The sequence below is a fragment of the Medicago truncatula genome, chromosome 6 (genome assembly GCF_003473485.1).
Source record: "Medicago truncatula cultivar Jemalong A17 chromosome 6, MtrunA17r5.0-ANR, whole genome shotgun sequence".
Classification (NCBI taxonomy): Eukaryota; Viridiplantae; Streptophyta; class Magnoliopsida; order Fabales; family Fabaceae; genus Medicago; species Medicago truncatula.
In genome coordinates, this window is record NC_053047.1 from 11,933,979 (window position 1) to 12,006,067 (window position 72,089).

The following is a 72,089-nucleotide window of genomic DNA, read 5'->3' on the forward strand; positions in this document are numbered from 1 at the left end:
AGACCTTACATAAATGTCCCATATAATCTAACAATTTTCATTATTTATGAAATTGATGAAATTTACTCACTAGTTTTATATATTTTTACAGGCTGTAAGGATCAATTTCTTCAGAGGATTCAAGTAAGTTACATTATATCTTTTCCTTATCTCTTATATTGTCTAATTAATTTTCTTATACTATTGAATTTTCTTTCATAAATTAATTTTTCATGTTAATTTTACAGATTTTCTCTTGCATGGTGGGCCTATACTTTTCCAATGACTGGTGCAGCAATTGCAACAATAAGATACTCAAATCAAGTACCAAATATTGTCACAAAATCATTGTGTGTTGCATTGGCTCTAATCTCAACATTCACAGTTATGGCACTTCTTGTATCAACAATATTGCATGCATTTGTCTTCAGAGACCTCTTCCCTAATGACATTGCTATTGCCATAAGTGATAGAAAAAGAAAGACACATAAAAAGTGGTTAGGGTTTAGATATGGAAGTCAAGACTCTAAAGAGATTGAAAATTACTTGAAGTTTGTGAACACTGATGATATTTGTTTGGAAGATTCTACCACACAACCGTCCTCGAGCGGCACCGATCAGAATTCTCCGAATTAAGGATATTTGGTTGTAGGGTTTTAAGTAAGGGTCTGAGACGATCTGGGCTATGACATCAATGATTTAAACGTCCTTGATCGTAATCGTGATCGTAATAATATTATGTAGTAAAACATGTGAGGAACAAAAGTAGGGGAGTGGTTTTGATTGTTCCAATGACCGTGTGTAGTAGGATGAGTAGATTTTTGTAGGAGCAGTTCCTTCTACATTTGTAAAATAAGTGAGGTGTTAATTATATTTTATTAAATGATTGTTATCATTGAGGCCAAAGAAGTATGTGGTATTTGGTTTCCGTTGCATACCCAACTAGATCAATTATGGTTCTTTTAGGATTTTTTTTTTTTTTTTTTAAGAAGTTAAAATGAAATTTATTTAAAACACAGAATTTTAGCAAGCATAAGGAATGCTAACCTAAAAGACTTAAAGAGCAACATACAAAGGAAAAGTGTCCGTATATATGCGGAACACCCAAACAAACACTCATGTATCAAACATAAACTTTTACGAGCAAATCAAAAACACCCTCCAAACCGTTAAAAAACCTCTCCAAATAACCATCAAACCTACCAAAAACTCATGTAACCGCACATTAAAAAACCACACCAGCTAACATCCGTGTATTTGAAAACCAAGAAAACCCATAAAAAGCATAACCACCAAAACTACCATTAACCACCAAAAAACCACCAATGATCCTCACCAAAAACCAGCATCAGCCGCCACGAAAACCAATAAACTCCACTGACCCTCTCATTAGCCACCACCGCACACCTCTAGCCACCACACAACAAAGAAAACAGCTTTGATGCTCTCTATCACCACTTCATCACCACCAACACACAAATCAACCACCACATCGCAGATCCACCACCCCGCCACTACAAGTCAGACTTTTCTCTCCACTGATCCACCAAAACAGCATCGTTGACACCACTGCAAAACCACCACCTTCACCTTCTATCATCGCCAAAACCGTGCCCTCCTCCACCACAACAACCAACAAAAAATAAAACACGCAACAATTCAAAACAAAAAAAGTATCCGCCGTTTCACACATTGACCAAACATATTTCCTTTGTATGTTGGGCATGAATGTTGAAATATATTTTCATAAACATGAAAATTACATTGGAGTTTTTAAATTAAAAAGACAATTAAGATGCTTGTTATCATAATTTTTTGTAATGCTAATCTAATATTCGACTTTCCTAAAACACAATCTTTTTTTTTTTAGTGAACAACTGAATTTAAGAGTTGGATTATTTCAAGAAAACTTGGAGTACCTCATACTTATCTAAGACTGAGATTATCATCCGATGAAGATCAAACGAATTATATTTAGATGATTTATATGATTATTGATCAAATTAAACAAAAAAAAATCCTAAATTAAGAACATAATTGTCTGATCTTCAATCATCGACTGAGATGAATGGACCGCGTCAACTTTTGACTGTGTCAAATCCTTTTTGGTAAATACAATAATAGATGGTAAATTGATAGGCAATGAAATTGAGTTGCTATTTATGTTTTAAACATACCATGAATATTTAGAAGAAGAAAAAAACTCTATTAATAATAATACATGAGTACAACGAATGATCATGAACCTTAAAAATGAATTTCTTGTTTCAATAAGATTCCAACTATCAAATGTACATAGAAATCAATCTCTTTTGAAAACAATCCAAGTTCCTATTGGCTAGCAATAAAGAAAAGGAAAGTTTTCTTTTAACCTACAGAAAAATCAAACTAATTCATATAAGATAAAACATATGTACAAATATGTATAAAGTGACTGATACATATATTTCCTTTTTTTTTCCTTTCCAAATGAAAATGTGTGTTTTTGCTAACTTAGACGTGTATGTTTTTTTTTTGTCGAAGTTAGCAAACTCATATATAATATAAAATGTTAGGTTTAGAAATTTTTATTGAAGTATTGGATAGTGTTGATTAATTGTTTTTGAATAGTACTATATGATAACAATTAAAGTTTTTCTATTCACACCCTATATATTTCTGGTTACATCCAGTTTTTTTAAAAAGTTTTTAATAATATCAAAATTGTCCTTTTATATAAATTTTCTTAAAATCTTGATTTCATTCATTTTCACTCTAAAATTCCACTCTCTTTCACCCATCAATGATCAAACAATCCTGAAGTTCAATTAATCTCTATAGAAGATTAAAGAGTAAGTCAAAACATCTTTCATTCATACTCGATTGCATATAAATAAGTGAATTTTTTCTTCCTTTTCAATAACTCTGGTTTCAATTTTCTTCTTCTTGTTCAGCTGCACTGTACGACAGTTTCATTTTTACATTGTTGAGGTTAACTTAAATTCAGTTTAAGTAGGTTCATGTAAACTTAGTTTACATAATCTACTTAAACTTAGTTTACATAACCTACTTAAAATGAGTTTAAGTATGTACACTTAAACTCTGTTTACATGACCTACTTAAACTAAGTTTACATGTACATACTTAAACTAATATTACGTATAATCATTGAACAAGGTTGAACTTTTAGATGTACACTTAAACTGAGTTTACATGACCTACTTAAACTGAGTTTAATTATGTATACTTAAACTCAGTTTACATGAGCTACTTAAACTAAGTTTACATGATCTACTTAAAACTGAGTTTAAGTATGTACACTTAAACTTAGTTTACATGACCTACTTAAACTGATATTACGTAGAATCATTGAACAAGGTTGAACTTTTAAATGTATACTTAAACTCGGTTTACATGACCTACTTAAACTGAGTTTAAGTATGTACACTTAAACTGAGTTTACATGACCTACTTAAAACTAAGTTTACATGTACATAATTAAACTGATATTACGTATAATCATTGAAGAAGGTTGAACTTTTAGATGTACATTTAAACTCGGTTTACATGACCTACTTAAACTGAGTTTAAGTATGTACACTTAAACTCAGTTTACATGACCTACTGAAACTAAGTTTACATGACCTATTTAAACTCAAGAGGGATTTTATGGTGTAACCAAGAAAAAAGGAAGATTCTTTTTGAAAATTAAATTTTATAGAAGAGTAATTTTGTCATTTTGAGGTGCAACCAAGATTAAACAGGGTGTAATTAGAAAAACTCTAACAATTACCTATTACTTGATTCAAATTATGCTAAGTAGAGCTGTCAAAACGGGCGGCCCGGCCCGTTTAGGCCTGGCCCGGCCGGGCCAAGGGCTTTTAAGGGCCGGGCTAAAAAGCCCGGTTTGAATATGGGCTGCAAAAAATGAGCCCGAGCCCGGCCCTATACGGGCTCCCGGGCTAACGGGCCAGCCCTGACCCGTATTTTTTTCTTCCCTTTTCCATCCTTTTAAGTACGGAACATACATAAATATGCCGGGCTAATGGGCCAGCCCGGGCCCGTATCAGTTTTTTTTTTTTCCTTCCCGGGCTGAGTCACACACACACAACACAGACCACAAAAAAAAAAAAAAAAAACAGTTGTATTTTTTGCGGGCTTTCGGGCAGCCCGGAGCCCGGACGGGCTAGCCCTAACGGGCCAAGGGCTTTTACGGGCCGGGCTAAAAAGCCCTCTTTAAATTTCGGGCTCCAATTATTCGGCCCAAACTCTACATTTTATTCGGGCTTTCGGGCTGACCCTTACGGCCCGGCCCATTTTGACAGCTCTAATGCTAAGTACTAATTAAATTCAATTTTAAGCGCAATGTATAATTTATGATGATATAGCACAATTTATGTCACGCGTCAATTAATTTGGCTTTAAATTATGTTTTGGAAGAATTCATATATTGACAATATGCAAGTTCTAGCTAGTGTGTGTAGCATTGCATTTTCTCAAAGTTCATTGCATCATCGATATACTTTTAAGAAAATATGTTTTTGTCCCTATAAATATATTAACTTTACATTTTGATTTTTCTAAAATTTTCCTTCAACTATTAGTTCCTTTGATTGAGTTAATTTTTGTATTTTTTAATGAAATTGTGCAGAAATATGTAGAATATTGTAAAAATCTTTCCCCAAAAAAATTAGAATTTTTTAATAAAAAATAAATTATATATGAATTTTTAACCGTCAAAAATGTAAAAATTCTTATTAAATTCATGTTTTGTTAAAAAATAATAATTTTTTTTAAAAGAGATTATTATAATATTATGAATTTTTCTGCAAATTTTAAATAAAAATATGGATTTTAGATATGAGTTTACTTTAAAAGAGGGATGAAAAGTGAAGATGAAAAATTTTGGAGGGACTAAAAGTAAAAGGAAAATTTTAGAGAAACTAAAACGAAAAATTGATATATTTATGGGGACCAAAAACATATTTAACCCTACTTTTCAACCATACATTGAGAAAGTCCATATTTGGAGAATCCTAAAGTACATTCCTATAAGAATGGCACTCACTTGAGGGAAACCAATAAGGTAGGGAGTGGAAAAAGTAAGGAAAAAAATGAACATAATGTTAGACCAAATATAATTTGAAAAATTTATGTATTCACCCCGCACATACAGAGCAAATATAATTTCAATATTGATTTATCAATAATATCCTTACCTATTTATTGTAGAGAGAAAAATAATCGAATGGAATAATAAATGGTTAAGAGTATTATAAAAAAAACACAATGAATATCATCAAAAATAACAAAATTTATTTGATTTCTTATTATGTGTAATTTTTTCAAATACGACAAGTATTGTGAAAAAGATGAAATAGTATTCTAAAAAATTACCCATATATATTTAGAATACAAAAATATAAATAAAACTTATTTATTTGACTATAATTAAACGGGTAGCACTTCGGTGTCTTTGCCTTATTCTTAAAATATCATTCATCGATATGGGTGTTAAATTTAAGCTTGAACTAGCATGTGTTGAATTAGACGGAAATTATACTTCCAAATGCAGGAGTTTCATGGATTATATCCAACTGCAAGTCCAACCTTATTGATTATTGTCATCATATCATCAATGTAGGTTTTTCCACAACTCCAAAGCCAAAGTTTTCGAAAATTGATTCTCTGACATCAATAACTTCCTTAAACACATGGAAGTTACGATACTACCCTCAGTAGTAGTTAATTATCGTTGATAAATCGGCAACAGTTAACTAACGTTGAGGTTAGCAGTTGTTAACTACCGCTGCATATATATTACATATTCAAGTCAGAACCGTCGCAGCGGTAGTTAACTACAACCGGTTTTGCTCAACAGTAGTTAACTACCACTGGGGGTAGTTATGGAATTTCCATATGTTTTTAGGAAGTTATTGAAGTCAAAAAAGCAATTTTCAAAGTTTTCATGTAGGGAAATTTCATGGACCCGAGCAAAAGAATTAAAAACATACTAATATTTTTCAACATGAGATAAATAACATAGTTATTTTATCATATACTTTATATATTAAAAAAAGAAAACATAATACTCCATGTATAATACGCTTTTTTTCTTGGGTGAATTCCATATATTATACACATAATTAATTTGTATCCATCTTAATTGTAAATATATGACACGGTGAAAGATGTATGAAATAGTGGATTTGTGCCATTTCCATCCATAGACAGATTTGTTTTTTTACCTTGGTTACTACTAACTTCCATTTACTTCTATATGATTGATACACAATGACACACATCTTTTAATGCAATTGTTTTGTCCTTGGCCAAAAGTTCAATCAATAGGGTAAGAAGGAAAATGACATAAGTTAAAGTAAAAACAAATGCTTAGGACAAAGTTATTAATCACCAAAGAAAGCAACAAAATTGACCCAAACATATGGTCCAACGCCTATCTAGCTGTGTTGATTGTTTCAGAAAAATATTGACCTCTCAGCCAAAACTATGAGTCTATGAGAGCATCCCATCCCATTCTTTTTATCTAACATACATCACTTGATTTTTATTTCAAATTAAATTCTTTTTTTTGACACATTTCAAATTAAATTCTTAATAAACATCCAAAATGTTTCGAGAAAGCGTTATCCTAATCCGTAGCGAAAGGTTGAGTCTTTAAATCTTCTTCCGTGGATGGTGTATCGGTGAAAGTGGAATCGTTGTTTCTTCTTCTCCTGTAGACGCGGTATCGGCGAAAAGTTGAATCACTTTTTCTTCTCTGATGGATGTTGTATCGGCGAAAGGTTGAATCGTTGTTTCTTTTCTCCGGTAGACACGTTATCGGCGAAAGGTTGAATCATTGTTTCTTCTCCGGTGGATGCCATATCATCGCCGGCCGAACTGCAAACTTGCAGCGGAGAGATGACATCGTAAAACGCGCCAAAGTTCGATGAATACTATCGATATCCGAAAGACACAACACACTTTACATGTTGATCCTGGTACTTATTGAGGTCACAATATAATCTTACACTAAAACATGGAAAAACAAGTTTTCAGTCCTTGATACGCAAAATTTGTTCGACACCTAAAATAACAAGAAAAAACATTTTTTTAAAATGACATGTGTTTAATCCACAAAATTTGTTTGATTTTTAGTTTATTATATTATTTTAGTTATTTATTATTTATACGTTTATTTGATGTGGTTGAATTGATGGCTTAGTTGATTTTTACTAGAAACTGAGTAAATAGTATTCTGGTAATTTAGAAGTGGAGGATATTTTTGTGAAGTTAGTAGAAACTTTGTGGAATTAAGAGAATAAATGTGTATTAAGTAAAATATGATTTAAGTGGAGTAATTGTGTAGTGTTTTTTTTATGAAGAAAAATATAAACTAAGCCCAATAAAAATTAAGTAAACCAAACCCAAAATAAGTGCATATAAATAAGGAATCCTGCTCTTTACCCAACACATCTTGCTCGCGTCCAAACTAAATACCGAAAATACGCTTGCGTGAGACCAAACATAGAAATGGGCAATCCCTCCAACAATACTCATAATCTCATTCACCTTATCATATTTTTAATCATCTAAAAAATTCATTTAATTAGTTAGTACTCATTCATAAACCATTAGCTACTGCTACACCAACATAGAACATATCCTCAACCTCTAATAACTCATCACCATGTCTCATTTGCTTTGCTTGAATCATTACTGAAATTTGTTCAATGTTAGATAAAGGAAATCATCGCATTTGTACAATTTTTAACTTTGTGGTGTTATTTTTTCGTCTTAAAAAAAATATTCATGAATTCAACGAGTAGGTAAATAAAATTTTGACAAGAATATTATGTAGTGCTTAAGCGAACCGGTAAGCAAACAACTAATATAAGTTTCTGGAGTTTGGTCACTTAAGCGAATGGATGGACGCTTAAGCGAACAAGCCCAATTTCAGCAACTTTTGATTTTCGTTCCGAGCTTTAGGGGGTCAATCCGAACTTTGTAAAACACTTCTTTCAACTTGTTTAATCTCTAATTGTACTCCTAAACCTAATGGAACATGATTTACTTATTCAAACTTGAGATTTTCTAACTGGGTTGAAACTTGAACTTTTGATAATTTCGGATTTTGTCGATAATGAACTTTGGTGAACTAAAAAGGGATTACAAGCTTGGTCTACAGTCCATGTGGACTTAGGCAAGGCTTGTAAAGTTGGTACAAGGTCTTAATCATGTCAAACTTGATTTTCGGGTGAGATTACGGAATGTGTGAACTTGAAATTTTCTCATACGAACTTAGGTTAATCTTTGAACTAATGTTTGATAGTTCGTAAGTGGCTTAAGCTCATGACTACATGATATATTAAGATTGATTTGTGAGTTTCCAAACTTGAATAAGTTACCTTGTTTTGAAAATTATCAATGTTGGCCGTTTTGCAACTAGATACAGACTTTGTCAAAAATGGTTCTTTAAAGCCAATTACCTTATAAATCTTTCGTGAATAGCTTTATATGATTGAATGAAGATATGTGAATGATTGCTAAGTTTTTTATGCGAGGTTTATCCTAATGCTTTGTATTTTCTCCTTTACTTGGATTGTGAGATAGTATATAGAGTTGTTGAACTATATGATATAGTTGATGTTGAATATTGCATATATGTTAATTGATGAGGATATTGTTGGTGAATACATATATGTTGATTGATTGTGATATTGTTGGTGAATATGTATATGTTAATTGATGGTGATATTGTCGGTGAATGCATATATGTTAAGTGATGGTGCGGTGATGACTCTTAATTGAATTATGACTTGATTGATTGTGTGGATATAAATACTTGATAATGCAATTGTTGTTGAAGTTGATCAATGTAAATGGAGGTGTACTTTTACATTGTTGTTGGTGAATGTATGGTTTTGCATTATTGAGTCTTTGCTTGTATGTCCATACATCATAGTCATATTGAGTCATATGAGAAATGTAAAAGGAGGTGTCCTTTTACATAGTTGAATTGTAAGAGGAGGTGTACTCTTACATAAGATGTGTTGTTGGCATCTTGGGGTGACGGCCTATACGTTGTTGGTGACGGTACTGTATGCATCTAGAAGAGTCTAGAACATTGCATGCATTTGAGTGGTTGATGAATTGTGTCACAATTGAATATGTGACTTTGTGAATTTGTGTATTGGTGAAATTGTTGAATGTTGTGATCTATGTGGATTGTGTATATGTACATTGGTGATATTATTTTACTTCGATTGGTATCGGAGCACTGCCTCTAAGATTTGAGCACTTAACAGTGTACGAGGAAAAATCCAGGAAAAACAAAAATGTCTAAAGTCAAGTTCATGTCTGAAGAAGGATCTGCTACCAAACCACCTCTCTTTGAGGGAGCAGACTATTATTACTGGAAAGACAAAATGGAACTATTCTTACGGTCACAAGATAATAATATGTGGCCTGTAATAGAAGATGGAAATTACATTCCATATGATGAAGATCTAAATGTCAATAAAAAGGAAGATTGGTCAGAAGAAGAAGGTAAACGTGTTCTATTAAACTTTAAAGCTAAATTATTTCTAACCATGGCTTTAAGCAGGGAAGAATTTGATAGAATACAAGAATGCAACACTGCCAAAGAAATTTGGGATACATTAAAAATACATCATGAAGGAACTAGTCATGTGAAAGAAACAAGAATTGACATAGGTGTACGAAAATTTGAATTATTCGAAATGAAGGAAACCGAAACAATAGATGAAATGTTTGGAAGGTTTACCATCATAACAAATGAGTTACGATCCCTTGAAAAAAGTTTTTCTATTCACGACAGAGTACGAAAAATTCTAAGATGTCTTCCAAAATCTTGGAGACAAATTGTAACTGCTATAACAGAAGCAAAAGATCTGACCAAACTCAGATTAGAAGATCTTATTGGGATCTCTAAAGGCTCATGAAGTTCTTCTACAAGAGGACAAATCCTCAAACAAAAGCAAAATGATTGCACTCAAAACAGTTCAAGAATCGCAAAATCAAGAAGCAAAAACACATCTTGAAAATCAACAACAGGAATTCGATGAAGAAGACTATCAAGATCAAGTCATTCTTCTCACCAAAAAACTTCAAAGAGTTATACAAAAGAGCAATCAAAATAGAAGAAACTTCCCAGCAAGGAGAGAAAACATAAAAACAGAAGCTGACAAAAGTCAAGCCACCTGTTACGGATGCAACAAACTAGGACATTACAAAAATGAATGTCCACAAAACAAAAGAAAATCAAACAACTATCAATCAAATCAAAGATCATTCCTAACCACGTGGGATGAACCATATGAACCAACAAACGAAGATGAACAAGCAAATTTTTGCCTAATGGCAAAAATAGATAATCAAGAGGCAAATACTGAACCTTGCTCATCTTGTGAAAAAACTGAATATCTTTTTGATAATCTTTTTCATAGTTCTCAAATTCTTGAGCAAATGTGTGAAAAATTAAGAAATGAGAATAACCAACTTAAAAAGGAAAAAGAAGACTTGGAAAAACTTCTTAAAACTTTTCAATCGACAGATGTTCTTCCTAAAGTAGAAGAAAAAACAAAAGAAGAAAAGAATGTTTTAAAGAAAAATGTTCATTAATTAAAAAATGACATCACAAACTTTGTTAAGTCTACTGAAACCTTTCAAAACATCATAGGAGCACAAAGAAATGTTGTTGATAAAACATGCATAGGTTTTAAAGAACAAAAACACAAGTTATGTACAAATTTTTTTATTCCCGAAAAAATAAAAAAGGTAGAAAAATATAAATGTACATATTGTGAAAAATATGGGCATCTTGAACCTTTTTGTTTAAAAAAAAAAAAAAAAAAAAAAAAGTCACTTTTAAATCTAACCATGTTAAATTTCATAAGAAAGAAGCTCCTATAAAAAACACTAACCATCAAGGACCCAGAAAAATATGGGTATCCAAAACACTACTAACTCATACTGCAGGAATGTCTCATAACAGTCAAGAAAAAGCCTTGGTACTTGGACAATGGATGCTCAAGACATATGAATGGAGACAAACAAAGCTTCCTGTCCTTCATTGTAAAAGAAGGAGGCTTAGTAACCTTTGGTAATAACGAACAAGCACGCATCAAAGGTAAATGTGTTATTGGTAAGATAAATTCTGCAAAAATTGAAAAAGTTTAATATGTGGAAGGTTTAAAACATAACTTGATCAACATAAGTCAATTATTTGACAATGGTCTTGAAGTAACTTTCAAAACTCACACATGCGAAGTTAGACAAGAATCCTCAGGAAAAATCTTGTTTACTGGATCAAGAAATTAAAATGTTTATGTTTTATATTTAGATGAACTCCCTGTTGAATCCCGTTTTATATCTCTTGAAAAAGACAAATGGATTTGGCACAAAAGGGCTGGACATATAAGTCTGGAAACAATCTCAAAAATATCAAGACTTGTTCTAGTAAGAGGACTTCCTAAGATCAACTTTGAAAAAGATAAAATATGTGAAACATGTGTCAAGGGAAAACAAGTCAAAAGTAGTTTTCCTCCAACAGATTTTATTTCAACAAAAAGACCCCTTGAACTACTACACATAGATTTATTTGGATCTATCTCAATAGAAAGTCTTGGTGGAAAAAAAATATGGCTTCGTAATCGTTGATGATTTCTCCAGATTCACTTGGGTTTTATTTTTAAAACACAAATATGATTCTTATGAAGCTTTCAATTTTTTTTGCAAACAAGTCCAAAATGAGAAAGAAACCAGTATTATTTCTGTAAGAAGCGATCATGGGGGAGAATTTGAAAACTCCTCTTTTGAACAATTCTTCAATGAAAATGGAATCTCTCATAATTTTCTTGTCCTAGAACGCCTCAACAAAATGGTGTTGTAGAAAGAAAAAATAGGACATTACAAGAAATGGCAAGAACTATTTTAAATGAATCAAATGTTAAAAAGTATTTTTGGGCAGAATCCATATATACTTCTTGCTATATCTTAAACAAAGTTTCAATAAGAATTTTTTTAAACAAAACCCCGTATGAACTCTGTAAAGGAAGAAAGCCAAACATTTCATATTTTCACATCTTTGGATGTTATTGCTACATTCTAAACAACAAAGATAGTCTGGGAATGTTTGACCCAAAATCAGATAAAAGAATATTTTTGGGATATTCTTCCACATCAAACGCGTACAAAATCTACAATTTAAGAACAAGAGTTCTTGAGGAAAACATGTATGTCAAATTTGATGAATTTGAAGAAATAGAAACTCAAAGAAAAATCATTGAAGAAGAAGAAGAAGATGAAGCTCAAAATATTTCAAATCCTGAAAGTTCAAATCAAATATCTTCAAATGAAGAACCTCCTCAAAGTCCTCCAAGATTTTGGAGAACGGTTGATTACCATCCACAAGATCAAATCATTGGTCAAACAACAAATGGAGTAAGAATAAGATCTTTTCAAAACAATGATATGGCAATGATCTCACAAATAGAACCAAAATCCATAAAAGAAGCAATCATTGATAACTCATGGATAGAAGCTATGGAAGAAGAATTATCACAATTTGATAAAAATGAAGTATGGACACTCGTCCCAGCTCCTCAAGATCAAACAATCATTGGAACAAGATGGGTTTTTAGAAACAAACTAAATGAAGAAGTAAAAGTTATTCGAAACAAAGCCAGATTAGTGGCACAATGATATAATCAACAAGAGATTGATTACGATGAAACTTATGCTCCAGTTGCTAGATTGGAGGCCATAAGAATTTTACTTGCCCGCTTGTTTGTCGCGTAGCTTGTTGCCCGCTTGCCTTATATCAATCACTAAAATTATTATTCTTTATCTCTTATCTATAAATAAATATTGTTTAATTTCTTCACAAAGCAGAAACAGAGTTCTTCAAATCACTGTGAACTCAAAACGGATAGATGTGAGCAGTTAGATGAATCGGAGGGTACAACAATAATTATCAGCGGTATTGATAACAAATTTTCTACTTTCTTCTATAGCAGATAAGAAGGCCCAAGGCCCAAGGCCCAATGAGATACATCGTAAACCCTTCCAGTTCCATCATCACTCTTCAACCAAACCAGTGCTATAAAAACGGAGCAGTGGAGTGAGGAAATTCATTCACCAATCTATCTAGGGTTCGTTTCTCTTTTTCTCGCTGCCTCACTTTTCATTTTCTTCATTGATTGGATTTAGATTTGCCATCTTTACTGTTTGCTCTTCTAACATAACTTTCACTCTTTTCTCTATACAAAAATCATAGGTACTGTGATGTGAACATGTCAATGAAAAACATACTCCCTTTGGTCATTTATCTAACTTATAAATGTATCTAATTTGTAAATGTGACAGGGTACATTAATTATTCAATGTAAGATACATTGAATAATTCATGTATCTAATTTATAAATGTGACTGAGTACATTAATTATTTAAGAGATGTACCCCATCATCAGATTTGAGTTTCAACAATGAATATAATCACTTTAATTAGCAACAAAAATGAAGAACCTATCAGAGTTTTCACTGATGACTAATAATCTAACACTAAACTTAATACAATACTGGTATGATACATGTTATTTAAAATGATAATGGATTAATGGTGATACAGATGTTGGGATACATTGATTTCAAGAAATCAAAGTAATGGCTTAGAGATCTATGTAATAAACATAACTAAACCATTAAACATTAATGGCTAAGTCCTAAAAGTAAATAAACATAAATAAACAATTATTAAAAATGAAGGGTTAAGTCCCAATCTTAGCTGGTTGGTTAGGAAATACCTAACAGGGGCGGTAGGGCTTACTTTCAACTTGAATGAAATTTGGATTTGAGGAAGTGTATATGACAGGTATTGGGATAAACTGAGAAAAATGTCTACTTGAATGCCAACTCGAGTCTCGAATTACCGAAGATAGCTTAGGGTTGGTGAGGGGCTTTTGGAGCAATACGAGGCGCACTTAGCCTCACTGTTTTCGAAACCATGAATTCACATTGTCCACGGTTCACTTATTTAAGTGGTATGATCACAACTCAGTTGTAGTTTTAGCGTTGTGTATAAATGTTGGTGAGCATCAGGGGCAGACCTGAGCAGGGCAGGGTATGGCAATAGCCACAAATATTTTTGTTTTCTCAGCACTCACTCAACAACAGAACACACACATTTTCCTTTTCCCTTTTCTTTCCCAAATCAACTGCTGCACGCAACACACACGAACCCACCGTTTCTGCGTCCACCACCAGCACCACCCACCAGAGAACAGCCGTCGGCCTTCGCTCTCCTCTCTCAGTCAGTCATCTCCTCTCCTCTTTATTCTAGGTCTGTTTTGATTTTGAACTCAAATTACTTGATAGTAACAAGTGAGCAATTGAACCAGGATATTGAAATTGAATTAAGATAGTGAGAGTACTAGTGATTGCTGTATTTAAATTGAAATTGATTTTAACTTTTAGGTTTTGGTTAATTGGTTACTGAAATTAATTTTATTTGTTTATGTTCCTAAGTTTCTTGCAGTAGCATTGATTTTATTTGTTACTGAAACTGTTTTTTAACTTTTAGTGATTGCAGTAGCATTGTTAAATGATCGTCTTGTAACATATATTGAAAGTGATGTTCTTAAAACAATTAGTAATGATGTAATTCATTTTCAACAAATGAAAAATAGAGCATTTGCTTTGTAATTTTGGTTGCTACAACCACTTTTAATTATTTAATCATATGACAAAAAATATTGCCCCACTGGTATTGGAAGTCCAAGTCCGCCCGTGGTGAGCATCTATGTTCAATGTTTTAAAAACCAATCTGGACGGATCAACCAATTGAACAATGAACCGACACTGTCTATAGTTCAGTTATTTAAGTGGTATGACCACAGATTCATCCTAGTTTGAACAAAATAAATTAGTTGAACCATAACTCGGAAGTCTTGCCAGAAAGAATGGCTGGTAGAATGAATCATGATTCATCATAAGAGATTATAATTAGAAGAGCTGCCATACAGAGTTCAATATAAGAATAAATACACATTTAGAATTGGTATGATCATCTCAATTGAGTTCACTTTCGTATCGAAGTGTGCCATAAAGTTTGTTTATATCTAATGAAATGGGTTTTATGAATACATATGGAATGAAAAATGCAAAAATGCGCCATTGAGTTCACTTTCTGGTGAAGTGAACATGGAATTCTGTATTACCCTCGGCACCTTTGAGAGGAGACTCAATCCTACCTGCACAGACAATGGAATTCCAAATTTAGAAATGATCATTATCATCTTTCTCTAGCTAGTTGCTTAAGAAGGGTGGTCGACCACTTAATAACCAATTTTAAAACATTGAATTTGTTAAATATTAAATATATAATATGATATGCTATCCAAAAAAGAATAAGAACATGAGTGTATGACTTATGTTTAACTGAACAACTGCAGATGTTCAGTGTTATCAGTAATTTTCTTTCAAAGGGAGTGGTGGATGACTAATTAGTAGAAGGAACAAACTGAATGATCGAATACTCCCCATGTTAAATAAGTGTGACTTTGGACTTATTTAACACTATTATATGATTTTTATCCAATTTTTGTTGTTGATATGATTAGGTTAAAGCCTATTCAATTCCTGGAACTGGTGAAAAAGCAAAAGATCCAATTTTGGTACTAGCTCTCAAGCTACCGGCGATCGTTTCAGGTAATTAAACTAAATGTATCGTTATGTCCATGATTTTCTATCTTCAAATTAGAAGAACACATGAAAAATTAAGAAAAAAATGACATAGGAAAAATTGCGATTATTATCTCAGTTGAAGTTAAACTTGACATTAATATATAATGCTAAAAGACTTAATTAAGAATCTGTTTCAGCTTCTGCACTTTACTTCATTCCTAAGTTACTAATTGAATCATATGAATATGACTTTATAAAACAGATGGTTTTGTGTCGAACGCGGAAGTGTGGATAATCCTTCGGTGATATTGTTAGGTATCCGGTGGTATTGATAGGGTAACTGCTGATGCAGTCAGTTATTTTAATATATAATCAATAATTTTAATATATAGTTATTATTTAGGAGCAGTTAGGCAGTCATTTGTATTGATTAGGAGCGGTTACATGCAGTTTATGCCCTTTGTTTGTATAAATAAGACCATTTGGCCACAACAGGAGGGGAATTGAGAATTATTCAATTAGAAACCTTATTGCTTTTTGGGCGGAGAGAGATGTCTCTTCTCCGAGGAGCTTTTGCTATGGGATTACAGAGGGTTAATCTTGGGATAATCTTCTGTAATATTTTCTTTTCAATCAATAATACAATTTCTTTTGTTTAATTCGGATTCCTAACAGATATTAATCCATGGTTTCCCTTCACAGGTGAGTTTCATTTGTTCCTCGCTAGGCATATTCTTATCGCAAAGTTCTTCCGGTACTCTCCAAGGACTATCGTGCTGTAACATTTGATTGGCTAGGTAAGATCACCCTGTTATAGTTTCTTCTATTTTATTTGTTGGACTTATATGTCGTGACATATTCAACTGCACTTTATGGGTGTGTTTGGTTTGCAAAATAGTAAGTACTGAACAGAACAGTACAAGATAGAACAGTACAACACAAGGCAGAACATAATTTTTTGTTTTATACGATTTTTGAGGGACAAAATGCTATTTTGGTATTTTAGACAACTTGTACGTGAGACAAAAAGTTGTGTTGTGGTTTGGTGAGACAAAAATATGAGTTTTTGTCCTGTCCCTTGCCTCCAGTTTGTCCTGTACCTGAAACAGTTTTACAAATTAAACACTGGACAACTAGAGTTGTTCTGTCATGTCCTTCATTTTTTAGCAAATCAAACGCACCCATGTCAATGCTTACTTTATGGCTTTTAATTGTAATAAACCAAATTAATGGTGCTTTTAGAAGCATAGGATTTTGTAAAATGCTTTCAATGAATGAAATCTTTCAGAACAAATATTGTAAAATGCTTTCGATGAATGAAATCCTCTAAAGTCCCGATACTCCAAAAATGGTGAAGTATCGTATCAGACACGTATCCGATATCGATACGCCCCGATACATCCCGATACGGGTATCAGAAAAGTATCGGACAATTAATATTTATTTTTTTGAAAAACAATGACCGATACGTGTCGGATACGTCCCGATACGCGTATCGAAGAAGTATCGGACAATTAATATTTATTTTTTGAAGGAAAAAAAATGAGCGATACGTGTCGGATACGACTAACTTGTACTCCGACAGAGCTTACTTATACTCCGACACCTATCAAGTCTGACAGCGCTATCAAAATCATATTGTCTCTTCATGTGGAATTTCTATTTAACTCAATTGAATTTTGAATTTCTCTTATATTAGGTCATATAATTTTTCTTATTCAGCGGTTCTATCAAATTGAATTCTAAATTTGAGATTTTCATTGGCAGGAATGGCAACTATTTGGTGTAGAATCAAAATAGAGCAATTGGGATGGCAAAGTTATTGTTCACCAACGAAGGAGGTAATGGCAGACCATCTGGTTCTTCCATGCTTTGGGATAACACTTCGGAGACGATTCGATTTCAGCCCTTGAGGATCTGCTTCAATTGTGGTATCATATCGTTCGGGCTTAATTAATGGTTTGGTCCCCTAACTTATTTTTGCATTTCAATTTGGTCCCCTAAGTTTAAATTGTCTCAAATTGGTCCCCTAAGTATACCTCCGTTTACGCAATTGGTCCCTTCTGTTAATTTTTGCCAAAAAACGTTAACTTTGTCCTTGCTGGCATTCCACGTGGGCATAACGTTACAATTCTACAGAGTTAGAGAGAGAATGAAGAAAACGTAGAGAGAGAAGGAGAAGAAAACCTAGATCGCGAATTTGAAGATTGAAAGCGAAGATTGATGAAAAACTGAAAACAAATTTGATTTTTGAACTCGAATCAACATTCCAGGTTTGTTTCTTCCTAATTTTCTTGTGTTCTTCGCGAAAAAAAAGGTTAAAAAATGCTGGTTTTTTTTTTTTCTGATAAGGGTTTCGAAACTATTTGTAGGGTTTTGAATTTTTGAATGAATTTTTTACTTTTAAAGGTTAATTTCATCTTCTTCTTCGCGAATCTCAAGTTAGAACATGTTTGTATGTATGTCTGATTATGGTTTCGAACATGTTTAGGGTTTGGAAAATTTTAGGGGGTTTTCAAAAATTTCAATGAAAAAGGGTTAGAAATGTGTTCTGTATGCATGGATTTGGTTTATAAATAGTTTATTCCTTCTTAAAAGTTGAAATTTGTCTGTTGTGTTGGAGTAGTATATGTTACATTGGTGTTTTATATTGTTGTGTTGTGAGTGGCACTGGCTTTTTCGAATATTGTGTGTTAAATTGATTAGGTTTTTGTTTCCTTTCTTATTTTAATGGTAAAAAACAGATGGACCAAATATTTGAGTGTGTGGTACATCATGCTGGGGATTTTAGTAGCTTCATGGACCCTAACTATGTAGGACCAGTAGAAACACTAGACTGTGAGCCAGATGTTTTCTCATACTTTGCTTTGTTAGCAACCTTAAAAAGATTAGGTTATGTTAGTCTTAATTCTCTGTGGTACTTTGATCCTAGTATGGAAGATGGGATGATTCCTCTTAATAGTGATGTTGGGTGTAGAAGGATGCAGAGTATTGCCTATGAATTTGATAAGGTTCATTTGTATGCTGTCCACCCTATGTCACAACCTGATGTTGTAGCTCTTGACCCATTGATAGAATATCCATGTATGGCCCCACCTGTCCCACCTGTTGTAAATGAGACAAATATAGGTCCCAATGATGTAGGTCCCACTGGTGAAGGCAAAGATGCTGATTGTGGTGTGAGTGGTCCCACTAGTGAAGGCAAAGATGCTGATGATGGTGTGAGTGGTCCCAACTCTGATGTGAATGGAAATGGGCCTGAGTTGGACTTGAATGACTTAGGCCCAATGATTGAGGAGGATGACTTGTTTGGTGAGCATGAGAATGGGCCTGGATTAGATGAAGGTGGACACAATGGATTAAGAGAGGATGAGTATGGGCTAGGCAATGAAGAGGGTGATGTGAATGTGGGTTCTGATAGGGAAGATAGTGCCTTGAATGTACATTTTAATGACTCAGATGTTGAGGTATGTATAGAAGGAAATTTAGACAGTGAGGTGGGTGAGTCAACTGCTGGTATTAATGCTGAAACTGTGAATGTTGAAACTGTGTTTGGTGAGGGATCTGGTGCAAGAGAGAATGAAGCCACTGTGAATGAAGCAAATGCTCAAAGTGAAGGTGTTGTTGGTGAGGGACCTGGTAAGAAGGGGAATAAGAAGAAGTGTGGATCTGGTAAGAAGAAGGGAGGATCTGGTAAGAGGAGAGGAAGAGGAAGGCCTAAGAAAAAGAAAACTAATGAAGAACATGTGTTTGAAGATGATATAATTGAGACTATTAGGAGATCTGTTAACACTGAAGGAGAAGTAGGTGAGTCTAGTGTTGTGGGGGAGAAGGGATTAAGTGATGTGGAAGAATATAACTCTGATGAGCTGGATAGTGGGTCTGATAGTGATGAAGATGGTGTGGGCAACCCTAAATTCCCAACTTTCAAGATGCCAGTCAGTATGAAAGGCTATAAATGGGAGGTAGGTACTTTATTTATGACAAAGGTTGAATTTCAAGATGCTGTTAGAAGTTTTGCTGTTGAGAATTGTAAGGATTTGAAGTTCAAAAAAAATGATAAAAGGAGAGTTGTAGTTGTTTGCAAGGGTGAAGGTTGTGAATGGAAGATGTATTGTGCACCTATTCCAGGTGAGGAAACATGGCAGTTGAGGAAAGTTACAGCTGATGATCATACATGTGGTACAGAATTTAGAGTGAAGTTGATGAACTCTAAATGGCTAGGTTCTAAACTACACACAAGAGTAAGAGAGGACAGGGACATAAAGGTTACAACTATTATGGACAGGGCACAGCTGAAGTGGGGTGTGGGTGTCAACAGAAGCAAAGCTTATAGGGCAAAGAATTATGCAGTACAATTTGTTGAAGGTAGCTTTAGAGATCAATATAGAAGATTACATGATTATGGTGGTGAATTACTTAGATCCAATCCACATTCATCTGTAACCATTACTAGTACTCCTTACATAGGGACTGAGGCTGACTTAGAAAATCCTGAAGCCGTAGTGTGTCCTCACTTTCAGAGAATGTATGTGTGTTTTAAGGGATGTAGGGATAGTTTCTTCAAGTGCAGGCCTATTATTGGTCTTGATGGGTGTTTCCTTAAGACCCCTTATGGTGGAATGCTATTGACTGCAATTGGAATGGATCCTAATGACCAAATACTTCCAATTGCATATGCTGTTGTGGAAGGAGAGAACAAAGAATCATGGATGTGGTTTCTGGAGTTTCTCATTGCTGATTTGGGTGGCACAAGACTTTGCAATACTTACACTATAATTAGTGACCAGCAAAAGGTAAAATGACTATTTCTTTTTCTTAAATATTCCTTCAAATATAAGTTATTAATTGGATATGGCTTAATCTTTAAATGACTATTTCTTTTGTAAGTTATTAATTGGATATGACTTAATCTTTAATATTGCTATTGAACAGGGACTTTTGCCAGCAATTGATACCTTGCTTCCTCAAGCTGAGCAGAGGTTTTGTGTCAGACACCTTTACAACAACTTTAGGAAGAAATTCCCTGGCAAAAAATTGAAAGAATTGATGTGGAGGGCTGCCAAGTCAACATACAGAAATGCATTTGAGAGGGAGATGATGGCAATCAAAGCAATTAGTGAGGAAGCATTTGATTATTTGTGTCAGATTGAGCCTAGGCATTGGACTAAGGCAATGTTTAAAGGTGATTCAAAGTGTGACACACTTGTCAACAACATATCAGAAGCATTTAATTCTGTAATTGTTGTTCCAAGGTCCAAGCCTATTGTTTCAATGTTGGAGGATATCAGGGTTTATGTGATGGAGAGGTGGCAGAAGAATAGGGAGAAAATTGCTAAGTATGTTGATGGTGAGGTACTGCCAAATATAAAAAAGAGACTTGAAAAGGAATCTTCTTATACAAATAATTGGCTAGTAAGGTATGATTCATTCACTTGTTTTATTTATGTTCATCTGGTGAGTTATTGAGACTTTGCAATTCTCTGTTAGTAATGTTAGCAATCTTCTTAATGTAGGCAAGCTGATGATAATGATTTCCAAGTTACACATATTTCAAACACTGGAGACAAATATGCTGTAAACTTGTTGGATAAAGTATGTGATTGCAGGAAATGGCTATTGACAGGACTTCCATGTTGTCATGCCATTGCTTGCATGAAGCACAAAAACTATAGGATAGCTGACTATGTTCCACCAATATTCAAAAAAGAGCAGTATGCTGCATGTTATTCCAGCATAATTCTTCCTGTCAATGGCCAAGACTTATGGAAGAGGACAGAATGCACTGATCTTCAACCACCACCTGTGAAAAGGCAACCTGGTAGACCTAAAAAGAAGAGGAGATTGGATGCAAGTGAGCTGATGAGAAACAACTCAGAAATGAAGAGAGCTACATATGGAAGTAAGTGTAGTAGTTGCAAGCAAACTGGACACAACAAGTCAACATGCCCACTACCTACACCAGCAATAAATCAAACTGCACCATCTGCTCATGCACAAGCAACTTCTCAGGCAGCACCATCTGCTCATGCCCATGCATCTTCTCAGCCAGCACCATCTGCTCATGCACAAGCAACTTCTCATCCAGCACCATCTGCCCATGCATCTTCTCAGCCAACACCTTCTGCTCATGCACCATCTGCTCATGCTCATGCGCATACATCTTCTCAGCCAGCCCCATCAAAGACTCAAGCATCTCAGCAACCAACTCTGAAGAAAAAGAGATCACCTAGAAAAAGAAAGAATGTGGACCATGTTGCTGCAACTCAGCCAACCCAAGCAAAAAAAAAAGGAAAGAGTGTGCCAAAGAAGAATGCAGTATCTGCATCTCAGCCTTAGTTATTTACTTCTGAAAGTAATATGTGCTATTAAGCACTTTTTAATATCTTTTGAAATTTAAGCACAAATTTTGAAGTAATTTAGTATACAACATCTGATGTAATATGTGCTTGTTGACTGTTAAGCACAAGTTCAATTTCTTTTTTGGTTTGAAATGTGTATGCACTTGTTGACTGTTAAGCACTTAGTGCTATACCATTGCTACTGGCATTTGATGTATTATGTGCTATAATGCACTTTTGAATTAATGAAATGATGTGCTATTATGCACTTTTATAATCCAGGTTCTGAACATATATGTAGCAGCTTATAGCATTATACACTTTTATAATGCTTAAACTGAACATCAACAAGAGTCCCTATTATAGCATTACTGAATCTTAAAAGTTCAGGGTCAACATATAATGATTAAACTGAACATCAACAAACCAAAATTCATTCAAACTATTGCATTCATTCATCATACTCAAAACATTACAGTCACTTAACAATGTTACATTCATTCATTCATAATCAACCTAAACATTACATTACATTCATAACAACACCTAAACTTAAATTCATAACAAAACCTAAACTTACATTCATAACAGCCAAATTAAATTGTTCCTATTTCAAATAAAATCCATTCAAAATGGATGTGCTTTTGCAAGCTAACAATGTCCCTAAGACCAACACAATCCCAAAGCATACAAATCCAAAAATCAACGCCATTATCAACCACTCCCTTGTTCTTGATAAGTCACTCTTGAACTTGTGTTTCTTCTTCTTTTGTTTTTCAATCTTCAACCTTTGTTTTTCAATCTTCAAATCTCTTTCATCCATAACATCATCTTCATCAACTAACTTAAAGTAACTGCATCCTTTGTCAATCGAATTTCTATAGTTTCTACAGCCCCAAAATTTCTTCCCACAATTTGGATTCAATGAATCAGTTACAGTTCGAACAACAACATTTTCACCACACCTGCAATTTCGTGCTGCCCTTCTTCTCAAACTGGACCCAACCGAGCCGGATGCATATGAAGAATCATGAACCCATTGAGTATTTGTAGTGTGGTTTGACATTTTTGATTGTTTATTGAGCAATGAAGAAGAAAAAGGAATGGTGGGAGATGGAGGAAGGATGGTCACGATGGAGAAGAAGATTGGGTGAGGAAGGAGAAACAAAACCCTAATTTTCTCAATCAGTTACCCTTTTATACTGCTGACAGGGTTTTCCATGTAATTAAATGATAGGCCCACGTGGAATGCCAGCAAGGACAAAGTTAACGTCTTTTGGCAAAAATTAACAGAAGGGACCAATTGCGTAAACGGAGGTATACTTAGGGGACCAATTTGAGACAATTTAAACTTAGGGGACCAAATTGAAATGCAAAAATAAGTTAGGGGACCAAACCATTAATTAAGCCTATCGTTCGCTATGAAGTTTAAAGATGTTTTTTTCATTTTTAATTCTGTGTGAAACTTATTCTTCTGGAAAAAAAAAAGGCGTGGCTTTTCAAAAAACATCTTTTTCTGATTGCTGTTTTAAGATTTTAATGGTTCTTTTTAAAGAAATTGATTCAACTCACAGTGCTTCTCTCTGCATACTATTCATTGGTCCTCAATTGCAGTTAATATAGATGGTCTCATATTAGCATTTTTTCCTCATTTATTAGACTTCTATATTTAACCACTTCCAAAATTTCATTCTCTAAAATTACCACTTATTTTTCTACTCTTTGTTAACACCCTTTATTTGCTCAGTTCTTGGCTCCCTCATCCCTCATTGTTTTTGTATAAGATTTTAAACCAATTAATGTGGACATGGTGAATAGTGGATAAACTTGCAAAAAATTAGAAGTGAGATGTAATAGAAAATGAGCATTTAACTTATATTATCTCATTATTATTATTATTATTATTATTATTATTATCTCAAAAAAAAAATCCATTTTGATGGCGAAACAGATTAGACCAATAGATCACTAATGATGATACAAATGGTACAAAACTTTATTACTAATTTTTCCCATAATACTTTGTTGATGAATGTTCTATATTTGTTTAAGCAATATTCGATTATGTGTTTAAACTTATAGTATCTCAATATTTTTTGTTATATTATTGGTGTGATTCGAAAGAGGTTATTTTCTTTGAATATTTGAATATAGTATAGATTCAAAATATCATTCAATTGTGTTTAAATATTTACATAACAACAAAATAAAGTAAACAAAACAAATTGTGTTACAAAACATTATTACACGTAACAAAATTCTGTTTAAATAGATAGAAAAAAACAAGTTAGGTTATATTATTACCTCAAAAAAAAAATTATGTTAAATTATAAAATAATAATAATCTTTTGGAAACAGCAAAAAAAAAAAAAAAACAAATTTGTTTCAAAATATCATTCGACTGTTTGCTGGATTTCCCTATTTCTTTGGGGTTTCTCTATTGTTTAAATAATTAGATAACAACAAACCAAAAAAACATGTTACAAAAAACAAACAAATTTTCTTGAGTTGGAGATAAATACACATTCTTATTTCTTAGAGGTTCCTTTTTTTACGAAATTCCATAGGGGTTTCTCTATATAATAATATATATATCATTCGACTGTGGTTAAATATTTAGATAACAACAAAATAAAATAAAAGACAAATTTTGTTACAAAAATACATTATTATAGGTAACAAACTTGGGTTGGAGATAAATACAAATTCTTGGAGTATTTCTTAGGGGTTTCTCTATTCTGATTATAAACACACATTTTTATTCTCCCTTTGATTACCAAAAAACGATGTTTACACTTTTTCTTTTTCTCGATCTTGCCTTGTCAATCTTTTTCTCAATCATAGTATTTTGTATTTGTATTCATTATAAAGCTGCAAAGGAAAATCTCAACCACAACGAAGAAAAATCATTTTGGTATGATTATGAAGATGATTTCTATAAATTTCACCATCTTGAAGAGTGTCAAATTAGCACCAATTTATATGGGGTAAGGATAAATTGTGACGAAAGAAAATTGTTAATAGATTCTATAATAGATGCACACTATGCCCTAAACCTAGCCCCGGAAACACTTTATCTTTGTGTCAATATTATTGATCGATTTCTTTCCAAATTGAATCCTCCCTCAACACCAATGGAGAAAATTAAGTTTGTTCCTCACATCTCATTGTTGTTAGCTTCAAAGTATGAACAAAGACATAAACTTCATGTTCGTGACTTGGTACACATACCGCCAGAAGTTGTGTGTGAAACCGAGAAGCTTATACTGCAAAAACTGGATTGGAATTTAACAGTTACAACACCTTATGTGTTCCTTGTTAGAAATATTAAGGATGAAGACAAGATCATGGAAAATATGGTGTTTTTCTTTTCAGAGGTCAGCTTGACACATTATTCAATTGTGTGTGACTATAAACCTTCTATGATTGCTGCTTCTGCTGTGTATTGTGCAAGAATTGTTATTGGAAGGTATCCTTTATGGAACAATGATTTGAAGATATGTACCGGATACTCGGAGAAGGAGTTAAGATCGTGTGCTATGGTTATGATAGAATTGTGCAATGAAATTTGTAGAGATGGAACAATGCATGTTTTTAGGAAATTTTCAAGTCGAGATTATTGTGAGGTTGCATGTGTTGCTAAAAGAGAAATCTCCAAAAAACTTTTTTATCATAGAATTTGTCTCAATATGGGACAATATTTTTCTTTTCAGATTATTAAGAGGAACTTGAAAGCCTTATATTAATGTATACATATGTTGGATATTTTTCATCAATTAATTAATGTAGAAAATTTAGTACCAATTTTGGTGAATTTGTTTATTCTCTACTCTCTGCATATTTGCTCGATTTAGTTCAATTTTAAAAAAGTTGTATGTGTATTTTGTATATAGATATTAAAAGTAGTATAGGTTCTTAATGAAAAAGATTGTTTAATAAACTTGAGCAATGTATAAAAGAAAAGGATGATTGTATTTAGGAGAGGCCTAAGATCAGAGACAACGGAAAAAGAGAAACAAAACTAACCTAAAAGGTCAAAAGACCCTAGCTTGGTCTTAGAATATCCGATTTATCTCGAGTAGAATATATCGTTTTCAACAACAATATAACCAAATTCAATTTAGATACTGAATAGTAGACTTAAACAAAAAGGAGATATACCTTGCAACAACAATATCTCGGGCTTCAGCTAAGAAAAGCGCTGCTATAGTCTTTCGAACACCTAAAAATGCTCCACCCATGTTTACAATTGCCTTAATATATTTGGAACACCAACTCATGAAATGAAGAAAATACAAAACCCTCATCGAATGTGGAATAATAACCGCCTTATTTCCACCCCTAGCACTTGTTGAGACCTTAACTGAGACGGTGGATGCATCAGTCATTGCAACATCGTGATTAGAGACACTAACTGGACCATTTTCTTTTGAAGAAGTCCGTTCAGCAGTATATTCCAAAGCAGAAGCTATGTTATGTAGAAGCCAGTCATGAACTTGGGAAGCGGGTACGGAAATGGCAGGCATGTCAGGATCCGAGTTTGCGAAAAAAGGAGAAGATTGACTCAAAGAATTTCCCTCTGATCCTTTATCAAATTAAGCAAAATAATAGTAGGACTAAGAACAAAAATAAAAACAGATAAATATTTGAAGAGTGAATAGAAAATAAATTGCTGAAAACAGCACAAAATCTATCTAAAGGCTCCTTATAATTTCCTTCCTTTGAAAAACTACATGATTTTAGGCTAGAAAATTGGATTCGCTGACTAAGAGGAGAAAATTCATAATTCTCGAATACAAAGATGCAATCATACATGAATGAAATACAAATCGATACCAATCAAGTCCATATTTATCGCAACTGATGCCTTCAGAGTTCAATGTATGCATAAAGATTAAGAATATAATGCCTTCAGAGTTCAACAAAATCAACACTCAGATTCAAAATTGAGAGCATCTCAATATAAAAACAAAATAACGGTAAATTAATTATTGTTACAATTACACCAGGAAAACAAAGGTACTGATGCAAATAAAAGTAGCAACTTATGCTTACAACAACAATCAATGTGTACAAAAAGGCATGGTATTTTATGCTATAGAACTTTAGAAATTTTATGCTATGAACTTTAGAAATACTCTAAACAATGATTTCATTAGAAAAGTTACATAAATGTGACAACCTGATTATGTTAGATTTTACAAATTTAAGTTAACATTGGTCACAAGAGGAAACGAAGATTGAAATCTGAAATTGAAGCATAAGATACGAGAAAACTACATATCTTGAATTGCTTCATATTCACAGAAGTGGAGACTCAAGCCACTGTTAAGTTAAGCCAGCTCAAAAGTGCTGAAAGTGATAATTTTCCTTATATAGTATAGATTCACGTCACGAACTATTATAATAATTAGGCTTAAATATGTATTTTTAGGAGTCGTTTAAAAATTGGTCCTTGTAATCGCTAATCCTAATAATTTACCCTTGCATTGTTTAATCATTTAAAATTTCGTCTATCTCCCAACTTAATCACTGCCATGTCACTAATTTGATGACGTGACAATCACTGTCACACATGAAATTCCAATTTTACCCCTGGGTTTCCAATTCTTTCTTCAATATTTTGCCATCTTCTTAAGGGCAAAATTGGAATTTCACGTGTGGCAGTGATTAAGTTGGTCAAATGACGAAATTTGAAATGATTAATGATTGCAAGTCTAGTTTGCAAGGATTAGCGAATACGGGGACCAATTTTTAAACGACCCCTAATTACAAAGATGAAATACATACTTAAGCCTTATAATTGTTATAGAAATTGGCGGCCAAAAAACATTTAGGTAGCTACTAATACAATCCTTATCAAATATTTGGCAGCAACTTGCGTATTTTCTTGTAGTGTTTTCAATACTCACTATTGTAATAATTATAAAAGGAAATATTAAGGGACGGAGCCAGAAAAAATTGTTAACCGGGGCAAAAGTAACAATATTAATTAGCAATAATGAATATTAGGAGGTCTCTATTAAAAAAATATTAGGAGGTGAACTGAAAACCTTAGAGAAGGATCTACCATAGACGGAAGAGGAGGAAAAGCTCGTTGGCAAAGAGGACTAGGAAGAAAAATATTTTAAATCAAATATTTTTGTAATTGGTAGGTACTCTAATATTTGCAAATTCTTCTCTTTTTTTGCAAGTTAGTGCAAGGGGTGGCGGCAGCCCCTTTTAGCTATAACCTGGCTCCGTCCCTGGAAATATTGTCTTGGAAATTGGGTATTTTATTTTTTGAAAGTTAAAAAAGTGTTCTTTTCGATGCAAAACTTGAGTTTTCTTTCTACTAGTGCCCTCCTTAGGATAAACAACTTAATTTGCACGTTATAACATTATCGCATATTATATTTAAGTTATTTTTATGCAAAAGATAAAATAAAATCAAACTGTTTCCGTACAAGTGTAAACTACTGTTTTTGTAAGTTGTCTTGGAGAGTTTATGGTAATAAGCTGAAAACGGGTTATGAATTTGCAATAAGTTGTTTTCATAAGCTTTTTTCAAACAGTCTTGCAGGTGGTTATGCTGGTAGATAAACTTAAATAAGTCAATCAATGTCATATGACACATGTTCATGGAACTGTATTATGCTGATTTGTCGCTGGATGTAGTTATGTTGTGGTTCTGCTTTTGCAACATCAGTATGCCGATTTGTTGCCAGATGTAATTATGATATTGTCAATGTTGTCAAATTGAAGCTATATCGCCGCTGTAGTGTAGAAGAATTTAACACTTTGTGGGATAATGCTTAGTTGATGTTGTTGTATAGTTTTGATATATACAATTTAATTTTAAGAATTGTCAAATAGGAAATACAACAGCATTACAGCGCTATAGCACTATAGCGTAACAGAATTTGAACAACCATAACATCGCATGCCGGTCTCTAGGTCTTGTTGGTGTATAAATTTTGTTCTATTTAAGAAAGAAAAGGGCTAGATAGAGCTATACAGAGTATCGGAGTCTCTTTTGATATTCAACATTTTATCAGAGTCTCAAGTATGAACCTGTGGTTTTGTGTTGTGCACTTGATTTCTTGTTCCTGGTGGGTTCTTGATCTCGGTAGCCTTTTTGTCTTCATATTAATTATTCGCGGTTTTTTGAAAAGGTATACTCCAATCAAGACAATATCGCAAAGAGAATTCAGCTTGAGTAGGAATTGGGTAACTTAACACAAGGGAATCTCTTAATTGAGGATAATAACTCTGGTTTTCAAAGCCTATGGACTGAATACCGTGACATTTCCACCACTGACTTCAGTAAAGAAACACTTTCTGCTGTCAACAACATGGTCGATGAGACCAGCAGAAGAGACTAGTTCTTGTTGAAATCGCGACGTGTTTGAGACAAGTTGTGCTAGTCTAATGAACTGTGTCCCTGTAGCTTCTCTGGACAATTGCTTAAGTGAATTTCTTTGAGAAGATCAACACATAAAGCTAATACAAGTACTTCTGTGGTCGCTGAGATATGCATGCTGTCAATGTTATAGCTGTAAAAGATTTGGCCGTATTGCAGAAGATTGTTCACTAAAATTTTGTAATTATTGTAAGCAGCAAGGACATATCTTATCAACCTGTCTGTGTGGTTTTTGCTTTTAAGAGGCTTTTACGATTGTTCAATTTTTTATGGACAATCATTGTTGCTTCATTTGTGTGTCTGTTTATGATTTCTCTAATTTTGCACCCCAAGAAGTTATCTCTAATATGTAATATGCTTCTTTTCCTGCAGCTTGAGCAGAAAGGACATGAGACAGATAGTTTTTTCTCCAGCACGAATAAAAAGCAAACAGACACGTCAAAAAATAACTCAACTTTGAAGGACAAAGATAAGGAGAAACATGTTCCAAGTATTAAGAAGCTACAGCAGGATGCATCACGTAGAGAAGCGGCTGCTCAGAAACGAATGCAAGATCTTATACGCCAGTTTGGCCCAATATTACGCCGGGTAGCTATTTTCCATTTATTGTTTATGTTTGTGGGTGTGTGCTGTGGTCGTGGAAAATATGACATCTGTGTGCACCTTTATCAATCCTTTAATTGTCTATTCTTTTGGATATGTTTTTTTTGCTTATTTTGAGTCATATATAACCATGTTCTTTTACACATGGTCATGTAATTTTGAATTGCTTTTACACCATCTGTTTCAGTTCATGATAATAAAAGTTTCAATGACCAGTCTATGGTTATAAACTGTTTCTTTTTCCTTCATGTTTTGGCTTTTAATCTTTTTCTCTTCAAAAATATATGTTTAGCTTTTTTTTCTGTGTTTTTGTTTCCTTTTCTGTTCTTTGTAAGGACTTTTACTGCATATAACAATATAATGATATGCACCGCGGGCTATTTGTAACACCAAAGTGGTGGGACCCCTTCCCGGATCCTGCGTATGCGGGAGCTTTAGTCCACCGGCTGCCCTTTAACAATACAATGACATGAAGCGCTAAAAGTTCCTTTCATAAGTACTTTGTGAAGTGGCGATTCCTTTTGCCCTGATATTCTCAAAATACTATTTGTATAAAATTTCATTATTTGAAAGATATACATAGCTCTAAGTGCCTTATTTAGATCCACAAAAGGGGTTTTGAATTTGAACTAAGTATAACAGTTATAGATAATGCAATAGTGAATGGACAACGAAAAATGAGAAGCTTGCTATAGGACAAGTGGGAGTATTGTGCATCTATTTCGAATCATTTGTTAAAAAAACATTCATCAGTGACAAACTTCTATTAAAGAAAATTTCTGTCTCTAGAACAATCATCACAAAATATTGTTTATATTTCATTTCGTGATGTCACATTGTGTGATTACTTGCACTTTCCCTCCCGATTAAGATGTAAATGTTTTTTATGTACCGTTTGTAAATTGATTGATCACATACTCTCTCTAATGCCCGTCTTTTCTTTTGGTTAGCCATACTCTCTCTAATGGTTTGGCCTGTACGATCTCAGAATTTGGGTTGAGCCTAACTCATCAAGACAAAACCGGCTTGAAGTTGTAGGATGCCCACCTTTTTTAGGCCTTGTCACATCTGATGTGAGACTCTCAACAAGAACCTTTGCTTCTATTTTTATCTTGTCCAGAAACTCACTCTTCTCCTAATAAATACTATTGAAAGAAAGTAATTTTTTTTTTGAAATAATTGGCATATATTTTTTGTATTGGATTAATTATTACACTGAGGCCCCTTTGTGCTGTTTATAAAACAGGCATATTTAATTAAAAGCTTTCTTGTAAACAAACATGCCTTCATTAAGTGACTGAATCTTTCGATTTTTGATTGATCTGTTGTAATATGATGAATGCTAGATCATTGACAAACCCATGGATTTCAATACCATTAAGAACCAAATAGAGGCTAATGACGGTACTGGATATAAGCATGTTTGGGAAGCATGTGCTGATGTTAGGTTGGTTTTCAAAAATGCTATGAAATATAATGACGAAAGAAGTGATGTTCATGTGATGGCAAAAACTTTACGGGAAAAGTTTGAGGAGAAATGGTTGCAATTTCTGCCTAGAGTTGCTGAAGAGGTAACTTAATTCCAACTATTTGTTTCCTACCTTTGACCAATTGTTGTGTTGGATGGAATTTGATTACTAATTGATCAGTATTGTGGTCCTATTTCATCTTCCAAATTTGTTAATTATTGTCTTAAAAACAACCTCTTGGCACTTACTTGTTATATCATCTGGGGTTATTAAATTGTAGGAAACTAGACGAGAAGAGGAAGAAGCTGAAGCACGGTTAGCCATGCAATTTGCTCAAGAAGCAGCTCATGCTAAAATGGCTAAACACTTGAGTAATGAGGTATTCTTGAGGGATTTGAGCATTTTAATATGGGTTGCCGCAGCTCATGCTGGATGAAGTTGATTTGCATTTAGAAGAGCTCCGGGAGATGGTTGTTAAAAAATGCAGGTTAGCAGTTATGTGTTTCGGTAAAAATGTATTAAAAAACCTATCATATATTTTGGCTTATACATATTTCTGTTCTTAGTTATGAGTTTGCGTGCATGTTTTATTGTTCTATGAAACACGTTATATTTTACTTGAATCTTAATGCTTTAATAACAATTACCAGGTTTAAGTGCTAATTACTAAACACAATTAACTTGTCGAATACTTCTGCCCTTCATTTCGTACATTCCTTACTGCCTCTGTCTCATCATCTAAAATACTGTCACTCCCACAAAGCTAAATTTGAGAAAATTTGTTACAGAAAAATGTCAACTGAAGAAAAGAGAAATCTTGGAATTGCTCTCACCAAACTGTCTCCTGATGATCTTAGAAGAGCATTGAATATTGTTACCCAAACTAATCCAAGCTTCCAAGCAAATGCTGTCGAGGCGGATCTTGATATTGATGCTCAGGTCATTAGAATATATTTCATTCATTCAAAGTGACGTACGTAACACAAATAGAATTGTTCCTTGGTTTGAATTAATCCAGTTTTTATCAAATTGATATGATAATGATTATATAATCCATATGCTAACAAGTATATTGTTTTTCTATGCAGAGTCAGTCTACCTTGTGGAGATTAAACTTTTTTGTCATGGATGCTCTTGAAGTCCAGAGCCAGAATTCAGAAAGCATGGATGGCGATGAAAGAATTATGCGATGCTATTGCAAATGTTTCGAAGAAGAAGACCAAGAAGCCTAATTTGTACATGGTATATTTATCTAAATCTGACCAAATAGTCACAACTGAAAGCTTTCCATATTTTCTACATGGTTTTGTTATCTAAATCTGTTATTACAAATTTTTGTTGTGAATATGCATTTTCATAAATTTATATAAACCTTTTGTCAGATTTATAATGACTTCAAGCTTTCCATATTTTTTGCATGGTATTTTTATCTAGATCTGACCAAATAGTCAGAACTTCAAGCTTTCCATATTTTGTACATGTTTTTTTTGTCTTAGTCTGACCAAAACTATTTTCTTAGCATTTATAGTGACTTTAACCTTTCCATATTTTTTTCAGGGCAATGACATTCAAGTTTTGATTCCAACTGCTTACAAATCTCAATATGAAAAACTGATTGAAGAAAAGAGTACCTATACTTTAAGCAACTTTCAGGTCCAGATGAATGATTTGGTCTTCAAGGCCTCTGAACATAAGTTCAAGCTAATCTGGACTGGTGGAACAACAGCTGATAAAGTCAATGTTCATCAGATACCTGATGTTGCTTTGAAGTTCAAACCCTTGGCTGAAATAGCTGCTGGAAGATGGCGCCCTGATATGCTAATCCGTAAGTATTTCATTCACACTTGACATGGTATGTTCTTGGATGATTAGTTGTTGTGTTTAGATGTCATTGGATATGTACATGAGGTTGGTTATTGTCAAATGAACGAGGGTACTTCAAAAAAGCTTCAAGTTAACTTCTTGATAAAAGACTTAAGGTACGAAAAACAATGTTTCAATGGACAGTAGCATGTTCTTAATTTTTATAGCATAATTGGTCTATAACGTATAAGTTTGTACTCATTGTCTATATTGTTCATATGATATGTTGTAGTGACATGCCTTTGAACTGTACTTTTTGGGAGGAATATGCCGCAAAGTTTATCAAGTTCAGCAATGAAAGGAATGAAGCTGGTCCTATCTTTGTGATGCTGAATTATGCAAAAGTCAAGGAGGAAAATCCAATAGGTTCATCAATTAACTTTATATACTTCTGAGTGGGATACAAACATTCATTACCAATTTCCTTTGGAATCATCTGCAAAATAACAAATTCTATACAAATTGCATGATAACTATATATCAATCAAGATTAATATTTGTTAACTTTCAATCTTAAAATGATCGAATTAAACTTACCAGCACACTAGGGGAGGTAACATTGGATTCACTTAAAATTAACTCCCATGATAGACTCTTTAAAATATCATTATTCTTTCCTACTCCGTCATCATGGTCTGATTGACATTTGCAAAAGTGTTCTTCAAATTCAGCTGGACTGTAAGTTGCAAGAAATTGTGCATAATCTGGATCTATCTCATCACTGCATGTTAATTTGATCGGTTATTCAAAATTTTAATCTTTATACCAGTGTATAATAAATAATAATTTCTAACCATATCTGATCTACTATGTGCTAAAAAATAAATATATCAATAACGATTATTTTGATACAAACCTGCAAGAAGACATTTTCGCCACATGCACTTTGTCCTGAAGGCAATATTGTATAATTGAACTAATCAAAGATCCTTATGTTACTCCTTCAATCATAACACATATTTATATACATACACGCAGTAAAATATCTTCTGTAACATCAATAGTTTTATTCTATGTTAAATATAAAATCAGTTTAAGAGTTATGATTTTATCAAAAAAAAAGTTTAAGAGTTCTGATGGTAGATAACCTAATAAATTCTAATAACGTATGCTTTTGATAAAATAACTACTTATTTATTTTAAAGTTGAATGCTACAGTTTGCTTTTATCAATTCAACAAAAGAATCTAACTTTCAGTCCAATACCATAACATCCAAACACATTATATCAGTTTAAAGTACCACCAATTATTGACTAAAGCGATGCACTATGGTCAATATTTAAAAAATTAATCAACCATTTCTATTCTGTTATAAAAAAATTCGTTAAATAAGTTTTTTTATCCCTAAAAGTTTAGAACACTATAAAACATTCATTTACTAAAATTAACAATTTTCTAACATGAAACTAATTAAATATAAATTTTTTAAAACGCCAAAAGTTACATATAAAATTAACAAAATCTGGACATTTAAATAAAAGTTTACGACAATTTTTTCAAAGATAATTTTTAGTAATGTTCTTAGCACGTATGTAAAAAACCATTTAAAAAACTCAAGAGTTTAATCATAAATTAAACAAATTTGAATTGAGGAGGGACTAATACTGAGTGCATAATTTTTTTATAGGGACTAAAATAACTATTAAAATTAAGTAAGGACTAAACTTGAAAGATCCAAATTTTATAGGAATAAAAAACATATTTAACCCTAAAATAATTAATTTAGTTTATAATAAACCATACATGTCTCTGTTTTCTTAGCTAACCCTGGACACCCCAATTCTCCACATTAAATTGTGTGAGCTCTAGCCATTACATTACTAGGCAAAAAATAAATAAAAAATAAACCACACATATATCTACCATTTTATTTTTATTTGTACTGGTCCAACCTTTTTAGTCTGCGTACAACAAAAAAAAATAAAAACCACACCTACTGCCTCCATTTTTAAATTTAAGCAAACTTTCACTTTTAGGACCAATCAATTAATTATGTATGTAGTTTATAATATAGACCACATATATTATTAATTAAATGCATCTAAAATTCAAAATTTGCTTATATTTAAAAACGAATAAAATATTATCTAAACAACTACATTTATTTTCTCTATTCAAATGTCACACACTCTGCATGAAACAGTTTACATTCCTGATTTAGCAAAACAGCAACATATAATATTTGAATGTTATATTATCAACATTTTAATTATATCTGTACATGACTTTAACTGCTTAAATGCATGCCTCACACAACCAACAAACACTTCACGTGAATGCTTTTGGAAGTCCCAACTATTTTTACAGATAATATACAACTGGATTGTGCACACTGCCATATGTTTTTTCCTTTATGTATTGCACAACTACCTAAACTTACTTTGCATGGTCATTAATTGTAAAAGTTAATATACGGTATTGTTGTTACCACCTGACCTTGGAGTTTTTCTCCGATCCAATAAATCATGACTATCTCCGAGTCTGTGGAGGATCAAATACTATAACTATTTGCAAATTGGAATTCAAAAAGAATGTCAATACCAATACAAGAAAAGTGATTATTACACGTGGTTGGAGATCATTCTGTTATCACAATGACATTCTTCCCAAAAGTCTATTGGAATTTAAGTGCGACTCAATAATGGCGAAAAACATCATTTTTGTTCACAAAGTTGTTACACGTTGTTGAATTGTACTCTATATTCAATTATGAGTTGTGTTGTCTTTGTAATATAAAGTACTATTTCCATTCTGTAATATATTCAATTATGCAGCAAAAGAGTAGAAAACTGAAGAAAATACAAAGAAGAGAATCGTGTCACGATTTGGTAAACACGTGACACGATTTTAGAAGACCAAAACTTGCTTCGACATTGAAGAAATCGTGTCACGATGGCATAATCGTGGCACGATCTGAGGAAACCCTAATTCAGAGATTTGCGATTCAAGGAGAATCGTGCCACGATTTACTTAAATCGTGCCATGATTTTAGGCGGAATTCTGTGCCTATTTAAGCTGAAGTCTATTCCAAAGACAGGGGTTACGATTTGGAGAGAGCAAAGTGCGATTTTGAGACCTAAAGACGGCTAGGAGGGCGATTTCTTCAACCTTCTATCGGTTCGTTTATGTTTTGATTCCACTATTGATTATGCTATTTGTAAACTCAATTATGAGTAGCTAAATCTCTTAGAGATTAGGTCTGAGATGATTCTTTGTAACCCTAATTGAACCATGTTGCTGTGAAACTCTATTTATTGTGAATGACAATCTAGTTTTTATTCAATTCAATTGTTCTTAATGCTTTTTATATCCTGATCAAATATAAACATGATTTAGTGAGAACGAATGACTACTGACCCTAGCTTTCGACTTATACCTAATTGAATTGTTCTAATAAACAGGGTTAATCTAGGAATGGATAATCGTTTGTTAGTGATATTAGGTTAACGTTCTTAAAACCTTCAAAGATTATTAGACCACCTAAGGAATTAGGGGTTGTAGTTTGAGAAGAGGGTCCTAACTCAAGGGATTGATTAGGACTATTTTGTTAACTATCGTGGAACTAGAAAAACATTCATAAGAATAGGTGCAGTATACCAATTAGGGAAACATAGATGATTCGAAAGACCTGATCTCATCTCTCTCTTATTCTTTCCAACTCTATCTTTATATTCTGTTTATTTAATTTTATGCAAACCAAAACTACTGCCTAGGGCAATTAAAAGAAATTTACACATCCTAAATTTTAACCTTATTGCTAAACTGAGATTAACACAGTCCTTGTGGGAACGATATTTTTTATTACTTCGATAATATTTAGTACACTTGCTAAAAAAATCTATCAATTATTCTTCGACTTTGCTATTTAGACCACATATTATATTAACTATACTACCACTTTATTTAAGAAAGACCCAATAACCTATTCTATAGTTCTCTACCAACCCGACCCGTTATTATTACAAAAGTAAATTACATTTAGGGTTTCTCATCATTCTAAAACACAACAACACCAGTTCAGGGAACAAAGAATAGATGAAAGCGACAATGGTCCCTACTTCAACCCAGATCAGGTAACAATGTCCTTTTCTTGCTCTTTATCAATTCTTCATAATACATTAAAGTCTATTAAAGTCACTATGAAATAAGATCTTTTTAATTTTATAGTACAAGACAACAACACTGAATCAATATCCCCTTCTTTCCAGTAAAAGACATATTATAACCTTATAAATTAGTTTTAGAGTCAACGATCTCATAAATCAATTGCATGGTTAATTAAATTATAACGATTTTATTACCAGTTATTTTTAGATATTAATAAAGCGTTTTTTTTTTTACTTCATCTTATTTATCATTAGATTTTCAAAAAAAAATATTAATTATCAAACCATGATCAATTCTTTTAAATCATTTATATAAATCATAAATACTTTAAATTCATCTGTTTTCAGTTATGGATCTTTATCTATCAGAGCAATTTACTATAACATTATTAATTTTGTTTTTGAAATTGTATTCTCCAACATTTGACTTTTTCTAATCAAAATGTGTCATTAGTCAAAATGTTGAGGGAAGTTCGTCAAGAGCTGAGGGAAGTTCATCACGAGGTTCAACCACTTTTCAGACCATCAATTATCCTGATCGGGTATTATTAATAAAAGATTTAAGTTTGCATTTTTTTCAATGTTTTATTTATTAATACAAATCATATATTTTTTTAATATGAATTCATTTTTTTTTAATTAGGATCCAATTCAAATATCTAATGAGTTTGTTGAACAATGGAAAAGTGTCATCTCTGAGAAAAATTATGGATGCATTGTAGATCCTGCTAGTAATTACTTTGAGATTGAAACCTCAACCATTGTATCTGAAAACACTATCCATGCTGGAATTAGGCTTTCAGAATATTGTAGATTTCATGAACCACAACAAGTTATCTTTGATTTCCAGCATGATTTTAATCTATTCAATATGCACATTATTGACAATGAAGGAAAAGATGTTCCATACTATGGCTTCCATTACCCAGTTAATGAACATGCCAGGAAACTTGTTGATCCCAATTATGAGGTACATCCTCAATTGATCTTTATACCAAGACCTGCTGAGGACATGTACATTCCAATAGGATTTGCTATGCAACATATAAATATAAATCCTCTCATATTTGAAGCACAACAAAATCCTGAGCTAATGCCCTTACTGTATCCATTTGAATGGTTCTCTGATGTCTCTAAAGCTATATCCAAAGGAGAGAGTGTTATGGTTAGTTACATTATATGTATTTGATATTATTTCAAACTCCATTGCCAATGAATCAAATATTGATGTTGTTGTTGACATTGTTGTGATCAATGAAGAAATCAATCAGATCATTAGATGCAAAATCATAAAATCCAACAGAATTCCTCCTGAATACTCAATTGGTGGACAATGGTATTCATTTGTTAAGAATCTAAAGTTGAAAGTTGGAGATAAGTTGGGATTTGGAATGGACAATCCTCCTACTCATATTCAGGTTGTTGCTTTAAGATTTGCAGGTAACGATAACAACGAGTAAGATATTGAAGAAGTTTACTGAATTCTGATGAACTTTATAAGTTCATTGTTATATTACTATGTGTTGGTTTTTAATGGTTGTGTAACTTAAGAACAAATTCATACCTTGCTTTCCTATCGTTTATGTTGCTACATTCAAATAGTTGTCTTTTATTCTTAATGTATTAAGTTAAGACTTTATAATTCATATATCTACTCTATGTTGTGATAACATATTAGTTAGTTTTTTTTCATAAACTTTATGTTCTAACATTTGTTCGAAGTTATTTTATCATCAACCTTTATAATATATACAACTAATTTATAAGTCATTACGTTATACTTCTAAATTACATAATAAACTTTCACAAGTTTTTTTAAAATTGTTGATAGATGTGTCTCATATCTTTGGTATTTACTTTAATTGGCTGCAACGTAAAAACTTTGTGTAGATTTTTCATATGTAATATTAAAAATTCACTTAGAATATTGTAAATTTCCTACAATCCTTTCATCAGCAACTACACATCTCAATTTAATTAATCTTTTATATAGCTTAGTAACAAATCAACTACTACAAGTATGGCTATTACATTTTTATATATGTTATTATAAATAATTAATCGATTCCTTATTAGTAGATCTACCAAAACATTTTATCAAACTTTACTTTCAGTTATATACAAATACACCAATCTCATATTTAAATACTTGAAATTGCCATTACTTATTTTTTTCGAATTAAGAATGCATTAAATTGCATCATCGGCTATTCAACAATATCATTAACTTTTTTTTAGCTGGTACAACAAACTTTACTGCATTTATTGATTACCATCATATAATAAGACTTATATTTAGTTTACTTCACTATACCCCTTTTAGAGTTATACCTAATCATTTTAACGGATAAGATATATTATATATGTATTTTTTTCCCTCAATAAAAAAAAATTATAATATGTTTTTTTACATTCTTTTTTTTTTATACATTCAAATAATATCAATGGTACACAATCTAATGTATTATACACACTTATCAAATTTAATAATTTTTAAATTTCTAATCAAAGAACTTTTTTAAAATATCGGATTTTATTTGGATATGATAAGATTCTATATGACAAAAGTACATTACTGTTTTTTTTACCATCAGATTTGTTATGCTATAGAAACCACAAACTTCAACTACTTTCAATTTCACTTCCTCTAGTGTAATTTCGTCCAAAAACATTACCATGGAAGCTATCAAAACTTTACTTCAAAAATACCCCCTTCATTATTTCTCAGTAGTGAAGATTGCAGAGCAGGTTTACTCACTACTTTTTTTTTTTCTAATACTCATTTGTCTTATGTTTTCATTCTTAACTAACATGAACATTAATTGTTTTTATACTTTTTATCTTTTCTTTGTTTAGATGCATCATGAGGTGGAACCATCTTTTGTGAAGGAAAATTTAGCTAACCTTACAGGTTAATTGCATCTTCTTATTAAGGAAAACACGAGCCATATTCTAACATTCAACGAGAGTTTTGTTAATCCTTTGTTGACTAACGGTTGGTCTGAATTTAAATATTTCAATGATCTTCCGGACAACGTTGAGATTGTGTTTGGTTACTACGGATATAACATGTTCTCAATATATATTTACAAAACTATATACATACATTCTGATCTTCCTAAATGGTACAGTCGCTGCATTATTGGGAATGAAACCGCCTATTTTGATTCTCTCCTTGCTGAAGATGACTTTCTGAACCCAATGAAGGTTTGTATTGATTTTGTCCTACTTTAATTCTTTGACTATATTTGTAATTGTTACTTAATTGTTTGTTTATTGTTTTTAAGATATTCTTTGTAATTTATATAGCAAGTGGATAACATCTTTGCTCAGTATCTCAAGCAGTATCGATATCAGGGACTTAAACTTTGTGGTGATAATGGGAATGAAAAAAAAATTCAAGTGTACTTCCTTAATGATGAAAATTTGACCACACAGTTTAGTACAATCTGGTATCATTTCTGCAAAACAAACAATTTCAGGATTGACCAAACAATACGCTTCAAATTGATCATTTCAGATAATACAAAATGTCATGTGTACAAAGTCAATCCTTCAGCTTCATCTTCTACTCCATCTTTTTAACTGCTGCTGCCATCTCAAAGACTAAAATCGGTTCACCATCTAATTTTTTTTTTTTTTTTTTCATTCATTAACTACTATCGTTATTATCTATAATTTACTATCTGTAACATAAGTATATTTTCATTTCCGTAAACTATATTTATTTATCAATGCTAAGTTAACTTCAATGTTAGGTTCTGTTATAACATTTAGAAAAAATTACGCAACTTTAAGGTAACATAAAACATAATATAAATTAGAACATCTCCATCACCATTCAAACTATAACATCATTTAAATATCACATACATAATTGAAGATATCTTAAATTTTGACTTATGTTAAACATCATTCCATAGGACAAACATACAGCCTTCTTGTAGGGATTTCAAAATTAAACAAAATATATGTACTAGCGGACCATTGTTTTGACGCAACCAATTTGTACCATCCTTTGCTAAGGTACTTCTTATTTTGGTCTCCCAAACAAGTGAATATCTGACATTCATAACTATTATGGGTTTCTTCATCAATCAGATTTAGTCTATTCACACCATTAATGATAAGTTGTTCAGCTACATGACTTGAAAAGTGCTGCAACAAATTACAATATCTTACAATTATTGCAACATATTTTAATTATTTTAAATCATCTTAACAATATTATAATAACAATTATTTCTTACCATAACTCCTCTTCCATAGCTACCATTTTTTTTAACTTGTGTCCAAACCAATGGATTCATCTCAACATTTATGCACCAAACGAAAGGTATTCTCAATTATAATGCTTGCATGATATCTCTTCTTATGCTACTATATTATCCATTACAATAATATAACTTATTAAATAATAGCAATAATTTCTTCAATTATAATTGACAAATCTTATCAATATATATATAAGGAATATCCTTTTACTTTTGCAGGAATAGTATACATAAAATACAAAACTTTTGTCATGAATCTAAGTAATTTATAGTTTTTCTTCATCATTTTGAATCCAATATAATATTTCCACTTCATATTGACATATTGAATGAGATTCTTTTATAACAACTTAAAATATAGTACAAATTGAAATACTAGTGTATCCTCATTGAAGTACATATATTATAATACAATACTTGCTATCACAACAAAACAAATGATAGCCTTCATTATTACCAATAAATTTCATCTGTACAAACAGTCCTCTTTAATATGCACACTGTCAATTGCTATAATTTACTATTCACTCTTCCCATACCTCAACTCAATCTAACACAAAGAAGTGTGATCAACCAAATCATTTAATTTAATTTGTTTCTTCCCAACACTCCAAATCCATAAATTTTTAACATTATTCATTCCACACTATTTATTTAATATTATTGTTATCATGTCCAAAAATAGCGATATGTATTACATTCCTGCTCCAGTACAGTTACATTGACCTTAATATCAACATCATGATATAGATACATTTAAACATTTAACAACATAAATTATTAGTTGTAAACTTCATACTGTCAAATTCAACGTCGACCAACCAGTACCCGTGCGGATGCACGTGTATGTTACTAGTTATCAATCACAACACAACCCACAACACCTGTAACAAACTTGAACCCTTTCCTTTATATCTCGCTCAATTTCCGTGTTGCTATATATATAATTCTTCTTCTTTCAAATCACATTCCCATTGAATTCTTCATTCTTCAATTCTTGCTCCTCATAACTGATTCACTTCTTTCTCCCTCACTATCCCTCACAACAATTCTCAACTGATTCACTACATCACAATGAACTCGATTAGGATTCTTTTTTTCTTTGCAACTCTCGTTGTGGTTGTGGCTGGCACAGCCACATTCAACGGTGGAGAATTCTTTCTCTTTCCATCTTTCAAGAACGAGGATACCCTCGGAAACAACAACATTGCTTCCGAACTCGTTCATCTGTCAAGATCCAATTCGGTTATTCCAGACGATTGGGAAATATACGAAGAACCTGCTTCACCGTCCGGCGAATTCCCAGTTAATCTTGATACTTCCTCCCAAATCCATCACCACCTTCTTCATCCCCAAATCCACCACCACCTCCACCAACTAGCTATCAGATATCTCCTACGCAACAGACACATTCTTTAACTACTGATTATGTTTCAAAGATTTGACTTTTAGCGGAAAGTTTGATTTTGGAGATTGACTCATTTCCACATTCACAGTCTCCACCCTCCTCCGACCAACAACCGTCTCCACCACCTCCTAGCAACGACGAATCTCAGCGAGAACGACTCGTTTCCTGGTTCAAACAAAACTGTAACTCTATCATCATTAGCGGCGTAAGCGGCTCGGTAAGTTTAATCCACTTTTAATTGATTTTTTTTTTGGTAAATAAATTGATTATTGATTAATTAATTAATTATGATAATATTTTTATTTAATTTTTTTTCCGTAGTTTTTCTTCATAATGTCACAGCTTTGGAGGTTTTTTTTTTTTCTAACATGACTACCAGTAGTAGGTAATTGTTATTTTTGGTAATATAATTCATTAATTAATCATCATTGCTTTATTTTTTTTTTTCAGTTTTTTTTTTCTTCTGTCAGGCACAGGCTTGGAGATATTGATATTGCTTTTGTACTTGACTTCTTAGATGTTAGGTGTAGTAGTTGTTCATTATAGGCAAAAAAAAAATACCATACTCGATGTAATGTATTGTTGTTTTGATGTATAGAAAGTGAACAGAATAGTTGTTCCTTCTCATTCAATTGATATAGTTCTATTGTTTGTTTTGAGGCGAGTTCTAGCGTGAGCATACAACATAGGTCTCCCACAGTGAAAACTGAAAATCTACCGTTTATAATAGGTGAAACCGGTTTTACCAATTTTTTATTAATTACATTTAATATGTTTTTTCCATTTCTGTATCTTCAATAAATACAAAAACAAATTAAATCTAAAATAGTCAAACAGTACATCTGAAAGCCAAACATATAACATTTGATCCTACTATTAACAAATCGTGATAATAAATGTGAAAATGGGCAAGGGAACATATGATACTAACAACCTTCATTAATACCGGGACTAGAAATATTACACAACCAAATGTTTAAGACCTAATATAGGATCATCAAGGCAGAATATCATTACAAAATACATAATTGTCATTAGCTTAACAACAAACCAAGGATTTAAAACATCAATAGTACACAATAAACGCAAACCAAATAAAGCCAACATCAAACTTCAAGAGTTTCAGCCCAAAACACAACTAACATTACAACCCATCAGGTCATTTCAAAAAGAACAAGTGATGACAGTCGTCATTACATTATTTTTATGGTCTTTTTTATGATATTTTTATGGCATTTAGAGAGTCAATTGCTTGTATACATGGTTAAATCATCTCAAGATTCATAAAAGAGAAGTTCTGCACAAATTGGAGAAGAATGCAAGAATTTAGCTACTGGAGAAATTGTGCCACGATGGACCTGAGTTGTGGCACGTTTGAAGCGTGGAATTTACCTGAAGATGCTGGAAAAATCGTGGCACGATGGATGTGCAACGTGCCACGATGATTGAATAAATTTACTACCATGTATGAATTACTTGGATGAGCCACGTGAACAATTGTTTTGCTTTTGGGTGGTGTGAATAAAAGAAATATTAGGAAAGCAATTGGGCTTTGTGTGTGTACATTGGCAAACAAGTGGAAGGAAACTAGTTCACTTGATTATATATATATATATATATATATATATATATATATATATATATATAGAAGAAGTAACACACAAAGGGGGATACGGCTGGCGGTTTGGAACAGCAGGCGGCTATATTCCTTTGGTTTGGAAAAGGCACGCGTCACGAGACAAGAAGGAGGCACATGGATATGAAAAGAAACATCAACAATAGAAATTGAGAAAGAATTGAGGAGCAAAAGTCATCAACGACGGAACTCTATCGGTTTATTTTCTTTACTATGTTGTTTATTTATTTGATCATGTCTAGCTAAACTCTTAGTTTGATTGAGCCATGATGAACCTTTGTAATATATGAATTAGTAGTTGATACTCTCTTATTAATAATGTTATTCAGTCTTTATTCAGAATTACTTGTGTCCATTGCTTTCATATAATTGCTTGTATGACTATTAACCCTAGCTTCTTGAAATTACATGAATTGATATTAGGAATTGATTGACTACTAACCCTAGCTTTTAATCCTGAAATAGTAATCCTGTTTGATTCAACATAGGATCCTAGAGATAGGAAATTAGGAATCATGACATATGAATTAACATTCTGACATCGCTTCCGCGGTTATTCAATCGGTTTAAGAGATTAAAAGGTTATAACTTAGGAAAGGGTTTTGAGTCAAGAGATTGATCAAAACTCCTTAGTTAATTTGTCGTAAAGAATAAATAGTAATTAGCAATAAGGGAGGTAAACTACTCATATAAAACAATAGGGGATTCATCGGCTTAATCATTCATCTCCAATCATCTTTCAAACCATTTTCTTTTCTTTTATTTACTTTTTATTGCAACCAAATCGAACTGCCTAGGGCAACCCATAAAATTTACTACATCCTTTATTTTAACGAACTTGCTAAGTAGAAATTAACAATGGTACTCGTGGATACGAACTTTATTATTACTTCGATAGTTTTTGGTACACTTGTCAATTATCTATCAACAAGCCCAAGATAAAATTACTAAACAGCACCCCCCATCAACTCTTTCATCTCGTTGGCCTTCAAAGTTTCAATCTCCTCCCACTATTTCTTTGCATCCTGGGCGAGCATCTCCTTGTAATCGTTGTGAGGACCAAGCAACAAACGCATAGCAAGCTTACATGAGCACTTACAATTTGTTTCAGCAGACGGTGTCTTTCCTCAACCTTGTCTACAACCAAATGGTAATCCAGCAGATAGATCTTTCTTTCCACAATGTGTACCACCATCAAACACCAGTGCCCTACCTCATCCACAATAGGGACATATATCTACACAATAAAGAATTCCATTGGTTACAAGTGTTTATCAACTGTTATATTTTGTAAATAAACCAACATGTAGATGTATATTATCTAGTATACGCAGTAGTTTGAATGTTTACCAGTTTCAATTTTTTAAAGGCTGGCATCCAATCATGCATGTATATGACCACAAGCTTCTCAGCGTTAAAACCTGATTGCACATCTGTCTATAGATATTTGAAAAAGCGACATTATGTGAAAAATCAAAATCCTAATCTTGTAATATAGTATGATATACAACAGATAGTCATATTACCTCAAAGGAGTGAGGCAAACACTACAATTTTGGGTCAATGCATGTTTTTGAGGCCACGTAACTTTCAAAGCCATCATGTATATGATCAATATGTTTTACCAAATATATTAGAATAAAAGTTCACACTCTACTGCATAAATTTTATTTTATTTGCAAGTAAACAAGAACCGTAGAAATATACTACTTCTTACTTGTCTTCCCACATATCCTCCGAGGACAAGACTTTGAAATTCAAATCTTATAAAGACGGTGTCCCCCATTGAAAAAACAGGCTCATTTTTCCTACAATAACAAATAGCATTTGATTAATAATGATCTTGAGAGTGATGGATGAAAAAAAACATTCTTATAAACTTAAGTGGGTAAGTATATAAAAAGGAATTATAGTTCAACAAGCACGTACGATTGGAAGTCATCTCGGAATATATACGCACATAGGATGGCCTCCTCCGCCGTCAGACGCATGTCGACAGTTGGTCTGAATGTGCATTTTACATACTACACGCAAATACGACATGAAAAATAAATTTTTACTAAACAACCTTCGAATATGGTATATTAAATTGATGGTTATTTATCATTACCTTTGGAAGGATTCCTCCGCTGGACTTGAAAATGTGTGGGCGAAATGGTCTCGGATGAAGCTTTCCCCTTGTAACCATGGTGGAGGTTGATTCTGGAGATGCTAAGCAACTCTTTGCAGCAGCAACATCCGAGGCTGACATCTTTTTCTGCCTCTTGCTGGAAATATTGGTGGGTGAAGGAGTAAATGACAGCTTTTTAGCAACAACAGCGTCGTCATTTAGAAGTATCTATAAGTTAAATAAAATTTTAGTTATATTGAAAAAATTTAAGAGTACATAAAGGTTGTATTATGTACGTTAATACCTTTCCATGTGGTGATCTCTTAAAGTTATTGTGCCTTAACATGTCATTTGATCCATCTTTTCCTGGATTTGCACTGTTGTAAACCATAGGTGAAACAAAAATAATGAAAATCAAATCTTTGTTAAGTGTTAGTGTAGTTGGATTTGTTAAACAAAAACAATGAAAATCAAATCTTTGTTAAGTGTTAGCGTAGTTGTGTGTAGTTTTGTAGCTGGGTTTGTTAAACAAAAACAATGAAAATCAACTCACCTTGTTTCTTTCTGCGTCTTGTTATGGGATTCCATCTTAAGTTTTTTTTTTATAAGCTATGAATGAAGGTGATGAGAAATGAGTGTATATCTACAACCCTATTTATACTACTGATATGGTGTAGTAGTTTTCCAAGTGATACAAAATTTTGTAAAGAGAAAATAATGTTATAAAAATATGAGTACTGTGTCTTTAGCAAAAATAGCAAATTGTGTTAGGACTGATTGGAGGCGATGTGAGTGGTGGTATCCTTTGCATTTAATGCATGTCTGCTTGTAGAAGACTGACATTAGGTATTATGATGATGATCTATGGTGTAGTACTTCTAGGCATATTAAGCCATATTACGCAAATGCCAAATATGATGAATCAACGGGTATGAGACAACCTTGAGAAACGAGTAACCCATTTTGATCAATTACTCCCTGAAATTGAACAACTACTATACTGTTTAGATTTGTACAAGTTAATTAAATAGTTGTAAGTTAAATTTATCTGCAATATATTTGGATTTAAATTTTGATTCAAATTCATCTAATATAATTACAAATACACACCTAAATTCGCACCAATGCACCAAAATTAACAGAAATGAATTACATAAGGTTATCACAAATTTTCAATTTAAACTTAAAAAAATATAGTGGTGAACAAATTGGACTTACAGTAGAGGCATAATGAGTTTTAATATAGAAAAACTTCACCCTATTACATGTAAATATTTTTAGGGTTAATTAAGTTAACGGTCCCTGTAAATATATAAAATTTTGTTTTTAATCCCTGTACAATAAAATTACACTTTTTATTTTCTAAATATTTTTCATCAACATTTTTAGTCCCTATATAATTTTTCATAACATTTTTAGTTCTTATAAAATTTTTATGGGCCACGTGTGTGTAAGCTAATGGGGTGAGAAGGGATGATAATATTATCTTAACTTGAATTGGAAAAAAGGATACCCACAAATTTCATCGATTTGATGTTATTTTGGAAAACGATCTCATACTGCACATCTCTGTACACGTGGGGCAGGCTACATCAAGTAAACATCAGTTATCAGTCAGCTAAAGACTACAAGGCAGGCCGTATAGCAGTGATGTGATGATCATGTCATGTCCTAGTTATGGTAATGATAGTAGCTGCACAACCATAGATTTAATAATTTTTTTATTTGGATGGCTAAGATTTGTGACATGTGAATGGTTGTAACTTGTTGTTTGGTATTGTGAACCAAATTTGTGGATCCCACCAATTGAGTAAAGAACAATTATTTCATAACTATTTTTCCTCATTTACTTAAGCTGATTTTTTATTAAGCAACGATTATCTTAAAAAAAAAATTACATTTTATTAAATAGTTATATCATCCCTACAAACATCATCTTCATCCTTCAAACCTTTATACTCAAACCCATATCCTTCAAACCTTCATCACCCCAAGCCAAATCTTCTTCTAAACCCTTTATCATCATCAATTCTTTCCTATTCCAAAACTGACTCAAACACCAAATCATTCATTCCTATCCGATTGAAACCCATTTAGCACCAACAACCCAAAAAAGTTGGATAAAACTGATTGAGTTTTAGATCTTTCAAGAGCATTTCAACATTTCACAGTAAATTACAGCCATATGCAAAATATTTTGCAAAACAATTTGATTTCATTTTCGTATTCCTCTTTTTGTTAATTTTGAAATTGTAAAGCTTTTCAACAATTCACAAGAAGTTGATGATGGAATTTGATTTCCCTATTTTTATTAGTACCAATAACATACCTACTTTATTGAAGGAATTTGATTTCATTGTTTTCATTAGAATTATCAAGATGAAATTTGATTGCTGGGAACACTGTGAAGAAGAAACAAGTGTACGTGGAGAGAGAGTAAAAAGAGGAGAAAGAGAAAGGAAAGAGGAATAAGAATAAATGGGGTGGGTTCCACTAAAAGAAAGAAAAAATATTAAAAATCAATTTTTCAGTTTTTTTTTCTTCTTATTTCTAACCTGTTGCAACTGTCACCTGTCCTGGGAAAAGGGGATTTTTCCATAGTGGGAAAAACTCCCCTTTTCCAGGCTAAACTTCACCTACATTAGTTAGTGGAAATCTTCTCATGAGTATGTATATACAATTTAGTTTTTTTCATTTGAACAAATTAGTTAATAATTTCTTCTTGCTAATTTTAATTTATTAAATGGTCTTTAAAATAAAAAACAAATTAATTTATTAAACTGTCTTTAAAATAAAAACAAATTAATTTACTAGTTGGTCTTTAAAAAAAAACACAAATTAATTTATTAAATGGTCTTTTAAAAAAAAAAACAATTAGTTTAGTAAATGGGTTAATTATGTAGCTGGTACCCTATAAAATTGGGTATTTTGTAAGTTTAGTAGTATAATTTTTTTGTTAAACTTTTCTATTTTTGAAAGAATATTAACTTGAAATGAAATTGCATATTAATTAAATTTCATATTAAAAGGATAAAGGTTTGATGAGAAGAGGTAATCGGAATAGGATTCATAAGGTTTACCTGAAGAACATGAAGCATTTTGATGAGAAGAGGTAATCGAAATAGGATTCATAAGGTTTACCTGAAGAACATTAAAATATTTTGTTGGGAAGAGGTAATCGGAATAGGATTCATAAGGTTTACCTGAAGAACATTAAAATATTTTGATGGCAAGAGGTAATCGGAATAGGATTCATAAGATTTACCTGAAGAACATGAAGTATTTCTATGAGAAGAGGTAATCGGAATAGGATTCATAAGGTTTACCGGAAGAACATTAAAATATTTTGATGAGAAGAGGTGATCGAAATAGAATTCATAAGGTTTACCTGAAGAACATTAAAATATTTTGATGGGAAGAGGTAATCGGAATAGGATTCATAAGATTTACCTGAAGAACATGAAGTATTTCTATGAGAAGAGGTAATCGGAATAGGATTCATAAGGTTTACTGGAAGAACATTAAAATATTTTGATGAGAAGAGGTGATCGAAATAGAATTCATAAGGTTTACCTGAAGAACATTAAAATATTTTGATGGGAAGAGGTAATCGGAATAGGATTCATAAGATTTACCTGAAGAACATGAAGTATTTCTATGAGAAGAGGTAATCGGAATAGGATTCATAAGGTTTGCCGGAAGAACATTAAAATATTTTGATGAGAAGAGGTGATCGGAATAGGATTCATAAGGTTTACCTGAAGAACATTAAAATATTTTGATGGGAAGAGGTAATCGGAATAGGATTCATAAGATTTACCTGAAGAACATGAAGTATTTCTACGAGAAGAGGTAATCGGAATAGGATTCATAAGGTTTACCGGAAGAACATTAAAATATTTTGATGAGAAGAGGTGATCAAAATAGGATTCATAAGGTTTACCTGAAGAACATTAAAATATTTTGATGGGAAGAGGTAATCGGAATAGGATTCATAAGATTTACCTGAAGAACATGAAATATTTCTATGAGAAGAGGTAATCGGAACAGGATTCATAAGGTTTGCCGGAAGAACATTAAAATATTTTGATGAGAAGAGGTGATCGGAATAGGATTCATAAGGTTTACCTGAAGAACATTAAAATATTTTGATGGGAAGAGGTAATCGGAATAGGATTCATAAGGTTTACCTGAAGAACATTAAAATATTTTGATGGGAAGAGGTAATCGGAATAGGATTCATAAGGTTTACCTGAAGAACATTAAAATATTTTGATGGGAAGATCTCTGTACTTAGTTAACTTCTTAGAGATCTTCAGGAAAACCCTAATACTTTTAATCCGAAATCTTTAGTACTTAGTTATCTTCTTAAAGATCTTCAGGTAAACCCTAATACTTTAACTTCGACATCTTTAGTACTTAGTTAACTTCTTAAAGATCTTCAGGTAAACCATAATATTTGAGCTCCGACATCTTTAGTACTTAGTTAACTTCTTAAAGATCTTCAGGTAAACCATAATACTTTTAATCCGACATCTCTGTACTTAATTAACTTCTTAAAGATCTTCAGGTAAACCATAATACTTTTAATCCGACATCTTTAGTACTTAGTTAACTTCTTAAAGATCTTCAGGTAAACCATAATACTTTTAATCCGACATCTCTGTACTTAATTAACTTCTTAAAGATCTTCAGGTAAACCATAATACTTTAACTCCGACATCTTTAGTACTTAGTTAACTTCTTAAAGATCTTCAGATAAACTATAATACTTTTAATCTGACATCTCTGTACTTAATTAACTTCTTAAAGATCTTCAGGTAAACCATAATACTTTAACTCCGATATCTTTAGTACTTAGTTAACTTCTTAAAGATATTCAGGTAAGAAAATGAATAAAGAATATATTAATAAAAGTTGGGGGATTTTGGGTATTTAAACAAAACACATGCATTCTTGAAGCTTTCCGTCCTCACATGGATGAAAAGGTTTCTCACGTGGGCCCCACGTAAATTCTTTCTTTCCTTACCCTTTTTAGAGAATTCCAAACAATGGAAACTCTTTCTTTCCCTTACCTTTCTCTCCTCATCACTTTCTTTCCTTTCTTATTTTTAATTCATTCAATTGAAGGGACTGAGACTAACAACTTACACAACACACCTCTTATTTAAAGCAACCCTTCTACCACTCCAACCATCACATACCTCATCTTCTTCCCTCTCCACTTTACAAAAACACAATTTTTTCTTCAACAAATGAATTCATCAACCTCAAGCTACTGGTTATGTTGGTTACTTTTTGTCTATGTTTCAATTTTAAGCTTTAATAAAAAAATATTACTCATTATATAAAAAATAATAGACAATTCTATGTATGTATCTTATTTTTAATAGGTTAATGATCTCGTTAACAAGTGGATTTTTTTTTCTAATCTGATATTTTCAACCCATTTGGTTTTAACCGTATCTTATTTTTTAAATTAATCTCCTCCCTTTTGGTTTTACTCATTCACATTCCTAAGTGTGTTAACTCCCGCATAAAATGTCAAACGTATGGGTATTTGCGGTGCGGTTTGGTTCGATTTTTAGGCTAAAATTCATCCGAACCGTAAGCTGAAAAAGTATGCTGTTTGATTTGGTTTGATTGACTTTTAAAATAAAATCCAAACCAAACCAAACCAAATCAAACAAATGCAATTTGGATTGGATCGGTTGTTGTAGTTTTGCTTATACGATAATTTTTTTTTGTTTTCAAAATTAAAATAAAATTAAAAAGATAAAACACAACATATTTTCAGCAATGTTTTAAATTTCATCCAACATTACGATTTTATTTTCATCGAACAATGTACCCAACTACGTACACCAGATTTAAACGTAGAAAAAAAGTAATTAAATTTTGTAAAAATTACAAAAGACTAAATTTTTTTATCATTCTTTAAGAGTTCAAGTACCACAAAAATATGTTTTTTAAAGGAAAAAAAAAAAAACAGAGAGGAAACTTAACAAGAGAAAAAAAAAATGTCATTTTCTTAAAGTTTCTATTTAGATATATTTTTTTTTATATATTGCTGTTTGGTTTGATTCGATTGGTAAAATCAAAACCGCAAACCAAACCAAATCATGCGGTTGGGTAAAAAAATTGTCCGAATACATCCGAATCAAGTGCCGTTTTTTGCAGTTTCGATTTAGATTGGTTCAATTTGCAATTTTTTTATTTTATTAGTTCAGTTTTAAACACGCCTAGTCAAACGTGATTTAATCTCACAATTGATTTTCAGCTATTACGCAATTAATGAAGGTGCGATTAGAAAATTTCTAAACTTATCTCTCAGCTAGCGAACAGGCCCACTAGCAAGTCCATTACCTACCCCTATAAAAAAGCCCATAGTTGCTAACGCGTGGCAACCCACTTATTTTTATACTCATTAATCTGTTATTAATTTCGGATACTGTTGACAGAATTTTTAAAAACAAATAGACACTGTTTCACCCAGTGGAAGAAAGGTTTCCTGTAAAACATCCTGATCACTACATAATATAATCATATATCTGATGAACAAGATTCAGTTTTCACCGTGAGAGACCTACGTTGTACGCTCACGCTAGCCCGAGCCTTGCGTTTTGATGTATAGAAAGTGAACAGAAAAGTACGATATTCTATTGATAATATTCTCCTTTTCGTTCTTTCATTTCATCCAGTTTCTATTGAGAAAATACTTGACAAAGATTATTTACATTTAGAAAAATGTTCAAACTTTCAAATAGAAATAAGCACAATTTGCCACCTTCAATTTTATCAATTAAGATAGAAAGGGTTAGTAAAAAACTTGATTAAATACTTGAAGAATATATTTACATCCATATCGAACTTCAAATAATGTTTACAAAATAATTAAAAAAATTCAAGGTATAACATAAGGACCCCAACTCGAGTCAACTTAAAAAATAACAACACGAATAGAGAAAATAAGTCAGTTGCATAGCCTTTAAATTAAGCAATAGCGCTTCTTCGATGTTGCTTGTTAGGAGAAAATTCTTCATAATCAAATACATTGATACCAAAATGAGTCTTGGAATTGGAAGGTTTCAATCAGACTAAACTTTCTATAGCTGCAAGTAAGTTCTCTTCCTCCAATTAATTTGCCTTTAAGTGATAGAAATAATGCTTTACTGCACTATTGAGCAACATGTTTTGTAACTGAGCTATTATAAATGATTCGAAAATTATTCGGCACATCAAAAACAACAATTCTGCCAAGTCTATGGAAGAAATATAAAGCAATACAAATGCCATCAATGAATCAAGATCTCTCTTTTCTGAGAGATACTCAATCGGCCAGAAAGAGTGTTTGGGGACGAAGAGTATTGTGGGGAAGCTTCCCAACCCTAGTTCACTCTGCATATTCTTTTCCATCATAATATTTCATGGGTCCTAATATTTCACTCTGCATACTCTTTCTATATAAACTATAGGATTTAACCCCTAATCGAATATCCAATCCGAGTTCAATCAGACCCACCTCTTTTGAAATTGCAATTGAATAGTGCAAATGATATAGCTACCCAGATATGGATTAATTTTGCTTAGTTTGGATTACGGCTTATAAAATCTGAAAACCATCACCGACAAACAACTTAAATTAAATCATTTTTATTTCAAGCAAAGAAAAAATATGTTAGTTGAGGGAAGCACCATGAGAAAGAAAACTGCACGTGACTTTGGGCGTTCGCAAAAATTCGCACATATAATTTATCGCACCATATAGCATTGTTCATTTTAAAATATTGTTACACATATATTCTTTATTTAGAAAAATATCCAAACCACTTGGATAATTACACACATAAAATCAATATTGATCTAAGCTATTCAAACAACGACATCAACTCTTAAAAATCAATTTTGTAGGTAGGTAATAACGTTACGTTCAACTCACTTTTAACCAATATCAAATTCACCAAAATTGATACTAAATTTTCTACATTAATTGATGAAAAATATCGAACATATGTATACATTAATATAAGGCTTTGAAGCTCTTAATAAACTGAAAAGAACAATAAATTCTAGGATAAAAAAGTTTTTTGGAGATTTCTCTTTTAGCAAAACATGCAACCTCACAATAATCTCGACTTGAAAATTTCCTAAAAACATGCATTGTTCCATCTCTACAAATTTCATTGCAGAATTCTATCATAACCATAGCACACGATCTTAACTCCTTCTCCGAGTATCCGGTTCCGGTACATATCTTCAAATCATTGTTCCATAAAGGATACCTTCCAATAACAATTCTTGCACAATACACAGCAGAAGCAGCAATCATAGAAGGTTTATAGTCACACACAATTGAATAATGTGTCAAGCTCAGCTCTGAAAAGAAAAACACCATATTTTCCATCATCTTGTCTTCATCCTTAATATTTCTAACAAGGAACACATAAGGTGTTGTAACTGTTAAATTCCAATCCAGTTTTTGCAGTATAAGCTTCTCGGTTTCACACACAACTTCTGGCGGTATGTGTACCAAGTCACGAACATGAAGTTTACGTCTTTCTTCATATTTTGAAGCTAACAACAATGAGATGTGAGGAACAAACTTAATTTTCTCTATTGGTGTTGAGGGAGGATTCAATTTCGAAAGAAATCGATCAATAATATTGACACAAAGATAAAGTGTTTCCGGGGCTAGGTTTAGGGCATAGTGTGCATCTATTATAGAATCTATTAAAAATTTTCTTTCTTCACAATTTATCCTTGCCCCGTATAAATTGGTGCTAATTTGACACTCTTCAAGATGGTGAAATTTATAGAAATCATCTTCATAATCATACCAAAATGATTTTTCTTCGTTGTGGTTGAGATTTTCCTTTGCAGCTTTATAATGAATACAAATACAAAATACTATGATTGAGAAAAAGATTGACAAGGCAAGATTGAGAAAAAGAAAAAGTGTAAACATCGTTTTTTGGTAATCAAAGGGAGAATAAGAATGTGTATTTATAATCAGAATAGATAAACCCCTAAGAAATACTCCAAGAATTTGTATTTATCTCCAACTCAAGTTTGTTGCCTATAATAATGTATTTTTGTAACAAAATTTGTCTTTTATTTTATTTTGTTGTTATCTAAATATTTAACAACATTCGAATGATATATATATTATTATATAGAGAAACCCCTATGGAATTTCGTAAAAAAAGGAACCTCTAAGAAATAAGAATGTGTATTTATCTCCAACTCAAGTAAATTTGCTCAAAAAAAAAAAGTAAATTTGTTTGTTTTTTGTAACATGTTTTTTTGGTTTGTTGTTATCTAATTATTTAAACAATAGAGAAACCCCAAAGAAATAGGGAAATCCAGCAAACAGTCGAATGATATATTTTTGAAACAGATTTGTTTTTTGCTATCTCCAAATATTATTTTTATAATATAACCAAATTTGTTTTGTTTTAATTATTAGAATGCAAATTTTTTTTTTTTTTTGGTCCAGTAGTTTAGTGGCTAGAGCTCACACATTTAAACGTGGAGAAGCGGGATGTCCGGGTTTCGAACCCCGGCCCTGCATAAATTATGCAATGTCCCTGCCAGTTGAGCTAAGCTCACAGGGACAATTTGTAATTTTTTTTGTTATCTGTATAGTTAAACAAAATTTTGTTACTTATAATAATGTTTTTTTTAACAAAATTTGTTTGTTTTTTTATTTTATTTTGATGTTATCTAAATATTTATACACATTTTTGTTACATATAATAATGCTTCAAATTTTATTTTTTTTACTGATGTCGAATCAAGAGTTGAAATCTAATATATACATGTCTGTGTTCGTGAGCTTAATTTAAACATAAAGCGATATTAATGATTAAGTTCGGACCAGAGAACTCTGGATTAATTTGGTTGTGATTAATTAGTACCATAATATTCTGGAGATTAATAAATATTAATATGAGTGTGATAGTGTGTGTATATCATGTAACTTAAATAAAAAGAGAAATGGAAGAACAATAACACAAGATAATTATCCTAGTTCATCAAATCCGGCTACTTCCAGTCCCCACACCTCGTGTGAGATTATCCACTATAGTATCATGTTAACAAAAAATTCTGACTAACACTATAAGATCTTGATCACACCAGATCAGTCTGTTACACCATGTATTATCATTCTTGGCAGGATGTTCTCAGAATGTTAGTCCACAATACAATATCGTCAGGATGGAGAATAAGAAGAATAGAAGAATGTGATTTCATTAGGTGTGAATCAAACAATACAATTGCTTATATACACAAGATGTTGTTGAGGTTACTTTAGAAACAAATCAGCTCTCAAATCCTAACAACCTAATGCTAAAATCTAGCAAAAATGTAACTAACTTCATAACAAACAAAACTAACTTGATTACTATGTGATCTTAACCAAACAAACATGATTAAGTCACTAATCACTTGTTCTAACTTGAATTAACAAACTAAAAATATGCACACCAATGCAAGGATGGAAAATACACCGATAGATACACAGAAATCTTCAAAGTTTTGGTGAATTCGAAAAATAAGCTCCAAACACCACTGCCCATAAACTTTAGAACTTGCATTTCACAGTAATAGTATCCCATTTTAAGTTCATCATTCGAGGTTAAGAAAGACGATGAAATCTAACATCACTAAATATTCTTAAACTGAAATGTGTGCGTGATAGAAACTTAATTATAGATCTACATGCAATACAATACAATGACTTTGTGCATCTATTATCATATTTTTTGCAAGTGTCAATCATGTCAAAAATGTAATGCCAAAAAAACCCTAATTCAAGGCATTCCATATATCAATTTTGGAGAATGGGCAATAAGTAAATATAGTATATACATGATATTCATCAATTTCATCTTTAACATACATTTTCAATCCCAAAATCAATTCTACAACTTCACTAATATTCGAACACTGATTTCATATATTGTAAAAAAAAAAAAAAAAAAAAAAAAAACTTCCCATATTAAGAAGATAAACAAACAAAATTGTACTATAGTTCCTCTTTTCCCAAATTTTATGGCAAAGGTTGAAATAATACCCCATAAACCATATAATCCATTGGCCTTGTCTGCGCCATAGTTTTAAATTGCAGTCACGGTTGCAATCTTAGACATTCACAAAAAATTGTAATTTAATACATTTGATACATACACATCCTCGATCGTGTTCATGTGGTAATAGAGACATCCGAATCCGTGATGTCACGGCCTAAATGATGGTTTTAAACCTATTTCCATTCTTTGATATTCACTCTATCATACTTAACTCATTCTTTCTGCAATGAATAAAGTGAAAAAAGTTATAGTCTCAAATAAATATTGTAAATAACTCTATCTATTAACATACACATGAAATTTGGAACTTTTTGGACATACCAATGGATCTTTTGCAATGAAGAACAGCATTATAAATTGAAATTTCAGAATCACAAGACACACGCCAATCTTCCTTAGAATAAGATACACTAATTCTTGGAGATGATTCACGGTAATTTCCTTTCTTATTCTTCACTGATTGAGTTCTTTTCCCAACATTTTCATGTCTTGGTCCTGATTTGTGACCCCTCAATTTACTTCCCAAATGCCTAAAGAAATTAAAATACTTTTGAAACATTCTCCTTGATAATGTTCTACACATTTTCATTATTGTTATTCCTGAATTTTCTAAAGGAACTACTTTTTGTGGTATATGTGATGATGATGAAGAAGCTGATGTTGAATTTGAATCTGATGAATCATATTCATATGGTTCAGTTTTCAATGATTAAACAAAATATGGCATAAAGTAACCATTGGAAAAGAGTTGGTCTGCATCAACAAGATTGAGAGAAGAATGTGAGGTTGGAAAATGAAATTTAAAATCTTGTGAGTTTATAAAGAATCTTTTAGAAGGTGGCATTTTTGGATTCATTTCAATGAAAGAAGAAGCTTCATCATAAGCATCAAGAGAAGTTCTAAAGGAGTCATCAAGGCTTTCTACAAGTGAATTTGGTTTAGGGTTTACTAACCAACTATTAGAAAAACTTTCAATTGAAATAGGATGAGATGTTTCCATGGGTTAATTTAAGGTTTAATGTTTTATTAACCCGCTTGGGCTGGTCTGGTGGTATTGACTTGGGATTTGGGAGTATGCTTCTCCTCGAGGTCTCAGGTTCGATTTTCTCCAGTGTCAATTTGTATGGACTAATTTAGTTTCTTGGTTTAAGGTTTATCTTCTATTTAAATGAATCTAAAGACAATTTTAGTTAATGTAATCAAATGTTCTTCTCTGATTGAAATGAAAAAGAGAACATTTATGTTGATTTTAATGTGTTTATTAATAGCCTTTGATTTTCATTAAAAGGAATGAAGGGTTGTGATTGTTTCACAGGAGAAAACTGCAGAAATTTTGACAAGAGACAATCCATTTTCATTTAACCCACGTCATAATTTAAATTTGGGACCCATAACCATGTAGAGTGTCGAAGTATAAAAGAATTTGGACGATCGTTCTATAAGAATCTCAATTTAACTCTCGATCGAGTAGTAACTCCTGATCGGCTATTTTTGTGTGTAAAATTAGATCAGATCGTAACTTTCGTTCGACTATTTAGCAAAAATAAAAATTTAGAGGTGTCTAAAGAGCAACTGTCTAAAATTTGAGGTCTTCATAACGACATCACATTAACAATTTTGACCACATAATTATGTTTTCTCACAATAATAAAGGTTTTACAACAAAGCACAACTACAATTTAAAACCACGACCGACATCGATAACGAAATCTATTAGGTCAAGTTAAACAAAAAGGAATGCCTATAACATAGATCTTAGCAAAATGTGATAAACTTGTAGAAAACGTTAAAGTGGCATTAATTGAAGCCATCCAAAACCATTCACATTTTTTTTCTAAGGAGCTACTGCTTTTTAAGGTATAATGATATTTTTTTTTTTTTTTACAGATTCTAAGTGTAATCCAAAGAGGATGTATCTTTCTTTTATGGTGACAAGCTTGAATTAGATACCGACATAATGATGTGCTTAAATAGAGGTTGTCAGTCTTTTCGGGTGGCTTAGTATTGCATTATGAATTTATGATTGTACTCTTAGAGAACAAAGGTTGTCAGTCTTTTCGTGTGGCTCACCATTTGTCTTGGAGAACAAAGGTAAATTACATAGGAATAACCCCTTCGATTAGAGATGTGTCTCCGTGTTGTGTTGGACACATGTCGTGTTCGACACCGACACAACACCAACACATATAATTATATTGAATTATATGATTTTTTTTAAGGGTTAATAGTGTTTTACCATCCTGAAATATTGGTTATTTTTGATTTTGATTCCTGTAAAATATTTTTTTTAAATTCCATCCTTGTAAAATAAAGATTCTTCAGGATTGTCCCCTAACTCCTATGACTCAGCTGAATCTCTTACGTAGCGCTGACGTGGATATTCCTTTTTATATTCATTATTTTTTTAGAAGCCACGTGTAAAAAACATAATACACGTCATTTATAATTAAAAAAATCAAAAAATCTGAAAATTAATTTTTGGAAAAAAAGTTCAGATTATATTTTCTAATATAATAGCAAACTCTGAAACTTAATTTTAAAAATAAAAAAATATTGGAAAATACATTTCGAAAATTAGTAAAATAAATTTGAAATTAAAATCATTTCAATTGTTTTTTTAAATAAAAAAGTTTTGTTTACTTTTTCTAAAAAAAATAAAAATTCAGGAAAATAAGATAAGTTTCTATTTTTATAAAAAAAAAATATTATTGTAAAAGAATTAAATATTCTGGTAAAATGAATATTTTTTTCGAAATAAAACATTTTAGTTTTTCCAAAAGAAAAATTCTGGAAAATAAATATAATTTTTTTTAAAGAAAAATTCTGGAAATTTTTTTTCTTGAAATGTTTTATTTTGAAAAACGTTTTTTAGACTTTTTATTCCATAGTTTTTATATTGAAAAGAAATATGAACTTTTTTTAATTTCAAATATATTTTTCTATTTTTTTTTTATTTTGAGAAAAAAATCTGAACTTTTATTTTGAAAATTAATTTTTTTCAATTTTTGAAAATTAATTTTCAGATTTTTAAATTAATATTTGTTTTTTGTGTTTTTTCTTTATTTTTTAATTAAATATGATGTGTTAAATGAGTTATACATGTGTCCAATGAAAAATAAAAAGAAATATCGACATCAACGCCACGTAAGAGATTCTGCTAAGTGATAGGGGTTAGGGGGTAATCTTGATGAATCTTTATTTTACAAAGACGGAATTTAAAAAAAATATTTTACAGGAGGGAAAACTAAAAGTGCCCTATATTACAGGGGATAAAACACTATTAACCCTTTTTTTAATTTATTAACGGTGTCGGCATGTCAGTGTCCGTACGGATTGGAAATATCTACAGAAACCATAAAACTCTATTTTTACAAATAGTACATAAAATGTGGACCTCTATCTACTACATAATTGTGTTTTCATCACCCCTCTTACTCTTACTCGTTTTTCTATTTCTCTTTTATTTAAATAAGTGATTTTCACATCTATTTCGTTTTATTTTGTGATTTCGTCATCTTCGTGCGATGTTGGTTGTTCGTCGTCTTTGTGCGACGTTGTTTGTTTTTCTTGTTTCTCTCAGGTATTTGATCTCTTCAGATTGTCAGATCAGCTTCGATCCAGTGCAGATTCAATCAATGACTTTGGCGTCATCCACGTTGTAGATCCGAAAACATGGTTATTCCGGAGATTTAAATATAGTCAGTCATATGTGTAGGCATTTGTACTTTGTTGTTTTATGCTATTAACATGGATGATGTGAGCCTGTTCATAGATTCATCCTTTTTGTTTTTAGCGAATTTGCATTATATCGATGTACTCTTTCAATTTAAATGAATGAATATCTTCCTAGCTAGCTTATTGGAATAAGTTAGCTAGCTAGGAAGACCAAAAAGAAGTAGAAATAATAGGCATCAAACATTATATTGGCATTTCTCCTAGCACATCTTGTCTATGTCCCCTTCTCACTTATATTTGCATTATATGAATTTTTTAGCTCTTAGCCGTATCCTATAAAATAATCACTTTCAATGGCTAACAATAGCCTAACTTAATCAAAGGAACATTTTTATTTATGTTTTTTGTGATTACAGAAATATAAAAAATTTGAGATCTTCAGAATGATATCGCAACCACAATTTCGACTGCATTTTGTCGCAATATAAAAGTTTTGCAGCAAACGATGATTGCAGTTTTTAAACCATGACCGACATGGATAGAATGAAATCTTTAAAGTGATGGGTTAAGAGGGGATCCCAAAGATCATCACATTGAGACAAGAGTAACTAATAAAGCATTCACATTAAATTAGACACTCCATCTTGATAAAAAGCTTGAGATATTAAGTTTTTGAGTCATCTCACTTATATAATGATCAACATCTTTTTTTTCATCCAATATGACACTCTCACTCGCATTTGAAATACAATAATAAGATGAAGTTAGACAAAAAGGAATGCCTTCAATGTAGAGCTTTCCAAATGTCATCAGCTTGTAGAAAACTAACAAAGCCATTCACATTTTGGAGGAGCTACTTCTTTTTAAGGTACAATAATTTTTTAACAGTTTCGAAGTAGTAGTATTTCAAAGTGGAAGTATATGCCTTTTGTAGTGACAAGCTTGTGTTAGATACCAAAATAAAAGATGTGCTTTAGTAGAAGTTGCTTGTCTTTTGGGGTGACCTAGAATTACATTATGATTGTACTTTGCCTTTTTTTCTAAAGAAAAACATTATCATTGTACTGTTAGAATATTTGTTCCTAGTTATATCATAGTACTAATCTATATTGCTATATCATATCATGGACTTATATTCACGAGGAAGCAAAACAATTTGATGTATATTATAAAGGATTTGAAATATCAATTTACATGAACTATCGACCTCTATTTATTAAATAGTTAGTACATTAATTATTAATTGTTGAAGCTGATATTATGAAAAATTTTGGACACAAATATGATTATATATAACATATCAGTAAGCAAAATATATTCAATATATTGTTGAAGTTTCTCAGTAAGTAAGCTGAATTGATCAATGTTGGTTATAAATCCTCTATGTATAAGTTGTAAGATAGAGTAATGATACATAGACACCCTCTTAGGTGGCAATACATCCTTTGACACCCACACAAAAATCTGACACGTAGTCACGTGGATCCCGCACAAGCACACTTTCTCTTTTCTCTCCTCTTCTCTCTTCCTAATGCATGGGGTGTACAAGGGTGTATGAGAATAAAGGGTGTCTATGTATCATTACTCTGTAAGATATGTCAACCTAATATATTAATCCATTAATTATAACATGATATGGACCTAGATGGTATCAGTAATTATAATATCGTATATACCGATTTTTTCTTGAAAACCAAAAATTATATGGACCTATTCAGTAATTAGAATAGAAGAACGAATGAAATCATGGTGTAAGTGTGGTTTTGGATTTCCAAACTATTGTATTTGGATTTTCAAATTTTATTATTTACCGAAGTTGTTATTAGATTGAGTCACGACCAGGTCGCTCTCTTTAAGACGTTTCGTGGCACTGCCCAAAAGTTGTGCAAGGCAGAAAACCACTTTAATATGGTTAAGTACTGCACTGTAGAAAACCGTTCGAGATTTACACCATCAAATATGGTACTAAGACTACTCTTTAATACTGAAACCACTTTAATATGGTATTGTTACCACTCTGTTATGGTGTTGAGACCACTCAAATATGGTGTTACCACCATTCTAACTTTCATTTCTCCAAAACATCAATATGGCACTACGACCACTCAAATATGGTGATACCACCATTTCTCCTCAAATAGAAAAATATTGAAATAATTTTTATATACCGTTAAGATCATTCTTAATTCTGACGGAACATTGTTATTCCAAATAGGGACTATGTTTTTAAGATCATTATTAATTCCGAAGGAACATTAAACCGAAAAAGGGACTATGGTCTTAAGAACACTCTCAATTCGGAAGGGACAGAAAAAAGGAGATGAAGAGAAGAAATACTCGTCAACATAAGTCAAGAAAGGGAGAAGAGAGAAAGAGTTCCCGACAACTCAATGAAACTTTTTGATGTGTTTTTTTGAACTGAGTGGAGTCCTCTATTTATATAGAGATTTTGTAACTCTTTTAGCAAAAATTACGATAGCAGTTACTCTAATGGATAAGATTAAAATGGAGTTTATCCATTAATCAGTTCAACAACACTTGTGGATAGGATCAAAAGAAACAAATCCACAAAAGTGGAGGAAACAAATTATTTGATTTTGAATGAAGGAAATATAAGAAATTCAATTGAATTCATATTTTTATCACAACCAACATAAGCTAAATTTATGGGAAGTGATATTCACGAATAAAAATAATAATTTCTATTATTTTTTATCATTTTAAAATTAAAACCGCAGTTTAAATACTACAAATGTGTGTGCTCTATTTAATGTGGGACCCCCACACTCTATTTTTTCAATTCACGCAACATTAGATCAAAGTATAATTATCTGGTGTTTAATCTTCCAATTTTTCATCCAAAAGTACATCAATGTTCCAATAGTAAGAATAACATAAACTTTTAGAATAGGAAATCTATCTCATTGATATTTCACTTGACATGATTTTCTATTGAATTTTATTTAGGGTAATTTTTATTTCAAAAGCAACTCCCTTCCATTATCTAACAAACTGTGATAAAAAAAAACAAATTGTGATAAAAAAATCCATCCTTGGAGACGTGAAAATGATCTGGCTTCAAATGGTCTGATACAATGTTCCAATGTCATGTCATGCTCTCTAATTTTAGGGGAGAATTCGAAAGAAAAAAAACCAATAATTAGTTTAACAGATCGCTAGAAAAATAGTTATAAGCGATAACTTGTATCCCAAGTAACTTCCCTCTTTCTCAGATCACATGAATCATCACATTTTTTCTCTCGTATTTTATTAAGTTAGGTCTTCAGCAGGCAAAGGGAGAAGAACAAGAAAAAAAAAATATACTATATACATAATGATTCATCAATTTCATCTTTCACATACATTTCCAATCCCAAAATCAGTTGAACAACTTTAACGATATTGGAATGCTGATTCTCATTTATTGTATATACTTATTTCCTATAGATACACATACAGCATTGTTATTCCAGCAGAGGATAGGATGTGTTAGACACATCATAAATTGCCCTGTGTGTATCTCCTTCATTTTCTTTTATCTGCACTAAGATTATAAATTTCAATCGCACAATCTTTGACATCGGCGAAAATTTGCATTTAAATGTGACCGATACAACCTCAATTGTGTTCATATTGCGCGGTAGCAGTGACATCAAAATGCTTGATGTCACGGCCTAAATGGTGTTTGCAAACCTTTTTCAAAACCTTGATGTGCACTTTAGCATGCTTAATTCATTCTTTCTGCAATAAATCAAGTGAAATTTGTAAATAACTTTTTAACTCTATCTATTAACATACACGTGAAATTTGGATTTTTTGGACATACCAATTGATCTTTTGCAATGAAGAACGGCTTCATAAATTGAGCTATCAGAATCACAAGAATAAGCAGTACTCATTCTTGGAGATGATTCACAATAATTTCTTCTTATATTCTTAACTGATTGAGTTCTTTTCACAACATTTTCATGCTTTGTTCCTGAATTTTGACCCCTCAATCTTCTACACAAAGGGCTTAAAAAATTCAAATACTTTTGAAACATTTTCCTCGATAATGTTCTACACCTTTTCAATGAAGGAGTTCTAGGGTTTTCTATAGGAACCAATTTTTTTGGAACATGTGAGGATGAACAAGGTAAAGTTGAATTTGAATTTGAATTTGAATTAAATGAATCATATTCATATGGTTCAATATTCAATGATTCAACAAAAAGGGGTATTAAGTAACCATTTGAAAAGAGTTGATCTGCATCAACAAGAGTTGTGAGGGGGGAATGTTGTGAAGTTGGAAAATCAAATTTTAAATCTTGTGAGTTTATGAAAAATCTTCTAGAAGGTGGCATTCTTGGATCCATTTCAATGAAGGAAGAACCTTCATCATCATCATCAAGGCTTTCTTCTAGTGAAGATGGTTCAAGGTTTACTAACCAACTATATGAAAAACTTTCAACTAAAAGTGGATGAGATGTTTCCATGGATTTTAATTACTCTTTGAATGAATCCTTGAAGAAATTTTGGAGTGTGTGAAAGAAATAAGTGATGGAACATGCAAGCCAAGCATAGGCTCTCCTCTCATTATGCTGCACATATTTATATACGGGCTTGCTAATTAACTTAGACCAAAAAGAGTGCTTATACATAGACACACATAGGTGGCATACACCCCTTAAACCCCCACATATAAATGCAACATATGGCAATGTGGGTCCAAAATAACTACTTATCATTTGTTTCACATTACCAAAATAACCTTTCACATGGGTGTATACAAGAGTGGTATGAAAAAAAGGGTGTCTATCTATAAGCACTCAAAAAGAACATGAAGGTCCAAGTTAGAGTACATTTTCATTTAGACAAAAATATCTTTCATTTTTATTATTTAAAACCAATTGCTTGAGGGTTACTTTAGTAATTTTCATTTAAAACATATTACCTCTGTTTCGTTTTAATTGTCACATTTTTACATGTTACACAAATCAAGACAATCAATAGCTATTCCTACTTTTGATACAATAACTTATACTTTTACGATAATAACTTTACTAATTTAATATCTTATTTCCTATATTTATCTCTCGACAATAAATAACTAAGGTTAATATTGGTAAAACAACATTTAATGTTGCATTGAACTTTGAAAGTGACAATTAAATGAAACAAGTTTTTCTTCTTCAAAAAGAGACACTTAAAATGGACATGAGAGAGTATTTGTTAACTTGCACCAACTTCCTAACTTAGACCCACTTTTATTTTATAACAAATAGCTTGAGGGATATTTACTAAACTATGATCCCTTACATAAAATTGGTTTACACCGATGGATTTTGATTTTTTTTTTTTCAAATAAAAAGGTACAATTTTGCTAACTTAGAGCTTCATATTTTTTGTTGGTCTAAGTGTATGTGTGTGTGTGTGTATATACACACACTACTAAGAAAAGTAAAATTAGGGAGAAAAATTAGTGACGGAAAAAAAATAAAATCTCTCACAAATTCTTTATTGCAAAATTTAGTGACGGAATTAAAGAGGGATATCGCGTTTTTCCTCTCTAAATTTCCCTCACTAAATTTTATTTTTTAGCAAGGATATATTTATATATCAACTAGAGAAACAAACATTATGACCGTACTGCAGTTTGTTTGGACCAAAAAGATATAAAATCAAATAAGCTAGGTAGCTAGGAAGACCAAAAAGAAATGGAAGCAATAGGTATCAAACTTTGGCATTTTTTGTAGCACATCTTGTCTATGTCCCCTTCACATTCCTATTTGCATGTGATGAATTTCTAGCTCTTAGCCATATCTTTTGAAATAAGCACTTCCAATGGCTAACATTAGGCCAACCTAATGATGGGTTAGATTCCATACAGAAAATGATTTACCCTTGAGCTTTAAGATCCATCACAATATAATATTGTTGGGACCCCATAACTTTTGGGACCATTTTTAATGATGCTTTTATCATGACAATTTAACCGGGACCATTGTTTAAAGTTGAAGTTTGCAACCATAATTATGGTCGCAATATAAAGAATTTGAGGTCTTTAGCACGGTAATGCATGTACATTTTGGAGGAGCAACTTCTTTTTAAGGTCAATAATTTTTTAACATGTTCGAAGTAGTACTATATTTCAAAGAAGTGTCTTCCTTTTAATGATGTGTTTAAGTAGAAGTTGCTTATCTTTTGGGGTGACCTAGGATAACATTATGATTGTACTTTTCCTTTTCAAAAAAAAAATGATTGCATTGTTAGAATAATTGTTCCTAGCTATTGTATTAGGTGGTAATAATATATATGCTGAATCATATGTGGCATTAGGTGCGCACCATTTAGGATAAAAAAATGGCTTAAAATTTGGAGATGAAGTTATTGGAAAAATAGTGGCACGATTTTGTAGAATCGCGCTACCATTTAATTCAGTTGTTTTTTCATGTTTATAATTTGTTAAAAAATGTGGCACGATTTTCCTGCAACTGACAACAATACACAATGTACGATTTAATGATTACAGTGCGATCCAGATAAATTGTGGTGTGATTTCATCTGAATTTTAGACCTTATATAACCTTCATCAAATGAACACCATTTGGCTATGACTTAATATTCACGAGGAAGCAAAACAATTTGATGTACATAACTGATTTGAAACATTCATTTACATGAACTATGGACCTCTATTTAATAAATAGTTGTACACCAATAGTTCTTTATATTTATGTATGTTATTAAATAATCACCTTAGTTTATAGAGTGTTTTGTTCTGATTTTAGATGAGACCTCCGTATGTGTACGGTATGATTGGATCCCTTAGATTAATCTGTCATTGGATTGGGTACCGAGTTTCCGAAAAATTATATAACATAATCACGTTAGATTTTTCTCTGGACTAGGTCAAGGCTCAATCCGAGTTAGGATCCGAGTCCGTCCAACACCTGATGTAAAGCAAGCCATATCATGGATACACAATAATCCCACTGGATAACGACCAAGACTACTAATCCAATGTTAGGATTCTTTCTAGATCATTACCAACGTCCTTCAAGGACACCTGTCCATGTGAATGTTTGACAGCCAAAAACCCTTCTTAGGTTCGAAAGGACCAGTGGCAATTTCATTGTGGATCAAGGTAGAAAACTCTCTCTTAGCCTCAACTCGGGGCAACTGTTTTGGTACACCTTAAAAGTCCCACATCGGTTCAAGGATAAGGGTAATCTATATACAAAAACCCCACTCCTCTAACAAGGCACGTTTTGCAAAGGACAAAACCGCAAGGGATCACATTCAAAGTAGACAATTTCTCAGAACATGGTGTGACGTACTTAAGGGTGGAATGAATCGTTAACGACTCCACTAGGGATCCAATGGTTGTACTCTCTCCAGATAATTACAGGTGTCCCTCCTAGACAAAAATCATACTTATCCCTTATAAATACTAATGCATAACATTGCATCAGGTATCTCAACCCTCAAGCCATCTTCTTAGATCCAAAAGGATCACATTCATCTCAATGATTTAACACCAACTACTGAATGAAGATGAAATCTAAGGGAAAGGTCACTCGTACACTAGTTGAAACTAATATCAATGATATTGGGAATAGAGTTGATAATAAGTCCTCAACTTCGAGCTTGCCGTGATATGTCAAGATGTAACACTTGATGTGGAATCCACATATTTTCATGTCTTTAGGTCGTAAATTCTCTCCCTCATATGTGTTCAATATCTAGTTTTTTATTCAATATAACACGCTTGAATGGTAAACTTGAAGTGAAGTTAAACAAAAAGAAATAGCTACAAGGTAGAGCTATCCAAATGTCATCAACATGTAGAAAACTACTCATAAAGTGGCATAATTTGAAACTAACGCATTCACTTTTTGGAGGAGCTACTTTTTAAGGTACAATAATTTTTCAACAGTTTCGTAGTAGTATATTTCAAAGAGGAAGTATCTTGCTTTTATGGTGACAAGTTTGTGTTATTAGATACCGACAAAAAGATGCGCTTAAGTAGAAGTTGTTTGTCTTTTGGGGTGACCTACAATTACAATATGATTATACTTTGTCTTTAAAAAAAATGTTAACTTTTTTTTTTAATCAATATTTCAAAAACACTCGTTAGCATGACAAAAAAAAAAAAAAAAAAACAATATAAGCCTTTGATTTAGTATAAAATCACATAGTGAAAACAGATGTGAGTTGATTTCGTAAACAATTATAAGCCTTTGATTTTAAAAAATAGAAGGTTGAGATTTGGTGTCAACGAATCCGTTGACATTTGGTGTTAACGGATACTGACTCTTATATATATATATATATATATATATATATATATATATATATATAGGATGTATAATATGAGAATGACTATCTTATATGAGAATTATGAGAATAATCATCAACTATTTGATTAAAAGCTAATGGTTGAGATTTAAATGCTCAATTAAAACATTATCATATTTTATCAATTCTCATAAACACATTACACCCTCCATCTTCTCCAACCTACCATCATCAAGTCGTTCCTTCTCTGTGTGTTCCACATTTGCAATTCATATTCACCACTTCGCTGAAATTAGTGTTACATTTCAGACTTAAATATGTATTTCATCCTTGCAATTAAGGGTCGTTTAAAAATTGGTCCATGTATTCGCTAATCGTTGCAAACTAGCCTTGCAATCATTAATCATTTAAAATTTCGTCCTTTGACCCAGTTAATCACTGCCACGTCACTAATTTGATGAGTTGGTAGTGTTAATTGGTTAGACATATGCAAAATGACGAAACTACCCTTAGAATTTGTCTTTTCTTTAACCCTCCCTCTTCTTCCTTCTTTGGTCCTCTTCACTTTTCTCCCCACCACCACCACCACCAACAACAACAACAACAACAACACCAAAAATCAGAAGAGAATGGAAGAAATTTAACCTCTTTAACGACCCATTTTTCTTCTTCAATCACATAAGCTCAGCTCCCTCATCTTCATCTCCCCATTATCGATCTCCCTCTTTCTACCAAGTCAATATCTCATTCTTCTTCTTCTTCTTCCCTAGTCATACATTGTAAGGCTATATGCCACCATGCCTGTAACAAGAAAAAAGAAACAAACATCTGATGACAAAATTGATTATCACATGAATAAAAGTTCCTATAATACAACAATACACACAACCTAGTAAGGTTTTTTCCTTAAATAATCTAAACTCAAAATCAAATACAATCCACCAACCACAACAACAACCTAATTCCCCTTTCAGTTAAAAATCAAAACTTTTTTCAGGATTTTCATTAGAATTATCAATAAAAAAAAACTCTTTATTAAGATTCAATGAAATTGAGAACAGAATTAGGGGAATTGAAGAGAAAAGAATGAACCATGAGAGATGCTATTGTGACGGGGAGATCTACAACCACAAGAGCATGTGCTCGTGCTGCTGTTGCTTCAACCTCATAAATCCCTCTTTTCTTCTTCACTCGTGATTGTGATTTTGAGAACGCGACTACAGGGTTTGAAACGGCGGCGTTTGAGGGTTCTGGCGAACAGCTTGGTGGTGGTGGTATTGAGAGAGAGAAGCCTTTTTGGAAGAAAAGGGTGGGCGTGGGTTTTACGTGAAAAAGTGGTTGATTGTTCAATGGAAGAAGAAGAGGATGGAGGGGTAATTTGGTCATTTTGGTGCCTGAATAAGGGCATTTTTGTCCATTCAGTTTAGTTTTTAATGACTCAGCATCATTCCCTCTTAATCAGATGACGTGGCAATGATTAAGTGGGTCAAGGGACGAAATTTTAAATGATTAATATTTGCAAGAATTAGCGAATACATGAACCAATTTTTAAACGAACCCTAATTGATATTTAAGTCTACATTTCATCTAATTTTGTAATGGATTTTTGGATCTCAATTTCAATCGGTTCAAGCATGTCTATTCCACTACCATGAAATTGAAACTATTGAGAAGTGTGGCATTTCATTTCCAAATCCAATTTACTCAATTGATATGTATTTGAATTTGGTAAAAAAATATTGCTTTAGCTTTTCGATCACTGTTTTTGGTTTATTGTAAATTGAACATTACCTGAACCAATTATGTTACAAAAAACGAAAAAGAAAGAAGAAGCATTATTTCTTGTCTATTATCAATTAAAATATTTGGATCTTGCTATGTTGATGGTGATGAATGACGACCAGAACAAAAATGGCGGTGGGTAGACATGAGCATTTAAATCTCAACCGTTAGCTTTTAATCAAATGGTTGATAATTATTTTCACCATTTTTATATAAGATAGTTATTCTCATATTATACATCTTATATATTCAGTGATAACTTTTTCATATTCCAAGATAAACGGGTAAAATTAAATTCAAGATGAATGTGCAAGAATTTTAAATGGAAAATAATTCTTGAACAACCCAAATTATTCTTCCTCTAATTTATGTCCTTATGT

The 72,089-nt window shown here is 32.1% G+C and overlaps 5 protein-coding genes and 1 pseudogene across 6 annotated transcripts in view; 4 read left to right on the plus strand and 2 right to left on the minus strand.

The window, feature by feature from the left end:
• Window positions 1–888, plus strand: part of LOC120575737 (S-type anion channel SLAH2) — a 5,369-nt gene extending 4,481 nt beyond the window's left edge. Inside the window, exons 4-5 of the mRNA XM_013596272.3 lie at window positions 92–123; window positions 228–888. Of these exons, the coding sequence (XP_013451726.2) occupies window positions 92–123; window positions 228–615 (420 nt within the window). The 3' untranslated portion in view covers window positions 616–888. The remainder of the gene's footprint in view (window positions 1–91; window positions 124–227) is intronic.
• A 14,713-nt stretch (window positions 889–15,601) lies between these two features.
• On the plus strand, window positions 15,602–22,288 carry LOC112422560 (uncharacterized). Of its 2 annotated transcripts, XM_024785709.2 has the most exons (6): window positions 15,602–15,690; window positions 16,369–16,463; window positions 17,434–17,939; window positions 18,411–20,462; window positions 20,602–21,086; window positions 21,183–22,288. In XM_024785709.2, the coding sequence occupies exons 4-6, from the start codon at window positions 18,411–18,413 to the stop codon at window positions 22,003–22,005; spliced, it is 3,360 nt and encodes a 1,119-aa protein (XP_024641477.2). In that variant the 5' UTR covers window positions 15,602–15,690; window positions 16,369–16,463; window positions 17,434–17,939; the 3' UTR covers window positions 22,006–22,288. The 2 variants fall into 2 exon arrangements, with proteins under 2 accessions (XP_024641477.2, XP_024641478.2); XM_024785710.2 differs by lacking the exons at window positions 15,602–15,690; window positions 16,369–16,463; window positions 17,434–17,939 and having other exon boundaries at window positions 18,059–20,462.
• Window positions 22,289–25,141: 2,853 nt separating this feature from the next.
• Window positions 25,142–25,753, plus strand: LOC11444376 (cyclin-B1-5). Its single transcript, XM_003619203.3, has one exon. It carries the CDS (start codon window positions 25,142–25,144, stop codon window positions 25,751–25,753), a length of 612 nt encoding a protein of 203 aa, XP_003619251.3.
• Window positions 25,754–31,364: 5,611 nt separating this feature from the next.
• LOC11443617 (transcription factor GTE6) lies at window positions 31,365–32,713 on the plus strand. The gene is made up of 5 exons (XM_024785343.2): window positions 31,365–31,583; window positions 31,762–31,860; window positions 31,904–31,968; window positions 32,270–32,420; window positions 32,570–32,713. The coding sequence occupies exons 1-5, from the start codon at window positions 31,374–31,376 to the stop codon at window positions 32,711–32,713; spliced, it is 669 nt and encodes a 222-aa protein (XP_024641111.1). The 5' UTR covers window positions 31,365–31,373.
• Window positions 32,714–58,255: 25,542 nt separating this feature from the next.
• On the minus strand, window positions 58,256–58,972 carry LOC25496007 (probable membrane-associated kinase regulator 6; annotated as a pseudogene).
• A 6,044-nt stretch (window positions 58,973–65,016) lies between these two features.
• Window positions 65,017–66,187, minus strand: LOC25496008 (probable membrane-associated kinase regulator 6). Its single transcript, XM_024785412.2, has 2 exons — window positions 65,474–66,187; window positions 65,017–65,388 (listed from the first exon to the last, which is right to left on the minus strand). Exons 1-2 carry the CDS (start codon window positions 66,120–66,122, stop codon window positions 65,375–65,377), a joined length of 663 nt encoding a protein of 220 aa, XP_024641180.1. The 5' UTR covers window positions 66,123–66,187; the 3' UTR covers window positions 65,017–65,374.
• Between the last annotated feature and the right edge of the window lie 5,902 nt (window positions 66,188–72,089).

Coding starts and splice junctions, on each gene's coding strand:
- LOC112422560 (XM_024785709.2), top strand. CDS start 18,411: ATGGACCAAATATTTGAGTGTGTGGTACATCATGCTGGGGATTTTAGT. Junction 20,463..20,601: donor TAATTAGTGACCAGCAAAAG/GTAAAATGACTA, acceptor GCTATTGAACAG/GGACTTTTGCCAGCAATTGA. Junction 21,087..21,182: donor ACAAATAATTGGCTAGTAAG/GTATGATTCATT, acceptor TTCTTAATGTAG/GCAAGCTGATGATAATGATT.
- LOC11444376 (XM_003619203.3), top strand. CDS start 25,142: ATGGAGAAAATTAAGTTTGTTCCTCACATCTCATTGTTGTTAGCTTCA.
- LOC11443617 (XM_024785343.2), top strand. CDS start 31,374: ATGGATTTCAATACCATTAAGAACCAAATAGAGGCTAATGACGGTACT. Junction 31,584..31,761: donor TGCCTAGAGTTGCTGAAGAG/GTAACTTAATTC, acceptor ATTAAATTGTAG/GAAACTAGACGAGAAGAGGA. Junction 32,421..32,569: donor ATCTTGATATTGATGCTCAG/GTCATTAGAATA, acceptor TTTTCTATGCAG/AGTCAGTCTACCTTGTGGAG.
- LOC25496008 (XM_024785412.2), bottom strand. CDS start 66,122: ATGGAAACATCTCATCCACTTTTAGTTGAAAGTTTTTCATATAGTTGG.